At 44.5% G+C, this 72,089-nt stretch overlaps 1 protein-coding gene across 1 annotated transcript; it reads right to left on the reverse strand.

Moving 5' to 3' along the window:
- Positions 1 to 1,265: 1,265 nt before the first annotated feature.
- On the reverse strand, positions 1,266 to 44,558 carry LOC134353885 (cytochrome P450 2J2-like). The gene is made up of 9 exons (XM_063062394.1): positions 44,207 to 44,558; positions 30,068 to 30,230; positions 28,176 to 28,331; positions 21,018 to 21,178; positions 20,120 to 20,293; positions 19,803 to 19,941; positions 15,887 to 16,074; positions 9,703 to 9,844; positions 1,266 to 3,978 (listed from the first exon to the last, which is right to left on the reverse strand). The coding sequence occupies exons 1-9, from the start codon at positions 44,408 to 44,410 to the stop codon at positions 3,794 to 3,796; spliced, it is 1,512 nt and encodes a 503-aa protein (XP_062918464.1). The 5' UTR covers positions 44,411 to 44,558; the 3' UTR covers positions 1,266 to 3,793.
- Positions 44,559 to 72,089: the final 27,531 nt, after the last annotated feature.

Here is a 72,089-nt window from a genome sequence, read left to right on the forward strand (position 1 = left end):
AGGGGACCCCTGATTCGCGCTTATCGCAGGGTCCTTCTTCTCAGACAGATTTGTCTTGCGGTGTCGCTTGGTTGAGCCACCAATGTTCTGTGAATTCCTTTGTATAAATTCTTGTTTCTGTATCTGTATGGGAGTTTGTCAGTCCATCGCAGCTGGGTTCAGTCATTGGCAGCGCTCACTAGAACATTCCTGATGGCCAAACAATTTAATTCTAACTCCCAATCCCATTCTGACATGTAGGTCCATGGTCTCCTCTTGGGCCAAGATGAAGCCACCCTCAGGTTGGAGGAGCAACACCTTATATTCCATCTGGGTAGCCTCCAATCGGATGGCATGAACATCAATTTCTCATTCCAGTAAAAAATGAGATGGCACTAAACAGCAATTCCTTTGATTGCATCTTCGGAAACAGCTCTATTTCCATCTTTAATATCTTTTGAAGACCCTGACCTAGAGTTACATGCTGACTTTGGTTCTTTGCAGGAATGGGACCCACTCACAGGGTGTTATGACTGGCAGTTATCCGACATGCCAAGGGCATGGCCTAAGAGCTCGGTTCACCTTTGGAGGCCTAGGATCTCGGGGCTCTGCAGACGGGTGGATCGAAGGTCGGTGTCTTGACAGACTGGTGTGTTGTGGGAGTCGGAAGATCTTTGGCCAGAGACCTGAGATCTTTGGGCACAGAGCTCGGAGAAAGCGATGCAAAGGACTTTTAACACCATAAACCAGCGAGTTGTTTGTAATGTCTCCCCTCTCACTGAGAAATGGAGACATCTCTTTCTCCCTTATTAGGGAGAGAGAAAACCTGTGGTATGTCGAATACTGAGTGAACACATAGTCTTTGGGGTAACTGCAAGTCAATGTCTTTGCTGTTGCTTTTGCTTACGCTTGAGTGCTCGGTGGTGGGTGCTGATACTTTTTTTTGCCAGTGGGGGGACAGGTATCATTGCTTGCTGCCGCTTACGCATGGGAGGGAGGGAAGCTGGTGGGGGGACTTTGGGGTTCTAACATTTAACTGTCATTCATTCTTTGGGGCACTCCTCTGTTTTCGTGGATGGTTGCAAAGAAAAAGTATTTCAGCATGTACGTTGTATACATCTCTCTGACATTAAATGTACCTTTAAAACCTTTGAAAAATTCCCTCCCCCTCCTCTTTTCTATCCCCCCCTCTGTCCACTTACCTCTTCTCACCTGCCTATTACCTCCCACTGTGTCCCCTCCTCCTTCCCTTTCTCCCATGGTCCACTCTCCTCTCCTTTCGGATTCCTTCCTCTCCAGCCCTTTACCTCTCTCACCCACCTGGCTTCAACAAACACTTTCTCGCTTGTCCTTCTTCCCCTCCTTTCCAGTCCTGAAGAAGGGCCTTGGCCCGAAATGTCGACTGTTTATTCATTTCTACAGAAGCTGCCTGACCTGCTGAGTTTCTCCAGCATTTTGTGTGCGTTGCTCTGCATTTCCAGAATTTCAGAATCTCTCGTGTTTATGATTCTGGCACTGTTTATTTTTCATGTTTTGCTTTGTAAATTCTGCTATAAGATATTGAACATTAATTACATAGGTAAGATATTAGTGGATTTTAATTATAAAGGCTGTAGAGTTACATTCATTCTTCAATGGAAGTTTCTTTTCCATTTTCAAACAGCAGGGGGGAATATTATACAGAGAGTTAATGCAACCCAGAGCACTTCACCTACAGGAAAGATGTAAGTAAGGTTGAAAGTGTACAGAGAAAATTTACAAGGATGTTTCTGTGACTTGAGGACCTTGGTTGTAAGGAAAGATTGAATAGGTTAGGACTTTGTTCCTTGGAATGCAGAAGACCGAGGAGGGATTTGATAAGGATATACAAAGTTATGAGGGTATGGATGGGGTAAATGCAAGCAAGCTTTTTCCACTGAGGTTGGATGGGAGGACAGCTGGAGGTCGTGGATTAAGGGTGAAAGGTGAAAACCTTAAGGGGAACATGAGGGGAAACTTCTTCACTCAGAGGGTCATGACAGGGAGGAATGAGCTGCCAGAGCAAGTGGTGAATGAGAGCTCGATTTTAATGTTTAAGAGAAGCTTGGGCAACAGGGTTATGGAGGTCTATTGTCTGGGTGCACGTCAAACTACAAATGGTTTGTCACAGACTAGATGGCTGAAGGGCATATTCCTATGCAGTACTTTTCTGTGACTCTAAATAGAACGTGAATCGCTTGGAAGGAAAATGCTGGTGTACGAAAGGGAGGACAGGCTGGAGGGGTCGCATGGCTGACTTCAATTGAGTGAAGTCATGGTGAGATAAACAGCTGATTGCTCCACCCCCCGTGTCATCTCTGAAACACTCATCTTTGCCTCATCCCCAGCGCATGGAGATGAGTCCATGGTCAGATCAGCCATGATCTTATTGAATGGCGGGGCAGTCTTGAGGGGCCAGATGCCTACTCCTGCTCCTATTTCTTATATTCCTATGAACCAAAATAGCTCAGGCTTTACAAGACTGCACTTGGAGTATTGTGAGCAGATTTGTGCCCTTTATCTAAGAAAGGATGTGCCATTGTTGGAAAGGGTCCACAGGAGGCTCATGAGAATGATCTCAGGAATGAAAGGGTTAACATATAAGGAGCTTTTGAAGGCCCTGGGTCTGTACTCACTGGAGTTTAGAAGAATGAGAGAGGATCTCATTTAACCTATCGAACATAGAAAAGTCCAAACAGAGTGCATGTGAAGAGGATGTTTCCCATAGTGGGGCAAGCCGAGGACCAGAGGGCACAGCACAAAATAGAAGGACATCCCTTTGGAATGGAGAGGAGGAGGAATTTCTTTAGCGAGATGGTAGATTCATTTCCACAGGTTGCTGTGGAGACCAAGTCATTGGGTAGTCATAGGGGTGGACGGAGGGGGAGCTCCCAGTCTGTGTCGTAGCAAGGACTAGGCCTGAAGCCACTCATTTGTGGCCGCGCAGCTGCCCGCCGCAAGGGGTCAAAACTGTTGGCACTCCTCCGGGGGCAGTACGGATGCGACGTCTCAGCCCACCCAGTGTCTCGCTCGGCAGAAGACAAGCTCTATTGCGGCCAACTGCAGATTTTTTTGTGGTGGTGCTGAGTGAAATTGGGGACCCAAGCTGTGGGGACACTAGCTTTTCAGCCACTGGGGGAAGAGGCGTCCAAGTCAGCATGCTCTTCCAGGGGCGGCGTAGCACCGTTGTGACAACTGAAGATCTGAGCTGGACTATGTACATAGAGAATTGTGAGGTTGTGCTTTCACTAATATTTTATATGCGTCTGTCTATGCAAGGACTGGGCTTCAATGCTGCGGAGTTGCCTAGTGGGCCGGTCGACAGATGATATCGGTGAGCTGGGGGGATGGGGTTCTGGATTATATACGTGCATATTCTGCGTCGTTGTATTTTACCGATATTCTAGATGGGATTGTTGACTTGTATGTGCAAGGCCTGGGCATCAAGCTACAGGGCCACGGGGTTTGGAGGTGGGGTGGATCTCATTACGAGATTATGACCTTGTGTGCGCTTACTGTGTGTGGCTGTTGGTATTGTGTCTTTGCACTTGACCCCGTAGTAACACTGTCTCATTTGGCTGTATTCATGTATGGTTAAATGACAATTAAACTTGAATTGAATAATTAAAGCAGAGGCTGATACGTCCTTGATTAGGCAGGATGTCAAAGGTCATGGGGAGGAGGAGGCTGAGAGGGATAATAAATCAGTCATGATGGAATGGCAGAACAGACTCGATGGGCCAAGTGACCTAATTCTGCTCCTATGACTGATGGTCTTATAGTTTCAGACGACCACTCAGTGCTCCCTGCATTTGACTTCCACCTTGTACGGGTGTGGGGCCCACACAATTTGATACATTCCTTCCAGGTTTGGAGGGGATGTTTTGTCAGGCCAGCCGAACTCCAATTGTTGAAGGAGCGAGGTGAAGAAGAGGAAGAGCTCCATTTTGGCCAGTTTTTCTCCAAGGCAAGCACGGGGTCCTGTTGGAGAAGCAAGGTGAAAGAGGATCAGCTTTAACAGAGCTCAGAAACAAATCGTGTACACACTGTGTTTTTATAAAACTGTGCAGATTCACAGAGCAGTGGATGACCATGCATCCAGCTGACTAACCAAACATATTTAATTCTTTGTGCTTCTCAGCTCTTGGTCCATTGGTTCCAGCTCTTCAAAGTTCACCCATTTGGCACTTACCCTTGCAAGCGGACCAAGTGCCACACCTGTCCCTACACCTCCTCCCACACTACCACTCAGGGACCCAAACAGTTTTTTAGGTGAGGTGACATTTCATCTGTGAGTCTGTTGGGGTCACCTACTGTATCTGGGGCTCTGGGTGTGGCCTCCTGCATATAGGAGAAACCCGATGTGGATTGGGAGACCACTTTGCCGAGCACTGCCAGAGAAAACAGGATCTCCCGGTAGCCACCCATTTCAATTTTACTTCCATTCCTATTCCGACATGTCAGTCCATGGCCTCCTTTACTCCTGCGATGAGGTCACACTCAGGCTGGAGGAGCACACCTTATATTCCGCCTGGGTAGCCTCCAACCTGACGGCACGAACATAGATCTTTCGAGCTTTCGGTAATTGACTGCCCTCTTCTTCACTATTTCCCATTTCCATTTATCTCTCTCACTTTATCTTCTCACCTCCCTCTGGTGCTCCTCCACCTTCCCTTTCTTCCATAGCCTTCTGTCCTCTCCTATCAGATTCCCCCTTCGCCAGCCCTTACTCACTTTCACCAATCAACTTCCCAGCTTTTTATTTCAACTCCCTTCCCCTCTCCCAGTTTCACCTATCATCTCGTACTTTTTCCTCCCCTTCCCCCACCTTCTTACTCTGAGTTCTTCTCTTTCTTTCCAGTCATGATGAAGGTCTTGGCCTGAAACGTTGACTGTTTACTCCTTTCCATAGATGCTGCCTGGCCTGTTGAGTTCCTCCAGCATTTCATGCGTATTGCTTTTGATTCCTGTCTTTGTCTGTGTTCTTGCCAATATCTGCCTCCACAACCTCTCCATTAACTGTTCTGGCGCTCTGGTTCCCATCCTCCAGCAACTCTAGTTTAATTCCCACCGTGAAGCACGAGCAAACCTTCCTGCTAGGACATTACTCTCCTTCCAGTTCAGGTGCAACGGTATCTTCTGTACAGATCCCACCTTCTCTGGGAGAGAGTCCCATGATCCAAGAGTCTTACACTCTCCCTCCAACTCTGTAGCTTTGTGTTAAACTGTATAATCTTCTTATTTCTGGCCTCACTAGACCACGGGATAGGCAACTATTGGAGATCATAACCTTTAACTTAGCACCTAACTCCCTGAACTCCCTTTGCAGAATCTCATTACTCTTCCTACCCATGTCATTGGCACCTACATAGGCTATGACCTCTGGCTGTTCACCCTCTTATTTAAGAAGGATGAGGACTCATTCTGAGTTGTCCCAGACCCTGGCACCCAGGAGGCAACATACCATCCAGGAATTTCATTCTCATCCACAGAACCTCCTTTCTGTACCCCCAACTAACAAATCTCCTATCACCACAGCTCACCCCTTCTCCTCACTCCCATTCTGAGTCACAGAGGCAGACTCTGTGTTTTGACCTGACTGCTGTGACTTTCCTCTGATAGGTCACCCCCTAAAAGTATCCAAAGTGGTATACCTGTTGGTGAGGAGGATGGCCACTGGGGTAGTCTCCATTGTCTGTTTAACCCCTTTCCCTTTCCTGACTGCCACCCAATTTCCAGTGTCCTGCACTTTTAATGAAACTATATTTCCATATGTCCTATCTATCACACCCTCAGCTACCTGAATGATCTTGAGTTCATCCACTTCCTTAACGCAGATGCACTTCTTGCAGGTGAAGGCATTAGGGACACTGGAGGCTTCCCTGCCTTCCCACATCCCACAGGAGAAGCATTCCACTCTCCTGCCTGGCATCCCTACTCTTCTAACTGGGCAAATGTAAAGAGAAAAAAACCTCTACCCACAGCTTTTTTTTTGCCTTTTCTGACTGAAGCCTTGAAAAGCTGAAGCCTCAAACACTCCACTCTAACTCTGTTCAATCTGACGATGGCCACTCCACTTGCCTATTTCATTTGTCCTTGTCAATCAATCCTGAATACTGATTGACTGTTGCTCAAAGCTCCAAAACTGCCGCGAGTCGCTGTCTTTTCTACTCAATCAACGAACCTGAGTGAGACTCTGCCCTCTCAGGCTTCTGATCTCTTTTTTTTGGCTAACAGGAAATTCCAGATCCCCAACACTCCTTAGAAAAAAATAACTTTCCCAAATTTTCTTCTAATCTTTCTACCATGAAACTGAACCTCATGGGGTATACAGTACTTAAACCGGAGGTTGCTAAGTTCTTGATTAGTCAGGGCGTCAAAGGTTATCGGGAAGAGTTAGGAGAACGGGGTTGAGAGGGATAATAGATCAGCCATAATGAAATTGAGGAGCATATTCAATGGTCTGAATGACCTAATTCTATTCTTATGTCTTATGGAATTTGTGCATCGTGAGTTACCAACCTCTTTGGCAAGTGATATCATCCCTTCCTGTTATTATCCCTCATCACTGGGCATCCGTTAGTCTTGTGAGACCATGGATCTGCGCCTGGAAAGTCTTCACTCTCCAGTTGTATGGAAGACCAGCAGTTGCCCCTGCTGCAAGTCTCCCCTCTCCACGACACCAATGTTCCAATGTTGTCCAAGGGAAGAGCATTAGGACCCATACAGCTTGGCACCAGCGTCGTCGCAGAGCACTGTGTGATTAAGTGCCTTGCTCAAGGACACAACACATTGCCTCAGCTGGGGCTCGAACTCACGGCCTTCAGGTCACTAGTCCAATGCCTTAACCACTTGGCCACGTGCCCACACTTCATTTAAATCAAGTCTTGGTCAGGACAATCCCTTCACTTCACTAGAAGACTGGAGGTGACTTGACTGAGGTATGTAAGATTATGAGAGGCATAGATCGAGTGTACAGCTAGTTTATTCCCCCCCGCCCCGCAAGGGTGGCAATGGGCAATAACAGAGGACACCTATTTATGGTGACGGGAGGAAAGATCAGCGGAGATGACTGAGGTAGGATTCTTACACGGAGATTTGTGGGTGCCTAGAATGTACTGCCAGGGCTGGTGGTGGAGGCAAATACATTAGGCACATTTAGTTGGGCAACAGAAAAATGGATGGTTATGGGCTGAAACTCATGAACACAAGATATTCTGCAGATGCCAAAAATCAAGAGCAGCACACTTAAAACTCAGCAGGTCAGGCAGTATCAATGGAGAGGAATAAACAGGCAACATTTCAGGCTGAGCCCTTCCACAAGTGCTGCCTGACTAGCTGAGTTCCTCCAGTGCTTGTGTGTGTTGCCTTGGTTAATGCTGGGTAGGAGGGAAGGACTAGAGTGAATATAGAGTAGTTTTATATACTGCAGGTTCGCGCGACATCGCGGCCTGAAGGGTTGTACTATCCTGCGTTCTACAACCAGCAAACTGTAGCCAACAGAAATAGAGGAAAGGCCAGAATGTTATACAGTGCTCTAGTTGAAATTAAGGAATACATTCATTCACACTCAGTGGCCACTTTATCAATTGCACCTATACACCTGCTTATTAATGTAAATATCTGATCAGCCAATCATGTGGCAGCAACTCAATGCATAAAGGCATTCAGACATGGTCAAGAGGTTCAGCTGTTGTTCAGGGAGAACAGCAGAACGGGGAAGAAATGTGATCTAAGTGACTTAGAAACATAGAAACATAGAAAATAGGTGCAGGAGTAGGCCATTCGGCCCTTCGAGCCTGCACCACCATTCAATATGATCATGGCTGATCATCCAACTCAGAACCCCTTACCTGCCTTCTCTCCATGCCCCCTGATCCCTTTAGCCACAAGGGCCATATCTAACTCCCTCTTAAATATAGCCAATGAACTGGCCTCAACTGTTTCCTGTGGCTGAGAATTCCACAGATTCACCACTCTCTGTGTGAAGAAGTTTTTCCTCATCTCGGTCCTAAAAGGCTTTGACCATAGAATGATTGTTGGTGCCAGACAGGGAGGTTTGAGTATCTCAAAAATTGCTGATCTCCTGGGATTTTCACACACAGTCTCTGGAGTTTACAGAGAATGGTGCAAAAAACAAAAAAAAAAAAATCATTCAGCATTAGTTCTGTGGATGAAAACACCTTGTTAATGAGAGAGGTCAGAGGAGAGTTACCAAACTGGTTCAAGCTGAGAGGAAGGCAACAGTAACTCAAATAACCACACATTGCAACAGTGGTGTGCAGAAAAGAATCTCTGAATGCACAACACCTTGAAGCTTGAAGTAGATGGGCTACAGCAGCAGAAGACCATGAATATACAGTCAGAGGCCACTTTATTAGGTCCAGGAGGTACCAAATCAAGTGGTCACTGAATTTTGTTTTTCAATCCTAGCATGCCCATGGTTTAAATTCTGTCTCATTTTATCAAGGGGAGAATTGAAATTCCTTTTTGAATGCCTTACCTGCTCTCCACCACCTTTAGTGATCTGTAAGTTTCTGGTGAGTCTGCAATCAACTACAACTCCACAGCACTGTGAGTTGGGGCAGTGCAGTAGCACAAGGCTTTACAGTGCCGACTGTGAGATCAGGGTTCAATTCCCACCGCTGTCTGAAAGGAGTTTGTATGTTCTCACTGTGACTGTGTGGGTTTCTTCTGGGTGCTCTGGTTTCCTCCCACATTCGAAAGACACATGGGATGGAGTTAGTAAATTAGGAAGCAAGCTACATTGGTCCACAGGATGGCAACACAGGTGGGCTGCCCCCAGCACGTCCTTGGTCCATGTTGGTTGTTGATGCAAAACGAAGCATGTCATTGTATGTTTTAACGTACGTGTGATGAATAAAGTTAGTCTTATCTAACAATACTCAAGATATCACACTGGACAGCTGTGTACTGGGAAGGAGGCACTCCTTAAACATTGGTACAATGTACGATATGGAGAGTAAGCTGTTGCCCATACAACGGGCACCGCTGTCCACGCAGATGAGAAATACAAAGGAATGGCAGAGACCGATACAGTTTGGCACCAGGAGCTGCCAGTCATCGATGAACTCCGTGTAGGACTGCCTTAGGGACTCCATCTCTGGATTTTTCCTTTGGGGATTATTCCCAAAGCCTTCTCCATGAGTGGGTATAGTTGCAAGGCAGCGGAGGTTTGAGATCAGAGTTTTTCTTCTCCTAGGTAAGCTGCCAACCATGGCTGATAAGCTCCATCTGTCCAAAGCGACTGGTTTTAAGGTGCCAGTAAACCATCTTCACCCCTTCTCCTGTCATAAAAATGGCTCTGCTGGGTTTAGTAGTTAAGCTGCTTGTGAAGGCCGGGAGCTGGACTGGTTGTCAGAGGCTATTTGAGATGCATGCCATTGGGAGCATTTAATAGGGTGTGGGAGCAGTCCCGGCTGTAAACACCTTAAGGAACCCCAATTAATCGATGTGAACGAATAACTTACTAAAGTGTATGTCTTTGGAATATGGAAGGAATCCAATGTATTTGGACGGAAGCCCATGTGGTCAAGGGGAGAATGTACAAACAGACGGTGGTGGGAATTGAACCGAGGTTACTGGCCTGTAAGCATTACGCTAACCATGCCGCATCATAGAGGGGTGAATGGATGCACAAGGATCTATCACAATAACCTAGAGCCTCAACAGCAAACTACTCACCCATTGAGAAAGGTATGAATGCATCTGGCTTGAAAAATTCCCCGCTGTCGTTTAAAAAATTCTCTGGATTGAACTGGTGTGGGTGTTTCCATTGACGCTCTTCAGTCAAAACAGACCACAGGTTTAATAACACAAGGGTGTCCTGCAGAAACAGAACATTAATGTAGAAATAAGCAGAAGGCTGAAGGAACTCAATGGATCGGACTGGGCAAGTCCTCCACTCCCAGAGATCTTGAGTAAAGCTTATCTCAGTGGTCAGCTCAGTTTCGCTCTGTTAGGTCGCTCTGTCTCCTCTCTCTCACTGTCTATCTGTCTGACTGCCCCCTTCTCCCTCTCCCTCTCTGCTCCCACTTCTCTGGCTCTCTTCCCTTTTCTCTCTGTCTCTCTCTCTAATGCTCTCTCTCCTCTCCCTCTTCCCACTTCCCCCTTTTCCTCTCTCACTTTCTCTCTCTTGCCCCATCTTTCCTCTGCCCCTCTCCATCTCTCCTACTCTCTCCTCTCCTCCCTTCTCTGTCCCTCTCTCTCTCTCCCCCCTTTCTCTCTGTCTGTCTGTCTCCTTCTCTTCCCCTACTCTCTCCATCTCTATCTGTCTCTCTCTCATTCCCTCACCCATCTGTCTCTCTCTCCCCCTCTATTTCTCTCCTTTACCTTCTTTGTCTCTCTCTCTATCTGTCTCTCTCCCTCCCTCTCACTCTCTTCTTCTTTCTGTGTCTCTCTGTCTCTCTGCCTCTTGTCTGTTTTTCTGTCTGTCTCTCTCTATCCATTCGCATGCATACTTCCACCTCCCTGTAGCTCCGTGAGCTTCTTTTCCCTCCTTTGCAGCTCTGACAAAGCGTCTTTCTTATAACCAGAAGCATTTCCACAGATGCAGACTGCTCAGTATTTCCCACGTTCCCTGTTGTTGCACCAGGATGCTGTGCTGACAAGTTCCATGGTGTACATAATGCTCATGCGAGCAGAATTTCATCTTCTGTTGTCAGAATAAATAAATCCTTTTGTAACAGCCCCACTCTATGATGCAAAGCAGAATATAGTTCCTATTTTTGAAAGATTGAGTAGGAAAATGAATTCACTGATGTTGGAGGGTTATCATATTTTCATACTAAAAGGACATTTGGTCCATTGAGTATGTACTAGATTACAGAGAACATAAGTATAAATTTCCATAATTCATGCTCAGAATGTGTTTATCCTATTTCATATGTAAGTAGGACTTTATCCCTTGGAGTGGTAGGAGACTGGGGAGATACGATAGAGGTATACAAAATTATGAGGGGTACAGATAGGGTAAATGCACTGAGGTTAATGAGACTAGAACTAGAGCTCATGGGTTAAGGGTGAAAGGTGAAATGTTTGAGGGGGAACATGAGGGGAAACTTCTTGGCAAGCACAGAGTAGAGTGAGGTGGAATGAGCTGCCAGCAGAAATGGTGAATGTGGATTTGATTTCAACATTTAAGAGAAATTTGGATAGGTATGTGCATGGTTTGTTGGCTTGTTGTGCTGCAAGGGTTTGGGTGCTTCAATATACTGACAGCTAAGCCACTGGTAGTTCATCCGCTGGCTGGGTCTCCCATGATGGACAGGTCTCAGCTGAGGCATCAAACTAAGACAAACCACCCACCTGGTCAGCGGCAGTATCTGGGCAGGAGAAAGGCCTAGCAATCTACTCCCGCAGCTTGCCACAAAAACACCATGGATAACCACAGTAGAGCAAAAAGAAAGTATGATGTCGTGCTGGAAGATGAAATCCAGGGGTGGATGACACTCAACAAGCTATTGGTGAAGAGCTGCTGCCCCTTCAGAGGAAGGCTGAGAAGTATGATGCGGTTGGAGTAAAGCCTTCAGGACCTTCGATTGGGAATGAAATGAGAGTGAGAGGCTGCAAAGATACGTTGATTTTAGATACATGGAATGCATGCAGTATGAATCAAGGAGAGCTGGAGATGGTGAATGATGAATTTATATGCTTGTAAATTGACCTACTTGGAATCAGCAAGCTGAGGTGGATCAACACTGGATAAACTATGCTGGAAATGACAAGTACAGGAGGAACGGTGTCACATTCACAGTCAAGAAGAAATTTGCTGGAGCTGTATTGAAATACAAAGCAATTAATGATCACCTAACCTCAATTCATCCACGAGGAAGACCTATCAACGTTACCATCGGACAAATATATGCACCAACAACAGATTCAGAGGAAGATGAAGTAGATCAGTTCCATGAGTAAGTGCAGGCCGAACTTGGTGGAACATGCAAACAAGATGTACTGATAGTCACAAAGTTGAGAAATATAGATCAGGTACCAGAAATCATGCTGGACAATGTTTAGACGACTTCTGCGAAGAAACTCTGTAAATTGCACAGGAAAGAATAGAAGCCGAAGCTAAGGGAAAAAGGGTGGCAATCGCAATTCTCAATCGAGCTTTTCAACATTCCGCTAGTTGAGACAAAGGAACTATGACAATAACGTGTGAAAAAGGATAAATGGAAAATATGAAAGGAAGGACAAGGTCAGTCACCTTAAAACTACGAGATCTGAAGAGAAAATCCCAGCCTCGTATGGGAATGCTGAAAGATGCACAAGGTGCCATGGTCAATGAATCTGAGAAGTGATGGAAGGATTACTGTGAGCCATTATACCAGAAAGATCAACTGGATCAGGAGTATCATCCTATATCTTACAATCAGGAGCCGACAGTGATGAGGATTAAATTAAAGCAGCATTAAAAGCTCCACCAAAGAACAAAGTACTGGGCATTGATGGAATTCCAGTTGGAATACCACAGCAATCAGACGCAGCCTGTTGCAATACTGACGACGCTTTGCCAGCTGATCTGGAAGACAATGTCATGGCCAAGTGAATGGAGGAGATCAGTGTTTTTACTAATATTGAAGAAAGGTGATCCAACAGAGTGTGGAAATGATCGTACAACCGCCCTCATTCTGCACGCCAGCACCATTTTACTAAAGATTATAAAGAAAAGACCTGAAACCTATTTAGAGCGGGAGCCTCCTGTAGTGCAAGCGGGTTTCAGGAAAGGAAGATGAACAAGAGACATCATTGCAGATGTGAGATGGATTCTCAAGTGGATAAAAGAACACCAGAAGGACATCTACATGTGCTTTATTGACAACAACAAGGCCTTCGACTGCGTCGATCATGTCTAACTGTGGATCACATTAGGACACATGGCTGTACCGGAACATTTAATTGTCCTTATGTGCAATCTTTATATCAATCAAGAAGCAGCAGTTCGAACGGAACAAGGAGAAACAGTGGTTCAGCATCCGTACAGGGGTACGGTAAGGCTGTATTCTCTCTCCCTGCCCGTTTAATTTGTACATTGAACAAATCTTCAGAGAAGCAGGAGTATACGAGGAGACTCGAGGGGTGAGATTTGGTGGCCGAATCATCAATAACCTTCGTTGTGCTGATGACACAACAATACTGGCTGAAAGCGAAGAAGACCTGAAGCAACTGCTAACCAACATCGAGTAACAAAGGCTCAGGCTGGGTCTGCACCTTAATCTGCAGAAGGCTAAGTTTCGCAGCACAACCGATTTCAATCTCGATGGAGAGGAAATTGAACCGGTTGACAGTTTCAATTTACTTGGATCAATGATTAACACCAAAGCGGTAAGCAGTCAAGAAATCCAGTGAAGAATCACCCATGTCCTCGGGAACAGGAATCTATCTCTATATACAAAGATTTATCTTGTGTAGGCGATGGTGTTCTTAACCTTCCCCCAATGTCTACAAAGCAAAAGAGATGGACATTGACTTCAGGAAGGGGAATGGTGTACATTCTCCCATCAGCAACAGTGTTGAGTTTGAGAGGGCTAAGTGTTTCAAGATGCTGGGTGTGAGCATCACCAACACCCTGTCCTGGTCCAAGTGTGTAAACACTATGACCAAGCAAGCTTACCAAGAAGGCTAAGGAAATTTGTCATGTCCCTGTCGATCTTTACCAATTTTTATCAATGCACCATAGAAAACATTCCGTCTGGATGCATTAACAGCTTGGGTATGGCAACTGCTTCGCCTGTGACCACTGGAAAATGCAAAGAGTTGTGGACACAGTTCGGCATATCATGGAAACCAGCCTCCCTTCTGTGGATACTGCTTACTCTTCAACCAAGCAGAAGATACAAAGGACTGAAAGTATGTACTGTACCACGAGGCTCAAGAGCAGTTCCTACCCTGCCATTCAAGACTATTAACTGGTCCCCTTGTACCATAAGATGGACTGTTGACCTCACAATCTACCTTGTTATGATCTTGCACCTTACTGCTCACCTATGCTGCACTTTCTCTGTGACTGTTACACTCGATTGTTATTGTTTTACCTTGTTCTATCTCAATACACTGTGTAATGATTTGATCTGCATGAACAGGGTGTAAGACATGATTTTCACTGTATCTTGGTACCTGCGATGACAATAATAAACCAATTCGAAGTCCAGTTCTTAAAGGATCAAGTACCAACTTTACTCACCAAATACATTTACACATATCAGGAATTTGCTGTGGTGTGTTGGCATGACATGCAAGAAAAAAACATTCAACAATTATAAGAATAAAGTATTATATAAAAATAAAATTCAAAATATGGACACAAATACATAAATACCAGCATGTATTTACAATGTAAACAGCTTTATAAACAGTGGGTTAAAGTGACTGACATAATAGATAGAGGTGGCATGGTGGGGGGTGCTAACTAGAATGGTTGATCAGATTAACTGCCTGGGGGAAGAAACTTTGAAGACAGTGTGAAGTTTTTGTTTTAATAGTCTTAGAGTGCTTTCTGGAAGGGAGCTTTTGGAAAAGGCAGTTTGCAGGGCGGGTTGTGTCCACAAAAATTTTTTCCTGGCCACTTCCTTGTCCTGGACACATACAAGTCCTGCGGTGATGGTAGACTGCAGCCCGTCACCTTTTCTGCTGACCTAACAGTTCGCTGTAGGTTTCGTATATTGTGAGGGGATGCTGCACCAAACCAGTCAGTAATGGCTGACGTGAGGACACTCCAATCTACACAACCCCAGACATTCCCTTAGTTCGGCAACACCGTGATCACTTCGAACACCTTGCACTACAATGGACTCTATTTGTTCTAATTGTGTTCCTTTTTTGTAAAATATTGTGCATAACTTATCTCTATGGTTTTTTTGTGAGTGTTGTTCACAAGGAAGACTAGGAGCCTGAAGACACACACTCAACGTTTCAGGAACAGCTCCTTCCCTTCCGTCATCAGATTTCTGAATGGACAATGAACCCATGAACACTCCCTCACTGTTGTTCCCCCCCCGCCACCCCTTTTGCACAATTTATTTAACTTAATTGTTTTATATATATACTGATTGTAATTTATAGTTTTTTTATTATTATGTATGAAAATGTACAGCTGTCGCAAAACAACATTTATCACGGCATATGCCGGTGACGTTAAATCTGATTGTGATGCTATGTACCTGTGATGTTGGTGTAAGTAGGTTTTTCATTGTTCAGATGACACTAATCGCCACTTTGGCTTGCACTTGGATGTATTCAGGAAGCTGGAAAAAGTAGAAGTTGCTGCCACTGTGGCTGGATGTAGGGTGGGAGCAGGGTGGAGACAAGCTTGAATAGGACTGGGGGAGAAAAATCGCTAGTATTAGAAGTGCAGGTTTTGAAATTCCAATTCATGTAGTTCAATGGGACTGGATTTAGGAAATGGAGTGTGAGGCACAATAGCTGGGAGATTGAATGTTTAGTCCCAGCAGCACGTACAGTACTGAGTAACTGAACCAAATAGCTTCTGTGTCCTGGGAGTCGACATGGAGGGGATGCTCCCTATAGTGAGGGAGCCTCAGGGCATCCTTTTAGAATGGAGCTGAGGAAGAATTTCTTCAGGCAGAGGGTGGTGAATCTGTGGAATTCATTGCCATAGATAGCTGTGGAGGCCAAGTCATCAGGTATATTTAAAGTGGAGATTGATGGATTCTTAATTAGTCAGGGTGTCAACGGTTACAGGGAGAAGACAGAAGAATGGGGCTGAGAGAGATAATATATTAGTCATGATGGAACAGTAGAACAGATTCGATGGGCCAAATGGCCTGATTTTTGCTCCTATGTTTTATGGTCTTAAGGTTAGTGGGAACCAGGAAGAACAGAAGCATAAAATAAGGAGAGGAGTTACCTTTTTGATCGTGTATCCCATAAATCTAGTGTCTTGTGTGGTTGTGTGCACAACGGAAAGCGGCAGTACGTTTCCACATCGCTGGATCTCATGGATGACAGCATTGACAAATGGCATCCTGGCTCTGTCCTCCAGGCATGGGGCACGGGACCGACCAATCACTTCATCTATCTCCTTCTGACATCTCTCTGGGGATCAGGAGAGGAGGAAATCACTCAGAGTCAACAGCACGGAAGGAGGCTCTTCGGCCTACAAAGTACATGTTATACACTAAACACCTATTTACACCGACCCTGCACTAGTTCTCAGCTACACCCCCGCCCCCAGATTACACCACTCATCGACACAATCGACTCAATTTACAATGGGCAATTAACACCATAAGATATCAGTGGCCTGCACACCTGCTCATTAATGCAAATATCTAATCAGCCAATCATGTGATGGCAACTCAATTCTTTAGAGCATTCAGACATGGTCAAAAGGTTCAGTTAATTGCGGGTTATGAAGCTGTAAGATATAATAGATGTTCAACGGTGAGGGGAGGTTATGTCACCTTTGTGAATGAGGGTTTATTGTAGAGAATTTTGTCTTCCCCAGTGAATACGAAATGTGTAATTATTGAACTATGAGGTCCACAGGGTGGGATTAAAATTGTAAAATTTTAGAGTCCAGGTCGGGAACTGTCTGTGGAAGGATTGGGAAGAATCGTGGGACCTAATTCTGGTAAAATTATTTTTTTGGGTGACTTTAATGCACATAGTGGTTTGTGGGGCTGTAAGACCACAGATGCTAATGGGGCAGCAGTAGCGGTGTTTCAGAAAGAATATGATTAAATTTCTTTAAATGCTGAAGGACAAGGGTGGATATTGCCAAAGGTAAGTGTTCTTGTCTGGACTTGTCTCTTACCTCTGCTCCACTTGCTGGACTTAGTAGTTGGGATGTAATGATTGAGTGTATGGGAAGTGATCTTTTCTCAGTCCTGTGTATTACAGGGATCAAAGTTCACAGACAGAATTTGGGTTTTGGTACTCAATGTTGTTTCAAGAGGGCAAACTGGGGAAAATTTTCCGTTAAGTGTGATAAATCATTTGACAAATTGTCTGCAGGTGATACCATAGAAGAAGACTATCAGAGTGTAATTTCTGGTTTGTGTATCAAGCCATTCCTTTGGTATCTAGGAGAGCTGGTAAGAAATGTGTTCCTTGGTGGACACAGGAATGGACAGAGGCTCGTAGAGACCCGAGATGGGCATTTCCTGTTTCAAACGTAGATTAACGTAAGAAGTCTTGCTGAACTTTCAGAAGAAAAGGAGAGGTATTAAGAATGCCGAAAATATGGCTTGGAGTGGATTCTACTCATCACTTGGGAAGGAAACTGGCGTGACAGTGGTGTGGAGAATGCTAAAGGAAATGAATTGTGACAGAGGTTATCACCAGATTCCAGTGTTAGTAGAGAATGGACATTTGGCTGCAATAGACAAAGAAAAGGCAAAACGTCTGGGAATGTTTGCAAGGATACATAGACCAGACAGTTTAGCTCTCATCTCCCCATTATGTAAAATAATGAATAAAATGATAGTAATTAGGCTGATGTTTGTTTAGAAGAGAGAATTCGTCACGACCAATGTGGGTTTTGTATAGGGAGATCTACATATGATACTTTGTACTACTGGGAAATGATATTCAGAAAGCTTTTACAGTAAAAGAACTATTAGCTGCTGGACATAGGAAAAGCTTATGATATGCTATGGAGGGAATGGCTTTTGATTAAATTCAGTAAGGTTGGCATTGGTTGGAGGTTTCACAACTGGGTATTGTTTTTTTTTGTTTGGCTGGCCATTTAGAGTGACGGTGAGTGAAGAAGCGTCGTCATCAGAGTTTTTGGTGGATAATGGGACACCCCAGGGTAGTGTCATTAGCCCAATATTGTTTAATCTGATGATTAATGATATTTTTGATGGTGTTGGACCTGGGTTTGGATTAGCTTTATATGCTAAAGGGGCCATAATACTGCCTATGTGGTCAGAGTTGTGTATACAGTGTTATCAGCAATAGAAGAATAGTCTTTGGACTGTGGTTTTAAATTTTCAGTTTCTAGGCCAAAATGTATGGTTTTAGTCTGAAAAATCATCTTACTCTGTATGGGTGTACACTGTCTAGGGTTCACGTGTTTAAATATTTGGGGTTGTGGCTGGATGTGAGACTGACTTGGAGAACACATATAAAGGTTTTGGAGGATAAATGTAAGCAGGTCATTAACTTTATGCACTGTGTGGCTGGGTATGACTGGGGAGCTTCTAGGGGTGTTCTATTGCACTTTAATACTCTCTTGTCCAGAGTACGGTTGTATGATTTATGGGAAAGCAGCTCATTCAGTTTTATATAGGTTGGATGTTCTACAGGCCAGGGCACCTAGAATCTGTAGTGGAGAACTCCAGACCACACCTGTAGATGCGTTGAGGGTTGAACTAGGTGAGATGCCTGTTGATCTGCAGGATCAAAAATTGAGCCTTGCATACTGGACTTCCTTAGTAGGGTGGGGAATGTCCCACTTGCCATATTCAGTTTTAATGCATTGCTGGGAATATACTAACAGAATTGGTAAATATTTTGGGCAGATAATTAAGGGATATGTGCAGGTGTGTGTCTTGGGGATGTGTGGATTAGCTCAACAGTGGCCTAGCCAGGAGTTCCTCCATGGAAATTTCCAGATGTGGGAATAGATTTGACCTTACTGGGGGATAGACAAGGTCTTGTGGTTGGTGAGAGGGTGTCTGGTCATTTAGGGCAGCAGTATTTTTCCTATCTTTACAGACCCAGCTAGCAACTGGGAGGGCTTGGGGATATTTATCCCTTGGTTTAATGTTGAGATGGGGAAAAGGCTGATGGGGAGCTGTCTATACAGCAGAATTTACGACCATTATCATTCGTTTGCAATGGGTTGAACAAGTTAAGCCAAACAGAGTCATGACCTGCTCAGATTCTGCCTCGGTACTTCAGAGGTTGCTATCAAAGTGTTCAAGGAGACCTGTCCTGACCTGTTATGGATGTGTATTATAATTTATACGTTCTGGAGAGTGGGAATAGTAGTTCAGTTTTGCTGGATACCTGTACATGTGGGTGTATTGGGTAATGAAAGGCAGATGATATAGCAAAACAGGCACTTACTAAGTCTGAGGTAGATATTATAGTCACTATGGGAAAGTATGAAGCCAAATCTTGTATTAGGTTGACTGGGATTGGGAAATGGCAGAAATTGTGGGATTGGAGTGGGATAGAGTGGTGGTATTACATTTGTTTCCATCAGTCCAGGAGAGGCTCCTTTTGGGAAGGAATGGGAGGGAAGATGTGTGGTTGGCAAGACTGAAGTTTAGTCATACAAGTTTGTGCTCCACTGTTGCTAAGCATGGGAATGGGTGGTGTGATTTTTGTAAGGTCCCAGACATGTTCGTTAGAACATAGGAAGCTGTTTTGGCAATTATTGGGTAGATCTGTGGTGCTTAGTCTGCAGTATATTCTGACACCTGAAGCAGGGATGGTTAAGACATGTAGGGCCCTGGTGAACTTTCTAATCAATACAGGCTTGGGAGGCAGGACATGATCCCCATCACAGTAGGTGGCGGTAATGTACTTTCTTGATAGGTGTGAGCCTATGTAGGAGAATGAGAAGAGATATGATAGAGGTATACAAAATTATGAGGGATATAGACAGGGTAAATGCACGCGGCCTTCTTCCACTGAGGTTGGGTGTGAGTATAACTAGAGGTCATAGGTTAAGGGTGAAAGGGGATATGTTTAAGGCCCAAGCGGCCTGTTGCCATGTTGTGCAACGATGACTCTGTGATTATACCCTCACAACCTCCAGGAATGGCGTAACAGATTTCCAGTGGCCCATCTGGAGGCTTGGGCTTTACCTTGTATGTCGGGGTAAGCCATCATGTACAGCAGCCCCCATCGAAGGGTGGTGGTTGTGGTTTCAGTTCCCGCCAGGAAAAGGTCATAAATATTACACAGCAGGTTTCCATCCAGCATAAATGAGTCAGCTTCTTGCTTCTGAAAAAAAAAATTGCCCCGCTTTTCAAGTCACTGCCAATGCAGTCAAATAGGGAGTCAAGCTGTCTTTAGCACATTACCGTGACATGTATGTATGTAATAACTTTTACTTCGAACTTTGAACAAAGGCAACCAAATGTGGAGTAATTCATGCAAATGTCTGAAAGCCCCCACTCACCTTTTCCATCTCCAGTAAATAGGCGTCAATAAAATCCCGAATGTTTTCCCCATTCCGCGTCTCTCGGTGCTGCCTGATGAAGTCCTGAAGTATGGCTTCAATGGCAGCCCTGTTTTCAAATATCCTCTGGTGTGGCCCAGGGAGATAGTAGATAGCAGGAAGCACAACACAGGCCTAAGAGAAATCACAACTTTGACCTTATTCCTGTTTTAACCACAAGCGTGTATCTAAAATTGAAGCTTGGTGATTGGAGAAGGACGGTGATGTTGGATAGCTGTTGTTTGATCAGAGGCCCAGTGGTGTATCAAGGGGACTTTTGCTCTTGCTGTTTCTCATATACGTCAAGAAAAAATATTTAAAATTAACTTTGTTTGTTACATCTGCATTGGAACATTGAAGGCACAGAGTGAATGGTTTCTTTTGCGTCAATGACCAACACAGTCCGAGGATGTGCTGGAGGCAGCCTGCAAGCATCACCACGCTTCTGGTGCCAATATTGGATGTCCATTACTTTCTAACCCTAACCGTACATCTTTGTAATGTGGGAGGAAACTGGACCACCCAGAGGAAACCAGCGCGATCACAGGGAGGACGTATAAATCTCCTTGCAGACAGTGGGAGGAATTGAACCTGGGTCTCTGATCCTGTAATGGTGTTATACTAAGCTCTACACTACTGTGAACTGGTGTTGTACTACCTTCTTCTACCTCAATGCACCTTGTAATGAATTGATCTGTATGAACAGTGTGCAAGACAAGTTTTTCTCTGAACCTTGGTACATGTGACAACAATAAACCAGTTTCTGTCTCTAATTCCAATTAGTTATCAGGCATGAGGATAGCCTCCAATGGGAGTACAGGGGGTCATTTTGGCCTATACCTACTGAAATTCTATTTACCTTTATCCAGAATCCTGACGACAGCTGTAGTGCTTCATCAAACAATTTGATCAATCGTGTGAAGGTCTTGTCATCATGGTGGAAGCGCTGGCCGAGAACAATTGAGCAAATCACATTGGAAACTGCAGCTGTGATAAGGGGCTTGGGATCAACTAGTTGACCTGCAGAGGAATAGAAGCTGGTACATTGTAGCCCAAGAGAAGATGGTTCTGCCATGAAAAACACAAAACAATACCTTCAACTTTCTTTGAACAGTAACAAAGCTGTGACCGTGCTGGAGACGGTACAGGGGAGATTTTCTAGGATGTTGCCTGGGATGCAGCATTTCAGGTAGAACAGAGAATGTACACTCAGTGGCCATTTTTATTAGGTACACCTGTACATCTGCTCGTTAATGCAAATATCTAATCAGCCGATCATGTGGCAGCATCCCAATGCATAAAAGCATGCGGAAAAGTTGTTGTGCAGACCAAACATCGGAATGGGGAAGAAAGGTGATCTAAGTGTCTTTGACCACGGAACGATTATTGGTGTCAGACGGAGTGGTTTGAGTATCTCAGAAACTGCTGATCTCCTGGGATTTTCACACACAACAGTCTCTGGAGTTTACAGAGAGTGGTGAGAGTAACAAAAAGAAACAACCTGTGAGTGGCCATTCTGCAGTGAAACAGTCTGGTGTATAAGAGAGGTAATTGGAAAATGAGGGCCAGGACTACTTCAATCTGATAAGAAGGTGACTTTAACTCAAATAACCTTCTTCTGACTGCTTCTTCCTTTCTTTCTCGTCCTGATGAAGGGTCTTGGTCTGCATTGTCAACTGTTTTTGCCTCTCCATTGATGCTGCCTGACCTGCTGAACTCTCCCAGCAATGTACCAAGCAGATGATCTGGAGAGGATGACACCACTCCGTGCCACAGGGAATGAGCTTTGGGAGTATCCGGCCAAATACATGGAATGACCCAGAAACTTTTGTCACTGACTTTTCTTCCACATAAGTAATCTTCCTGTCACAAGGCATTCAACGGGAAATCATTTGGTGATTAAATTTCCAGCAATATTTTAGGAATTTTTGTTAATACTGCTTCATCCTTTTGTTAATTTGGAGAGTCAACAGGAGGAAGTTAAATTGAGAAATGTATTAGACCCAGACCCTGAACTGATGGTAACTGTTCCCAACCTCCCAAGCCAGGTCCCACCAGTGGCGAGGCCTAACTCAATAAATATGAATTAATTAGATCCCACAGCTTCTGCGTTCTAGAGATGTGCAGTAAAGAGCATCCTAGCAAGCTGCATCACTGCATGGTACAGAAACTTCACTGCGGTGGACAGGAAGGCTCTACAACAGTTAGTCAAGACTGCCAAATATGTCACTGGCACCAGTCCTCCACCATCAAGGACATACAGTACGTACATACAGAAAGGTGCCAGTAACATCATGAAGGGTCCCACCCACCCTGCTCATGGACTGTTTGTCCCACTAGCATCAGGGAGGAGGCTACGTAGCATCCAGACTCAAAATCAGTTACTTTCCCCAAATTGTAAGACTGATCAACACCTCCACCCACTAACTTCACGGCTACTGTGTTATATCTTGTCAGTCACCTCTGTAAGCCTAGTGTCACTTTATGGACATAAAATCAATCTATATATATATATATATATAAACTATCTTATGTATTTATATTTGCAACACCCTGGGAAAGATTTCACTGCCAACATAATGGTCTTTCTGTGGAAGCAGTGTTTGGGTTATGGTTAGAGATAACGGGTGATTTGGAATGTGGGCCATCCAGTCAGGGGAGCGGGTTTTTGTGTTCCTGACATTGGTGTGACCTGGGTCCTTTGTTCAGTGGGAGATGAAGAGGGAAGACGCTGGAGAGAACCGGTCATAGGATTCGACCTGGTGGGTGACTGTGACTCAGTGCAGCAAAGCACCGCAGTCGACTGAGGATCGGTGAATTTTGTCTTTTGGGAAGTGTTGAGCTCCAACTTGTGCACATTTGAATTATTAATTATAATTGTTAATTATAATGGGCCCATTTTGTTTTTCTCTATTCTTTACTAACCCTTCAGTTAAGTTAAGATTCCTTTAATCGTATGCAGTGCACTGTCTGTTGTCTCTCGGCACTGAGTTGCAGATTACACGGCATCCACACAGACCGGGACTTGCGGTGGGAGAGCCATCTCAATCTTACGGATTTGGTGGGTCCAGAGTGTGTCTTCCCTAGATTTAAGCAGCCAAGGGATTCGGGAGTGGCGGGGGAGGGGGTTCATATTTATTGTGTATTATTATTATTATGATCTTTATCTTTTATGATTTTTGTGCTGCATCAGATCCGGAGTAACAATTATTTCATTCTCCTTGTGTACAGGAAATGACATTAAACAATCTTGAATCTTCTTTTGATCTAACCGATAGCTCAGCTAGATGAGTAGAACCCAAGAGGGGGAGGATGAAGGCAGGTAGAATTGGGCAAATGAAAGATGACTTGGGGATGTGCAAGGAGCACTGAGGCTAGCATTCGGAATAAACACGAGGGAAAATTCTGCCTGCAATCTGGTAGCCTAACCTTAATCCCAATCTTAACTCCAACCCTACAAAGTGGTGCTTATGTATCTCCTGGTCTGCACAGGGGTAGGTGTCTAGGAAGACCATATTACAGTATAGTTATGTGTCAGTGCTCTCTGAGTTGGTCCTGCTTGCAGATCTGTCTGGGACAGATTGGCGATGTGTGGGTGTTGATGAGCAGTCAGGGGATTTATGTGTTGTCTGATTGCTTGGGGAAGGGATGCCCAGAAGCCTAGCATGAGTGTATAGTAAGACAAGAGGAATTCTGCAGATGCTGGAAATTCAAGCAACACACATCAAAGTTGCTGGTGAACGCAGCAGGCCAGGCAGCATCTCTAGGAAGAGGTACAGTCGACGTTTCAATGGCCTGAAACGTCGACTGTACCTCTTCCTAGAGATGCTGCCTGGCCTGCTGCGTTCACCAGCAACTTTGATATGAGTGTGTAGTGTTGTTTGCAAGATGGCAGTGGGTGCCGCCCGAGGTGGTCTGACTGCGACCCCGGTGGAAGTGTGTGAGGGGCATGTGGCCCCAGCAGGGATGTGGTTTGCCTGGCCTATTTGGGGAGAGCAAGCCCAGAAACCAACTTCTTGCAAACTGATCCCCTCGCCCTAACTCCTAACTACTAAAACTAAACCTTTAATATACGTTTAGGGTTGGTGTGATTTGGGGTTCAACCCAACAGGAAAGTTGGGCTATTCTGATTAAGGAACATTGATTGTAGTGAATCCTCTGTAACCTGCTGCTCCATGTGAAGTTATCTTTCACCCGAAAATTACACCAGCATAAAATTATAAAGACATTTATTTACTGAATTTACAGTTACAGGGGAAAAAGTAAAAGTTAAACCAATCCATTGTGCCAGTAAACGTAGCTCGTTTCTGGAGTATTTGGGGATATCGCTTCACTTACGCACTGCACCCACATTCTGTGTGAAGAACACCAGCTACAGGCTGACCTTCCCTCGAACACCAATTCGAACGAGCTGGCTCTTTCAGGACCCTAGTCACTTCGTCCTTGGGGCCATTCATCTGTTCAAAGCACTTCTTACAACGGGGTCTCTCCCTTCAGCAGCATTCCCTCGCATCTTCCCTTGTGCCCTGCTCCGCAGTTCTCGTACCAAAAAGGCCCTGGACCAGACTATTGTCCTACAAAAGCCTCTTCCCACCCAGCTCTCTAGACCTTTTCTCATATCCCACAATCCTGACTGACTGACAGACACAACATTCCAATATTGGACAACATGGCTCCATAACTAAGGACACACTGCTTTTACAGAAAACTGCTAAAATAAATACCTCGCAGCAGAGCAGTAGAAATCTTAACTATGGCATTACCTATATATACACGTATAGTTACATATATCCTGTAAAGAAATATAACATTGCTGACAGGATACTTTTAAAAGGAACCCAAGAGAGCTATCAACCTGCTGAAGTGCAGTGAAATATTCGAGCTAAGAAAAATGCAGCGATGAATGGTGAATAAAAAAAGTTGGTCAGGTTTAAGCATAAAAGCAGTGCAACACATGTTTTTCAGAAAGAAAGACATGATTGAGGTTTTAAAAAAGTCAGAAAACAGAAGAATTCATGGGTGCATAAACAGGGAGTATAGGGTGGTATTAATCATAAAAAAGCAAAAATGTCTGGCTATATTGGAAAGATTGATCCATTTGATTATACAACTGGAAAGTGGCTCAGGTATACTGTGCTAATTCAGCAATATTTTGAACCAAATGAAATATCCAGTGAGAAACACTTACCAATTTTGCTGAGTGCATTGGGTTTAAAGGCATACAGTTTGCTTCGATGTATAACTGCTCCAGCCAAACCAGAAATGAGCTTACTGATATTGTTAAAGTAATGCAGGAACATTTAGTGCCAAAGCCATTGTTGATTGTAGAATGCTTTAGGTTTCATAAGTGGAATCATAAAGAAGAGGAATACATTTCAATGTATCTGGCTGAATTGAAGAGATTGTCTGAGCATTGTCGGTTCGGTAATGGGCTTAATGATACATGAAGGTATCGTTCAGTTTGTGGATTCTTAAAAGAAAGCATTCAAAATGGCTCCTAACTGAAGCACAGCTTATATTCAAAAGAGCAGTTGAAATTGCTGTTTCAATGGAAACGGCAGACAGAGATGCAATTAAGTTGCAGTCAGGAATGAAAGTGAGCATGAATAAAATTGCAGCATCTGAACCAAAACCAGACTGGCCTAACAAATTGTGTTACAGTGGTGGCAGAGGCTCACATACATGAAATGGGTGTGAATTTAAAGGCAAAACTTGCAGGAAATGCAACAAAGTAGGACACATACAAAGAACACGTCAGGCAGAGAAGAGGAAAAGACATAAAGTCAAGTTGCAGGTTCAAAAAGAACACTAATCTACATGCTGTTGATGAAAAATCTCATAATGATGAGAGTGACACAGGTTGTGTAGCCTTGAAATTTACAGTATGAAAATTAACAATAGACAAGCAACATGGCTTTTGCCAGAAGTGAACGACAAATTAATTAAAATGGAATTGAACACTGGCTCAGCTGTTTCAGTCGTTCCACAAAATGAGCTTGAATGGCATTTCAAAGATACCAAACTGAAGCCTGTGGAGATCCATCTAAGAACTTATACTGGAGAAAAGATATCTCCTGTAGGAATGACTTTTGTAACTGTGAAATACAATAACCAACATGCCACATTGAGCTTGCATGTGGCAAAAACAGAAGAACCAGCATTGTGGGTGTGATTGGCTGAGACAACTACCAACTTGACAATTTGCATGTCACATCCCTACAATGAAGTCAACTGAAAGTGAATTAAGAAAGGTACTGGATGATGCCACAACTGTCTCCATGCCGAACACCATAAACCGTTGCCCAACAGAGGACAAATAGTTGTTGGTGCCATCCTCTGTGCGTCTGGTTGGAAAGTATATTGGACCAAGGAAGGACCATTCTGCTCAGAGGAAGTTTGGAAGTGATGAAAACAATGATCTGATTACAGTTGATACTGTAATCCAGTAGTTAGTTGCCAAACATGGCTTGGTTTTAAGCTGGAAGAGAGTTCAAGAACTTTCAGGAGAGCTGTAAGCATTCAGCTTTTGTGAGTATAAAGAACCAGAACCTACTCTGTGTGTATTAAGGTTATTGTATGAATTTCAAGTGGGAGTCAAAAAGTTGTTTGTAAAAGTAGATGTAAAGAGCAAAGACCAGCTGGATGAACGGAAGGCCAAAAAGAAGGAGTCAATAGAGATACGAAAACAGACAATTCATCAGACGATGTTGTAGTTGAGGAAACCAAGAGGAAAGATCGGATTGTACAGGGAGCAATAGATGGACTAAATGCGCCTTCCCAAGATCAAGATACACAAACTAGAAGAAAGAAGAAGAAGAAGGAAGGTGGCCTTCGCTGTCAGAACCACTTCCTGCAGTCTCAGAGTCAACTCCACCAAGGAAGAGGCCCCAGAACCTGAGACTGTTTCACAGCCACAAGTCTCACCTGGCAAGCAGAGTGAGCCCCTGGGTCAGCAAAGACATTATCCCACAGGGGTAAAAAATCCCCCAGAACAATTAAATCTTTAGGCCTAAATTAGAAAACTTAAAATTTACTATGCCATGGATCTCTGAGTTATATAGTATACTGTGTATTTAGTTGAGATGCATTCTGCATTGAGTTGGAGTTTATAGCTAAGCTGGGAAGAGTATAGGGTATTTTAGGGTATTTAACATTTAAGTAATATTTGAGTAATTATATATGTGTGTGTGTGTTTGTGTAATGCCCTAGTTTCATATATATATTGGTTGATTAAGCATTCTTGTTCATTTAAGTAAGTCATTACAGCTTATAGGTAAAAATACATGAATTGCATACATCATGACGCTACCCCATGATACGCTTGCACCTTGCTTAAAGTAAACTTGAGTTCAACCCACATTTTGGACTTCCATGTCTTCCTTTGAATTAGTTTAATGTTTTGAAGTTACAAAGCAAAACACTAACCCTAACACTTTAATATTAACCCCTAATGTAGCCCTTATCTGGTGGCATGGTGGCATAGTGGTCAGCGTAATGCTAAAACATGCCAGCTGTAAGATTAGGTTTCAATTCCTGCCTCTGTCTGTAAGGAGTTTTTTCATTCTCACTGTGACCGAATTGGTTTCCTCCAAGTGCTTTGGTTTCCTCCCATGTTCCAAAGACCTACAGATTCGGGTTAGTAATGAAGCTATGAAGCATGGCGACACTTGCACACTCATCACCTATTTGACTGCACGCAAATGACGTATTTCACTGCATTCTTTGATATGCACATGACAAGTCAAATCAATCTTTAACTCTGACGTCTTAATAGTAATCAGAACTGAAACGCCCAACTTTTATCACTAATGCTAACCTCTAACCTTAACATTAACCCTGACCATACACCTGACCGTAATACCTTGTGTGCGATATGGAGATTTCCTTGGACCTGTTGCAATACTTGGCAAATAATCATATTCAACAAGTCCTTACCAATGCCAGGTTGATCACTACAAGTGAGGTCAAACAAACAAGAGAATGAAAAACCAGCAGATTAGACTGTGTGGACTCTTACCTTCAAACTTTGATTTGAGGGTTTCCGTCAAATACCGAGCCTCTTCCTGAATTTTCACCTCAAAGGCAATTTTCCCCAAGCCAAAGTTCCTGAAGATGGTGACAGTGAATCGGCGTTGCTGTTTCCAGGACTTGCCATAGGGGGCTGAAATGATGCCTAGCAGAAAGGGGTAAATAATTACAGCGGATTTGCATCAATGCAGACAAAAGCGACACAGAAATCATCTATTTTTATTTGTATTTTATTCAGAGAAACAGTACAGAATAGGCTCTTCTGGCCCTTCAAGCTGCACTGCAAAGCAACTTCCAATTTAACCTTAGTTTAATCACAGGGCAATTTACGATGTCCAATTAACTTACTAACTGGGTTTGAATTTTGAGTCCTCCCTTGTTTGGCTGTGATGTGTGGATCCTGGGTCAGATGTTGGCACCGTCAGGAGTTGAAAGCCCGATCAAACTTCAGGGACTGGAGCACAATCCCTAGTTGTGACCCTGCAGTCCCATGGACTGAGGAACTGTGGAGCTGAACGTTGCACAGCCATGCTTACGCCATTCTACTGATGTGCAGTGGAGAGCATCCTAACAAGCTGTATCACTGTTTGGCATGAAAAGTACACTGCAGCAGACAGGAAGGCTCTACAATGAGTCGTCAAGACTGCCCAACACATCACTGGCACCAGCCAAATTGCCATCAGGTATATATACTGTATACAGAAGGATGCGGGAAAAGAGGCAGTAACATCTCGAAGGCTCCCATACACCTTGCTCATGGACTGTTTGTCCGACTCCCATCATGGTGGAGGCCATGTAGCATTTGTACCAGGACCCCCAGTCTAAAACAGATACTTTCCCCAAGCACCTCCACCCACTAACTCCACCACTTCTTTATTTTCTTCTGTCAGTCACCTTATGTACAGCCCAGATTCACTTTATCAACATACAATCAACCTACGTATATAAGATATCTTATGAAATTATATTTATTGGGCATTTTTATTGTCTTCTTTACCTTTTGTGTTTTTTTCGTTCTGCAGTGGATCTGGAGTAAACAATTATTTCATTCCTTTACAGGAAATCACATTAAAAATTTTTGAATCTTGAAGCACCATGGTCCTAGTGATAAATCCTGGTCCCTCCTGCATGCTTGGGTGGAGTGGCACTGGGAGGAGTGCCATGCAACTGTGCCAAACCAAAATTATTACAAATATCCCTGGGCACATGGGGATCTTGCTGGGTACAACCAGTTGCTAGGTTGAAAAGTGCCCATAAACGCATTGGGAAGGCACTTCATATCTGCAAGTTTATACAAATCCAAATGTACACTCAGTGGCCACTTTATTAGGTACACCTGCACATTAATGCAAATATCTAAGCAGCCAATCATGTGGCAGAAACTCAATGCATGCAGACATGGTCAAGAGGTTTATTTGTTACTCAGAGCAAAACAGAATGGGGAAGAAATGTGATCTCAGTGACATTGACTGTGGAGTGATTGTTGGTGCCAGATGGGGAGGTCCCAGTATCTCAGAAATTGCTGAATTCCTGGGATTTTAATGTAAAACAGTCTCTAGAGTTTACGAGAATGGTATAAGAAACAAAAGACTATCATTCAATGAGAGGCAGATCTTGCTAATGAGAGAGGTCAGAGGAGAATGGCAGGACTAGTTCCAGCTGACAGGAAGGTGGCAGTAACTTGCACAACCACACGCTACAATAGTGGTGTGCAGAAGAGCACCTCTGACTGCACAACATTTGAACCTCGAAAAGGATGGGCTACAGCAGTAAATGACCACAAACATATACTTGGTGGCCACTTTATGAGGGGTAGGAGGTACCTAATAAAGTGACCACTGAGTGTAGTTATTACAAAGAAATAAATTAAATTTCCATTACCTTGGCCTTTTGTCAGAAAATCATTAATACGCATATTTGGCCTCCCGGCAAACTCCTTACTGTGCTGAATCAGAGCTTCCTGAATTGTCTGAAACCCACTCAGGATAATGACTTTGACCCAAAACATATTCACTCTGCAAATGTTCCCGTATGTCTTGACAACCTGGTTCAGGGTGAGAAAAAAAAAACAAAAAGATGCATCACATCACCAGCCAGGTAGTTTTGTATTTACATCCCTGTTGTCTGAGGCCATGGGTTCAATCCCTGCTCCAGGCCAACTCTCCTGTGCAGTATCATGTTTATCAAGTTCAGAAACACAGAAGGTCCTACAGATGCTGGAACTCCAGAGGAACACACACACAATGCTAGAGGAACTCAGCAGGTCAGGAAATAAATAAACAGTCGATGTTTTGTGTCAAGACCCTTCATCAGCACTGGAAGGGAAGGGGAAGACACTAGAATAAAAAGGTGAGGGGAGGGGTCCCCAGCCTTTCATCTTTCCCACTCACTTGGCTTTACACAACAACTTCCATCTTGCCCTTCTTCCCCTCCCCCATCCTGAAGATTCTCTTTTCTCCCAGTCTTCCATCCAGATACCAAAACCTGAGGCATGCAACACCAGATTGAAGAACAGGCTCCACCCTGCTGTTACCATCTCTTGAATCGACTAATTGTACGTTAAAGATTAATTCCTGATCTCCCAATCTATCTTGACATGCCCCTAGTTCTTTATTTGTCTGCCTACACTGTGCTTTCTCTGCAGCTGCTGCACTACGTTCTGTACTCTGGTTTTTTTTTACCCCCTTGATGTGATTATGTCAGGCATGATCTATCTCAATGGCCTACAAACTAAATATTTTAAAACAACTTGAGAACCTGTGTCAAGTATGGCTCTACCATAAATGCCTTCAATCCATATGGATACATCCGAGCCTGGTCCCACTAAATTGTCTGGAATGGGGTTTTGCACTTCAGTATTTTCCTTGATACGCTGATTGGAATGTGTTCTCTCTGAGACGCCAGGCTGTTCCCTTACTGGGTCCCTCCGACATTTTGCTTCTTTCTTTATCTGTTTGATTAAACACTGACTTACTTTTTGAAGATTTTCCTGCCCCTCACAGTCTCGCTTGAAATGTCCATCTCCTCCACAGTTGTGGAGAAAATTCCGGACGTCTCTCTCGTCAAAGGACCCTTTTCAGCAGCGTTCCTCGGCTTAGTAAGTCCTACAGGTGGGCTGGGATTCCCAACGGACATCTCACCTTTTGCTGCAACATCCATCGAGTCAGCTCGGCTCGGAGGGTTTTCATCTCATTCCTCAAAAGCTCTATATCTGTGGCGTCAGGAGTCACTTCAGTAACAGGGACTACCACTGAAGACATTACTCAGCTTTTGGAAGCGTTTCAGTTTTCAATCATGTTTTCCTCCTCTCTGACTTCTCTGAGTAAATCGGTAAAAGATGGAGGAGGGTGCATCTTGTGGGTCATTCGGATACGTAAAGCAATCATGTCATGTGACAGCTTGCTCCACCCTCAAGCAATTTCTTTCAGACCGTTGAATGCCTCCTTTGTGGCACAAACAGAGCAGCAGCATCTCCAACATGAAAAGGTCGGTAGACAACTTCTCTCCTTCCTCCTGGAATGTGTGCCTAACTTCATCCTAAGATCAGCTGAACTTTGAGTAGAGCCAAAAGCATCTTCCAGAGCTTGCAGGTAATTAGCTGATGCGGCTAATGGGTTTTCTGCCTTAAGGAATCTCACCATATCAACCACCAGACCCTTTAAACTCTTTATCAATCTCTGTTTTTCCATATTATCAGAGCACTGCCATTCATCCATTAACCGAGATGTCTGCTTAGCCCAAGCCTCATGTTTTTCTTCCCCATCGGGTGTGGGCTTGACCCCAGAGAACATTCTCAGCCTATGATAACTTTGGCTTTCTGCAGGTACACTTTGACTTTTATCAACCAGTGATGTAATAGCCGAAACTAGCTCAGAACTTAAATCTGAAGGACTTTTTAGAATTCTCACATTAGATAACTCTTTTCCCTCACTTCACAGAAACGAGAACAGTTTGTCTTTAAAGTCTTCACCCTCAGCTACATTCCTCCCTTCTTTAAAAATATGGACTGCCCATGGCCCCTCTGCTGCAGGTGCCCCTATCCTATTGGGCAGCTCAACATGGCATCCTTACCAGCTGATTGGTCAAACACCATTCAATCAGCATAACTTTCCCCAATACTTTTACAGAATTCAGAACTCTAAATAGCAGTTCGTCCGGAATTTGAATACCCACCCCACTCAGGACACAAACATTACCTGTGGATATTCTCTTCGAATCACACCAAACCTTAAACCCTGCAGCATCCATAATAAAGTACCTTAATTACAACACACCTCACTTTTCACAAACGCTAGTTTAAACATTGGCTTAACACACACATAAAGCTAATCTTCATAATCTATATGATCTTTAAGATCCTAAAGCCTGTCACAACATGAAATATCATCATGGCAGATCTGATCCAGGCCTCACCTCTTCTGTGCCAGGTCCCCACAGCCATTGTTGGATCCAACTGTTTAACTCTTAGATTAGATTGATTAACTGCAATTTTCTTTGCAGTTTAACAATCTGTCTGCCCTTTATGTGGTTCTTATATGTATATAACAGTATAGTATGCCTCTAGTGGCTATACAAAGTGTAATTCAGGAAAACTCTGGAAGTTTCTTTGTTCTGGATTTTTTGATTAAGTGCTTTCTCATTGGTTAACTTGGTACTGCTGTATTTGAGTATTAGCTTTCTAACTGGTTAATTTTTACCTATAAATTTAAACGGAATTTTCTTCATCTCTATGAGTATAAGATAGCTGTACACAAAACAGCGCCTTGTTAATCTTAGCTTTCCCTTTGCTTAGGAGACCTCTATCACTGTCTGTTCAACTTTCCCTTGTTCTATCAATGCTTAATAAAATAATTGTGAAGCAAAGGGTTTTGTGCCTTTTTCTTGACTTCTGAAACAACCTATTGAGCAAAAACACCAGAATCCAACACCTTCCATCTTCCAAGAGCTGAAACAAAATTTAGAAAAGATGCGTTGGTTTTCATACCAGGTAGCTGATGTCTTTGCTTCCTAAGGCCACACCTGGTGACACACATTGAGATAAGTAGTGAAAGATACCTGCCCACCTACTGAACCCTGCCATAATTCTAATCCAAGGAGGTGCCCAAGGCAGAATATCAAGGGCTAGTCCATTCCAGGACTCCATTCTGAGGTAATCACAGAGGAAGGTGATTGGTATGTTGGCCTTTATTACAAGGGGATTTTAGTACAAGTTTAGAGATGTCTTGCCTCAATATACAAGGCCCCAATGAGCCTTCACCTGGGAGAGAGTCATAGAGTCAGAGAGGTACAACACAGAAATGGGCCCTTCAGCCCATATATTCTGTGCCAAACTATTATTCTGCCTAGTCCAATCGATCTACATGGATCACAGCTCTCCATACCCCTCCCATCCATGCACTTATCCAACCTTCTCTTAAATGTTGACATTGAATCTACCTGCATTCACCACTTCCACAGGCAGCTCTTTCCACACTCTCAGCACCCTCTGAGTGAAAAAGTACCCGCTCAGATTCCCTTAAACATTTCAACTTGCTCTCTTAATCTCTAGTTGTACTCCCGCCCGACCTCAGTGGGAAGAGCATGTTTGCATTTACCCTATCTATACCCTTCATAATATTGTATACCTCTATCAAATCTCTCATTTTCCTGCACTCCATGGAATAATAGCATCCATATATTTATCTAAACTCCTTTTAAATAATGCAATTGAACTTACGCCAGCTCTTGTGCTGACAACCTGTTCCACGCTGGCGCTGCCCACCCTCTGAATGAAAAAGCTCCACCTCAAGTTCCCTTAAATATTTCACCCGTCACCCTCAATCTATGGCCTCCAGATGTAGTCACCCAACCTCAGTGGAAAAAGCCTGCTTGCATTCACCCTATCTAAACCTCTCATCATTTTGTATACCTCTGTAACATCTCTGCTCATATCCTGCGCTCCAGGGAATAAAATTCCAAACTTTCCTTATAACTATGGTCCTCTAGTCCCAGCAACACCCTTGAAAGTTTTTTCTGCACTCTTTCAATCTATTTGCATCCTTCCTGTTGGTGGTTGACCAGAACTGGACACCATGCTCCAAATTAGACTTTACCAATGTTTTATAGAACTTGAACATACCATCCCAACTTCTGTACTCAGTACGTTGACCTATGCAGGCCAATGTGCCAGAAGTTCTCTTTACAATCCTATCTATCCGCGCCACCATTTTTAAGGAAACTGGTGCTATTTCAGGGGATCTTGTGTCAAGCCCCCAAACCAGGAATGATTTCTGGGGTACTTGTGCGTGATGAAGACAGCTTAAGCAAACAATGTCTTGGCTTTTAAAAAAATGAGAAGATATTATTCTTATAATATTCTCAGAAGTCGTGATACATGTTGGCACCAACAACACAGGCAGGAAGAGGGATGAGGTCCTGGAGTGTGAGTTTTGGGAACTAGGCAGAAGGCTGAAGAACAGGCCTCAAGGGTGACGTTCTCAGGATTGCTGCCAGTGCTACGTGACAGTGATGGTAAGAATTGGAGGAGATGGCAGTTGAATGCGTGGCTGAGGAGTTGGTGCAGGGAGCAGGGTTTTAGATTTTTAGATCATTGGGATCTCTTCTGGGGAAGGTGGGACCTGTACAGATTGGATGGGTTGCACCTGAACTCGAGGGGGAGCAATATCCTTGCAGGTAGGTTTGCTAGCATGGTTCAAGAGGGTTTAAACTAATTTGCGAGGGGGATGGGACCCAGAGCGATAGAGCAGTGAAAGAACTGCACGGGTAAAGCCAGATCTGACATATGGAGAGGGTTTGAGGAAAGAGAAGCAGAATAAAGAGTGTAAAGGTAGTAAGGTAGAAGGGCTAAAGTGTGTGTACTTCAATGCAAGAAGCATCAGGAACAAAGGTGATGAACTGCGAGCTTGGATACATACATGGAATTATGATGTAGTGGCCATTACAGAGATTTGACTGGCACCAGGGCAGGAATGGATTCTCAATATTCCTGGATTTCAGTGCTTTAAAAGGGATAAAGAGGGGGGAAAAGGGGAGGAGGGGTGGCATTACTGGTCTTCAGGCATCTGTTAGTCTTGCGAGACTATGGATCTGCGCCTGGAAAGTCTTCACTTTCCAGGGCGCAGGCCTGGGCAAGGTTGTATGGAAGACCAGCAGTTGTCCATGCTGCAAGTCTCCCCTCTCCATGACACTGATGTTGTCCAAGGGAAGGGCATTAGGACCCATACAGCTTGGCACCAGTGTCGCCGCAGAGCAATATGTGGTGAAGTGCCTTGCTCAAGGACACAACATGCTGTCTCGGTTGGGGCTCAAACTCACGACCATCAGATCGCTAGTCAAATGCCTTAACCACTTGGCCACGTGCCCACACGTGGCATTACTGGTCAGGGATACTATTACAGCCACAGAAAGGGTGGGTAATGTAGCAGGATCTTCTTTTGAGTCAGTATAGGTGGAAATCAGGAACAGGAAGGGAGCAATTAACTGTACTGGGGGTATTCTATAGGCCCCCTGGTAGCAGCAGAGAAACTGAAGAGCAGATTGGGAGGCAGATTTTGGAAAGGTGCAAAAATAACAGGGTTGTTATCATGGGTGACTTTAACTTCCCTAAAATTGATTGCCACCTGATTAGTTCCAAGGGTTTGGATGGGGCAGAGTTTGTTAAGTGTGCCCAGGACGGATTCCTGTCACTGTATGTTGACAGGCCGACAAGGGGGAATGCCATACTAGATCTAGTACTAGGTAACAAACCGGGTCAGGTCACAGATCTCTCAGTGAGTGAGCATCTGGGGGACAGTGACCACCACTCCCTGGCCTTTAGCATTATCATGGAAAAGGATAGAATCAGAGAGGACAGGAACATTTTTATTTGGGGAAGGGCAAATTATGAGGCTATAAGGCTAGAACTTGCGGGTGTGAATTGGGATGATGTTTTTGCAGGGAAATGTACTATGGACACATGGACATGTTTAGAGATCTCTTGCGGAATGTTGGGGATAAATTTGTTCCGGTGAGGAAGGTAAAGAATGGTAGGGTGAAGGAACCAGGGTGACAAGTGAGGTGGAAAATCTAGTCAGGTGGAAGAAGGCAGCATACATGAGGTTTAGGAAGCAAGGCTAAGATGGGTCTATTGAGGAATATAGGGAAACAAGAAAGGAGCTTAAGAAGGAGCTGATAAGAGCAAGAAGTGGGCATGAGAAGGCCTTGGTGAGTAGGGTAAAGGAAAATCACAAGGCATTCTTCAATGATGTGAAGAACAAAAGGATGACAGGAGTGAAGGTAGGACCGATTAGAGATAAAGGTGGGAAGATGTGCCTGGAGGCTGTGGAAGTGAGCGAGGACCTTAATGAATACTTCTCTTCGGTATTCACCAATGAGAGGGAACTTGATGACGATGAGGACAATATGAGTGAGGTTGATGTTCTGGAGCATGTTGATATTAAGGGAGAGGAGGTGCTGGAGTGGTTAAAATACATTAGGATGGATAAGTTCCTGGGGCCTGATGGAATATTCCCCAGGCTGCTCCACGAGGCGAGGGAAGAGATTGCTGAGCCCCTAGCTAGGATCTTTATGTCCTTGTTGTCTACGGGAATGGTACCGGAGGATTGGAGTGAGGCGAATGTTGTCCCCTTGTTCCAAAAAGGTAGTTGGGATAGTCCAGGTAATTATAGAGCAGTGAGCCTTACGTCTGTGGTGGGAAAGCTGTTGGAAAAGATTCTTAGAGATAAGATCAATGGGCATTTAGAGAATCATGGTCTGATCAGGGACAGTCAGCATGGCTTTGTGAAGGGAAGATCGTGTCTAACAAGACTGATAGAATTCTTTGAGGAGGTGACCAGGCATATAGTGCAGTGGATGTGGTCTATATGGATTTTAGTAAGGCATTTGACAAGGTTCCACATGGTAGGCATGAAGGTCAGAAGGCATGGGATCCAGGGAAGTTTGGCCAGGTGGATTCAGAATTGGCTTGCTTGCAGAAAGCAGAGGGTCATGGTGGAGGGAGTACATTTGGATTGGAGGGTTGTGACTAGTGATGTCCCACAAGGATCGGTTCTGGGGCTGCTACTTTTCGTGACTTTTATTTAAGACCTGGATGTGGGGGTAGAAGGGTGGGTCAGCAAGTTTGTAAATGAAACAAAGGTTGGTAGTGTTATAGATAGTGTAGAGGATTGTCGAAGACTGCAGCGAGACATTGATAGGATGCAGAAGTGGGCTGAGAAGTGGCAGATGGAGTTCAACCTGGAGAAGTGTGAGGTGGTACACTTTGGAAGGACAAACTCCAAGGCAGAGTACAAAGTAAATGGCAGGATACTTGGTAGTGTGGAGGAGCAGAGGGATCTGGGGGTACACGTCCACAGATACCTGAAAGTTGCCTCACAGGTAGATAGGGTAGCTCAGAAAGCTTATGGGGTGTTAGCATTCATAAGTCGAGGGATAGAGTTTAAGAGTCGCGATGTAATGATGCAGCTCTATAAAACTCTGGTTAGGCCACACTTGGGAGTACTGTGTCCAGTTCTGGTCACCTCACTATAGGAAGGATGTGGAAGCATTGGAAAGGTTACAGAGGAGATTTACCAGGATGCTGCCTGGTTTAGAGAGTATGGATTGTATGAAATGTATAGGAAACAGGGGATAAATCAGGTGTAAATCAGAGGATAAATCAGGAGTATAAGAAGTGCAAGAAAATACTTAAGAAAGAAATCAGGAGGGCTAAAAGAAGACATGAGGTTGCCTTGGCAGTCAAAGTGAAGGATAATCCAAAGAGCTTTTACAAGTATATTAAGAGGAAAAGGATTGTAAGGGATAGAATTGGTCCTCTTGAAGATCAGAGTGGTTGGCTTTGTGCGGAACCAAAGGAATTGGGGGAGATCTTAAATAGGTTTTTTGCATCTGTATTTACTAAGGAGGCTGGCATGAAATCTATGGAATTGAGGGAATCAAGTAGTGAGACCATGGAAACTGTACAGATTGAAAAGGAGGAGGTGCTTGCTGTCTTGAGGAAAATTAAAGTGGATAAATCCCTGCGACCTGACAGAGTGTTCCCTCGGACCTTGAAGGAGACTAGTGTTGAAATTGCGGGGGCCCTGGCAGAAATATTTAAAATGTCGCTGTCTACGGGTGAAGTGCCGGAGGATTGGAGAGTGGCTCATGTTGTTCCGTTGTTTAAAAAAAGATCGAAAAGTAATCCAAGAAATTATAGGCCGGTGAGTTTAACGTCAGTAGTAGGTAAGTTATTGGAGGGAGTACTAAGAGACAGAATCTACAAGCATTTGGATAGACAGGGGCTTATTAGGGAGAGTCAACATGGCTTTGTGCGTGGTAGGTCATGTTTGACCAATCTGTTGGAGTTTTTCGAGGAGGTTACCAGGAAAGTAGATGAAGGGAAGGCAGTGGATATTGTCTACATGGGCTTCAGTAAGGCCTTTGACAAGGTCCCGCATGGGAGGTTAGTTAGGAAAATTCAGTCGCTAGGTATACATGGAGAGGTGGTAAATTGGATTAGACATTGGCTCAATGGAAGAAGCCAGAGAGTGGTGGTAGAGAATTGCTTCTCTGAGTGGAGGCCTGTGACTAGTGGTGTGCCACAGGGATCAGTGCTGGGTCCATTGTTATTTGTCATCTATATCAATGATCTGGATGATAATGTGGTAAATTGGATCAGCAAGTTTGCTGATGATACAAAGATTGGAGGTGTAGTAGACAGTGAGGAAGGTTTTCAGAGCCTGCAGAGGGACTTGGACCAGCTGGAAAAATGGGCTGAAAAATGGCAGATGGAGTTTAATACTGACAAGTGTGAGGTATTGCACGTTGGAAGGACAAACCAACGTAGAACATACAGGGTTAATGGTAAGGCACTGAGGAGTGCAGTGGAACAGAGGGATCTGGGAATACAGATACAAAGTTCCCTAAAAGTGTTGTCACAGGTAGATAGGGTCGTAAAGAGAGCTTTTGGTACATTGGCCTTTATTAATCAAAGTATTGAGTATAAGAGCTGGAATGTTATGATGAGGTTGTATAAGGCATTGGTGAGGCCGAATCTGGATATTGTGTTCAGTTTTGGTCACCAAATTACAGGAAGGATATAAATAAGGTTGAAAGAGTGCAGAGAAGGTTTACAAGGATGTTGCCGGGACTTGAGAAACTCAGTTACAGAGAAAGGTTGAATAGGTTAGGACTTTATTCCCTGGAGCGTAGAAGAATGAGGGGAGGTTTGATAGAGGTATATAAAATTATGATGGGTATAGATAGAGTGAATGCAAGCAGGCTTTTTCCACTGAGACAAGGGGAGAAAAAAACCAGAGGACATGGGTTAAGGGTGAGGGGGGAAAAGTTTAAAGGGAACATTGGGGGGGGCTTCTTCACACAGAGAGTGGTGGGAGTATGGAATGAGCTGCCAGACGAGGTGGTAAATGCAGGTTCTTTTTTAACATTTAAGAATAAATTGGACAGATATATGGATGGGAGGTGTATGGAGGGATATGGTCCGTGTGCAGGTCAGTGGGACTAGGCAGAAAATGGTTCGGCACAGCCAAGAAGGGCCAAAAGGCCTGTTTCTGTGCTGTAGTTTCTATGGTTCTATGATTACGATCAGAGATTAAGGGAGCTAGGGCTTTACTCTTTGGAGAGAAGGAGGATGAGAGGAGACATGATAGAGGTATACAAGATATTAAGAGGAATAGATAGAGTGGATAGCCAGCGCCTCTTCCCCAGCGCACCGCTGCTCAACACAAGGGGACATGGCTTTAAGGTAAAGGGGGGGAAGTTCAAGGGGGATATTAGAGGAAGGTTTTTTACTCAGAGAGTGGTTGGTGCGTGGAATGCACTGCCTGAGTCAGTGGTGGAGGCAGATACACTAGTGAAATTTAAGAGACTACTGGACAGGTATATGGAGGAATTTAAGTTGGGGGGTTATATGGGAGGCAGGGTTTGAGGGTTGGCACAACAATGTGCGCCAAAGGGCCTGTACTGTGTTGTACTGTTCTATGTTCTATATTATTGGACTGCACAAAATTCTTACAGGGAGTTGTGGGGAGGATTTTTCCTTTGGTCAGGTGGTCCAGAACTGAGGGCCACAACCTGGAAATAAGGGGGACAGGCTGCATAGAGTGAATGTAGAGAGGATGCTTCCAATACTGGGAATGTCTAAGGTACAAGGAACAGTCTGAGAATGCAGGAACTCCGGTTTAGAATTAAGGAATTCCTTCAGCCAGAGGTGACAAATCTGTGTAATCTGTTGCCATGGCGGACTGTGGAGGCCTTGAAATTGGCTGTGCTTAAGGCAGAGATTGATAGGTTCTTGATTTGTTAAAGGTTATGGGGAAAGGATAGGAGACGGGATTCCAAAAAAAAATCAGACAATTTATTTCCTTTGACATAATCTTAGAATACGTGAAGAGACTGACAAGTTGAATAAGAGGTAGGTACAGTTACTGGAAAAAGAAAGTGACGTTCTTTGGAACTTTTAAATTGGAATGAAGATGTCAAGGTACAATTGAGATTATTGCTATATGCACAAGAATATGTACTATATGTACAAGTGCCATGAAAAATGTTCTGGCAGCCATTATAGGCACATAATGTTAGAGACTCAACATTCAGAAACAATATATACAAAAACTACGTAACAGAAGAATGGTGAGCTTGAATTGAGATTTTAATTTGATACTAATTATAAAAACTAGGAAACGCAGGAAATGCTTAGCATGTCAGGTAGCGTGTGAGGAGAAAGAAGCCCTGCCTGTGGAAAGAGAAACAGGTTTAGCAATTTATTTGAACTAGGTGGGCGGGCTGGGCTCATCACCCTCAGCTGGCAGCAAGCCCAGGAGGACAGCTCTGAGTAGATGGTTCTCAGTCTTGCCAGGCAGTTTGTATAAGAGAGGGAAAACTCCGATACTCAATCTACAGCCTTGCGGTTGCTGCAGTTGTCGCTCACTGTGCCATCGTGGAACGTCCCCCGGCCTAAAGAGTGGAATCGGTCCAAGTGCACCGATCCTCACTGTAAACCTACGCAGTGCAGGTGGGAAGAAAAGTCAGACAGAGATGGAGTTCCTTCCTGATCTTCGCAGTGAAGAACCAGCTGTCATCATCATCGTCATTTATTTGAAATATTCTCCATTTGAAGTTTGTTAACTTTCAGAAATGAAAGTCAAGACTGATAGCTGGAGGCATCACACCTTGGTCTGGCAACTGTGACTGCAAGAAACTGCAGAGAGTTGTAGATATCGTGAAAGCCATCCATGGGCTCTGGCTACACTTCTCGCTGCCTCAGCGTAATCGGAGATTGGTCCCACCACGGACATCCCCTCGCCTCTCTCCAGTGGGGAGAAATAACAAAACATGTACAACCGTGCTCAAGAGCAGCTTCTAGCCCTCTGTTATAAGATTATTGAATAACTCCCTTGGGGCAGGGTTTGAATGCCATAACCAACTACATCGAACGACATTGGGGGACAGCAAAGCTTTGCTTCCAGATGAGCTCAATACCTTCTATGCTGGCTTACACCATCAGAACAGGGACGAACCGTGATGCACCCCTCCCCCCACCACATCTTCTGATGGTCCTTTGGTCTCAGTATCTGACGATGACGTGCGGGCTGCCTTCAAGAGACTGAATCCAAGGAAAGCATCCGGTCCGGATGGAGTACCTGGCTGAGAACTGAAGATCTGTGATGACCAACCGGCTGGTGTGTTCACAGATATCCTCAACCTCTCACTCAGGCAGTGTGTGGTTACCCTCCTGCTTCAAGCAGGCTTCAGTCGTACTTGTGCCCAAGAGGAGTGTGGTGACCTGCCTCAGTGACTATCAGCCAGTGGCACTTACATCCACCGTGGTGAAGTGTTTTGAGAGGCTGCTGTTGAAGCATAACAGCTCCTGTCTGAATGGTGACTTGGATCCGTTCCAATTTGCCTACCAGACCAACATGTCCATAGCGGATGCCATCTCATTGGCTCTTCACACAACCCTGGAACATTTGAACAGCAAAGGTGCATTCATCAGGATGCTCTTTATCAATTACAGCTCATCATTTAACACCATTGTCCCCTCAAAACTAATCAGTAAACTCTGAGACCTGGGCCTCTAAACCCTCTTGTTTTCTGGATTTCCTCACTTGCAGACCCCAGTCGGTTCGGATTGGCAAAACCATCTCCTCCACAATTTCCATCAGCACAGGAACACCACAGAGCTGTGTGCTTAGCCCCCTGCTCTACTCACTTTACACCCATGACCGTATGGCTAAGTACAGCTCCAACACCATATACGAGTTTGCTGATAACACCACTGTTGTGGGCCCTATCAGAGTTGGTGTGAATCCGCAGACAGGAGGGAGATTGAAAACTTGACTGAGTGGTGTAATAACAACAACCTCTCACTCAATGTCAATAAGACTAAGGAACTGATTGTAGTCTTCAGGAGAGGGAAACCAGAGGACCATGAGCCAGTAATCACCAGAGGGGAGAGGGTCAGTAACTCTACATTCCTGGGTGTCACCATCTCAGAGGACCTGCTCTGGACCCAACATATAAATATAATTGTGAAGAAAGCACAACAGCGCCTTTACTTCCTCAAGAGTCTGAGGAGGTTTGGCGTGTCATTGAAACCTTGGCAAACTTCTGTAGATGTGTGGTGGAAAGTGTGCTGGCTGGCTGCATTATGGCCTCGTTTGGGAACACCAATGCCTTTGAGCAGAAAATCCTACAAAAGGTAATGGATTCAGCCCAGTACATCACGGGTAAAACCCTCCCCACCATTGAGCACATCCACAAGAAATGTTGCCGTAGAAAAGCATCGTCAAAGATCCTCACCACCCAGACCATGCTCCCTTCTCACTGCTGCCGTCTGGTTGGAAGGTTCAAGACCCTCAGGACTCACACCACAGGTTCAAGAACAATTACTGCCCCGGAACCATCAGGCTCTTGAACAAAAGAAGATAACTACACTCATTTAAGGATTCTTTTATCTTGTTATTTCATGGTCTCCTTATTTATTGCTATTTATTTATGTTTGCATTTGCACAGTTTGTTGTTCAGTGATCTTGATTAACAGTTACTGTTCGATAGACTTGTTGAGTATGCCCACAGGAAAAAGATTCTCAATGTTGTATGTGCTGACATGTATGTGCTCTGATAATACATTTTACTTTGAACTTTGTATGATAAGATGGATTCCTGGCCTCAAAATCTACCTGATAATGGCCTTTCACTTTACTGTCTGTCTGCACTGCACTTTCTCTGCAACTGTAACACTATATTATAGAGTCATAGAAAACTACAGCATAGAAACCAGCCCTTCTTCCCATCTAGTCTGTGCCAAGATATTTTTTAGTCTGGTCCCATCAACCTGCACCTGGATCACAGCCTCCCATCCACGTCCTTATCCTAACTTCCGTTAGATGTTGAAATCACCACTTCTGCTGACAGCTCGTTCCGCACTCTTACCACTCTCTGAGTGAAAAGGTTTTCCCTTCGTGTTCCCAGTAAACATTTTACCTTTCACCCTTAACACAAAACCTCTAGTTGTAGTCTCACCCAACCTCAGAGGAAAGAGCCTGCTTGTATTGACCCTATATCTATACCCCTCACATTGTATACTGCTATCAAATCTCCCCTCATTTTCCTACACTCCAGGGGATAAATCAAGACAAATTTTGATTCTTAACCTATTCAACTTTTCCCCGTAACTCAGGTCCTCAAGAAACAGAATTGAAGTGTCTCGGCCCAAAACCTCGACTGTTTATTCATTTCCATGGAAGCTGACCCGCTGAGCTCCTCTAGCGTTTTTTGTGTGCTGCTCCGGATTTCCAGCATCTCTTATGTTTATCATTTTCTGTTCTTGTGCCTCCCTCACTGTACTGATATGATGAAATGCCCTGTATGGTTAGCACATAAAACAGTTTCTCTGAATCTCAGTACACACGACAATAACAGACCTGTTCAACAATTTACCAATAGAAAATCGCTATGTTTTCTTGATGCAGTTTCCTGAGAGAAAGTGCGTTCCCCATTTACCTATTGGATTACACGTACCATCTTGAAGTGGAGAAGATTCTTGTCACGAGTAAAGAAATATCCACACTGAGACCAGAAGGAAAGTCCCGGGGGAAGCTGGCTTGGTGTCCTTGCTTGGATGAGGTAGTACACCAGTAAGAAACCTAACAGCAATATCAGGAGCATTTTAAGATTGAGCCATTCGAATACAGCCACCCCCGAGACAAGATCGGTTGTTTCCATTCTCAACTTTTAAAATCTCATCAAAGCTTCTGTTTCTCGGTGGCCGGGGGAGGGTGAAGTGTTTATGAGGCTGGCCTGTTCTTCAGTTGTTTCTGATACACTTCCTGTAATCAGAGTGATTTAGGAGGCACTGTTTGTCTGACAACCTGCACAGAGAGGCTGATGGGAGACGGTGTTTACTTGTGCCGCGTTCTGGCAAGGATTGTCGGCAGCCTCTGGCATTGACCCTAGTGCAAATCGTGTGACTGAAAGCCGCACAGGGAAGTGAGCTTCTGTTTATTTATTTAGAGACACAGCTGGAGCAGACCTTTTCCAGCCCGACTGCAGCACTTAGCAACCCACATATTTAACCCCAGCCTAATCAGAGCACAGTGGGTAGTGGGTAGTGGCTCCATGTGTCACTACTACAGGGCGTGACGACCCTGCCTTACACGAGTCCCAGGCTCAGCTGGCTCCGGCTGACAGTACCCGGTATGGGCCCCTATCCAGGGTTACGGACCCCACTGCCTCGTGGGTATCTTCGGGAGAAGAGAGAGCTGAGGAGTAAACCCTACACAAATCCGGAGTGGAGCCCCTAAGGCGGTTGGATGACGTATCACGTCACTTCCTGGCAGCTCCTGCAGCCAAGCTGATGCCAAATGAACTGCTTCACATCCGCGAGGCTGAGAGGGGGATCTTGATGTCTGGGCAGCCCAGGATCTCCATATTTATCGCCCAGATCTGCGCCCCGGACAGGCGCATCCATTGTCTACTTAGACAGACAGAGCCACGATGATGAATCAGAGCACAATTTACAATGACCCATTAACCTACTAACCAGTATGACTTTGGACTGTGGGAGGAAACCAGAGCACCCAGAGGAAACCCACAAATTCCACAGGGAAGATGTGCAAACTCCTTGCAGAGGATGCTAGGAGTGGACTCCAAACCTCGATGCCCTGAGCTGTAATAGTGTTGCTCCTGCTTCTATGCTGCCGTGGTATGCTTGGTCATGCACTTTGGTAGAAAGAATAAAAGTGTAGACTGCTTTTCAAACTGAGAACTAATTCAGAAATTAGAGGTTCAGAGGGACTTGGGAGTCCTCATTCAGGATCCCCTAAAGGTTAATTTGCAGGTTGAGTCAGTGGTGAGGGAGGCAAATGTGATGTTTGCGCTCATTTCAAGAGGACTAGAATATAAGGGCAAGGATGTAATACTGAAGCTTTATAAGGCACTGGTCAGAGCATACTTGGAGTATTTTGAGCAGTTGTAGAACTCATTTCTAAGAAAAAATGTGCTGGCATTGGAGAGTGTACAGAGGAGGTTCATGAGAATGATTCCAGGAATGAAAGGGTTAACATTTGAGGAGTGTTTGATGCGTCTGGGCCTGTACTCGCTGGAGTTTAGAAGAATGAGGGGTGACCTCATTGAAACATATTGAATATTGAAAGGCCTAGATACAGTGGATGTGGAGAGGATGTTTCCTTTAGTGGGGGAGTCTACGACCAGAGGGCACAGCCTCAGAATAGAGCCACATCCCTGCAGAACAGAAATGAGGAGGAATTTCTAAAGTAAGAGGTGGTGAGACTGTGGAATTCATTGTCAATGACGGCTGCAGAGTCCTAGTCATTGGGTGTATTTAAAGTAGAGGTTGATAGGTTGTTGATTAGCCAGGGTGTCAAAGGTCACGGGGAGAAGACAGGGGAATGGTATTGAGAGGGATAATAAATCAGACATGACAGAACGTTGGAGCAGACTTGATGGCCCAAATGGCCTAATTCTGGCCCTATGTCAAATAGTATTATGATTTTATATCCGTGTTTTAAAGGGATAAGGGAGATTAAGGAGGCACAGAGCGTGAGACCATTGGGACAGGGGAATGGGAAGCGAAGTTGAGAATTTGGGCTGGTTATCGAGGGAGTTTGGATGAGAGTGGCCTTTTGACAATCCCACACATTTAGTCCAGCTGGCATGTCTCTGTGCCTTAAGGGCTTTCTGGAGTCATTGTGTAGGTTTTCGCAAATAAAATGGCGGAGGCACTTTATGCTTCAGAAAAGCTGTAGTAACTCATTTATTGAGCACCAAAAACTGAAAACAAAATGCGCTATAAGTCCTTTGTGTAATTACCTCCTGTATACCGACTCAGCAGCAGACTACAGGTCCTCTTTTGGAGCTGTTCTAAGACCCAGCAGGACCCACGGGCTAAATCTAATATGGGAGGGGCACGGGATGCAACACTCTAGAAATTTCCAAGAATGACTGGTTAATTTTTGCCCACTGGCACTCCACACGAGCTGCAGTCTAATTACACACATCCTTTCTAAGAGTGTATAAACCAGTTTCTGCGAAGCCTTGCGGCCGGATGTGAAAAGCCATGTATCGAGTCCACCTCCAGCTTGCGAGCACTTTGGGCCGAGGGTGACCGGTTGAGACATCACACAGGAGAGAAACCCCAGCTTCCCCAAACCTAATGTCAGCCAACCACAGGCCCGTGACTGCTGTTCAGTAAGCCTGGGTCTCTGGGTCAGTAGGTTGGTCAGCTGTCGTGCCAACAAAGTCAACCCCTATGTGTATGCCCTCAGCCACATTATTTATCCCCTTGATGTGTTCTATAACAGTTGTAGACCAGTTGGCATTGCTGCCCTGCAGACCAAGGGTCTGAAACTTTGGCCATCGCAAGCACGAGGGGTTTGTGGTCAACGAACGCTGTGAAATGGGGACCCTCGAAGAGAAAATGATAAGTGGCTACGGGAGTATTGGGGAGCGGGTACATCAGAAGAGTTCTGTTGGGCACAGCTTGTTTGGCATCTGGTCATGTCCGCTGACTGGTCAAGCATGTGACCAGGGGTATTGCCTTTAAGCGCACAATATAGGGGGAGCATAAGTTCGGAAGCTTGCGGAATGAAGTGCTGATAGAAATTCACCAAAACTAAAAACTCTTGTAGTTTTTTAGTAGTGTGTGAGAGTGGGAAATCCATAATAGTGGCTGCTTTTGATGGGACGGGTTTCCCACCTTCCGTGGAGATGCGATGGCCGAGAAGGTCAATGGTTAACTACCCAAACTGGCAGGGTTAATAATCACCTGTGTTGGCTTATGCGCTCAAAGTGTGTGGAGATGTGATACATGTTCAGATTTGGACACACTGGCGACAAGAATTACCATTCAGGTAAACAAAAAGAAAATCTGTCTTTTAATACAGAGTCCATCAACTGTTGGAAAGTCTACGCTGCATTTTTCAGCCCAAATGGCATGTACAAAGACTCAAAGAGGCCAAACTGGGTTATCACAGCCATTTTGGGAATCTCCTCCGAGCACACAGGCGCCTGATGGTAGCCTCTAACCAGACTGACTTTTGAAAAAATACAACTTTCCAGCTAAGCATGTTGAAAAGTCTTGGATGTGTGGGATCGGGTAACTACTGGGGATGGTGGCCTTGGTAAGGCATTAGCAATCAGCACGTGGGTGGCAACCACCATCGGCCGTAGGGACGATGTGGAGGGGTGAAGCCCAGGGGCTATTTGACTGGTGTACAATGCCAAGTCTTCGCAATTTGGCAAGCTTAACCTTTGCCGTTACCAGCTTTTCCAGGTCCAGTCTACGCGTGCGAGCATGGACTGACAGGTCAGTTGTAGAAATGACCCCATGTTTTGTGACTGCAGTGGAGAAAGTGGGCTGGGTGAGGTTTGGGAATTTGCCCGGCAGGCGAGTAAACTCTCATGCGGTGGTACATGTGCCTGACAGAGTCGTTGTGGGGAACTTACTGGGGGATCAGGGTAATGACCCAAAGTCCTTGACGTCCACAAGCCGGCCGTTCTTGAGATCGACTAACAGCCCTTGGGCACACAGGACATCTGCACTGAGCAGATCTGGCGACTTTAGCCAGGATGAAGTCTCATGTGTAATATCACCCACTGAAGCAGAGCGTCACCTGTCGTGTAGAGTGGGTCTGAATCTTGTTGCTGCTGGTGGCCTCCAGCGAGGTTTCATCGCTCTTTGCGTTCTCATCAATAGGCGATGCCGGCAGCATGCTCACATCACGCAGGAAGCCTTGCCTTGAAAGGGTGTCCGTAATGAACAGCAGATGACCCTGGCAGCTGGAACCCATGGTGTTCACAGACCTCTGATGTCCCGATGCACTGGTACTGTAAAGTTGCAAGGCAGTCAACACTTCCTAGCATTCGTTCGAAAATGAGCATTATAAAAGCACAGGCCTGGCTTTGTCTATTTCACAGGTGCAGGGCTCCTTATGTTGGAGGCTTTGCTGACCTGACTTACTGAGGAAGGCACCTCTGCCTGGCTGAGTGCAGGTCATTTCCCATCAGCAACACACATTACCAATAGGGCATAGCACATAGTGCAAATAGCATAATATGGTTACAATTTCAGAAAAACATAGTCACAAAGAAAAAAAGTTATAAAAATAATATTGTCCAAGGTCCTGAGTGACATCATGTAGTCCTGTTCCAGCTTGTTCTTTCGCAGAGCAAATACTGGAGGCAGCAGCAAGAGAACACCGGAGGGCAGCACTGAGCAAACACTGGAAAGCTGCACTGAGAGAACACCAGAGGGCAGCACTGAGCAAACACTGGAAAGCTGCACTGAGCGAACACCAGAGGGCAGCACTGAGTGAACATTGGAGAGCAGCATTGACTGAATATCAGAGGGCAGCACCTAGTGAACTCTGAAGAGTAGCACAGAATGAGCACTGGAGGGCAGCACTGAGCTGAAAATGGAGTGCAGCACTGACGCGGGGGAAGGAGGCTAGCCCCCAACCTACTATGGATTCCAGTGCGTCCCACAGAGACTCTCCCACACTGCCTCAGTGTCTCCTCTCCTGGGTGGCTGTAACAGGCAAGCCTGTGGCTTTGGGCTAGTCCACTCCACAATCCAGGCAATGCAGCTCCCTCCCCATCGGTCTTGCTAGTAAACCAGTGAACTGGATATTACCAATGTCTGACAGGGTCTTGTAATCACAATAATAAGCTTGAAATATTAAAAAACGTACTTGGACAGGTGCCTGGATAGAAAAGGGATGTGGGTCAAATGGGACGAGTTGAGATGGGAATCCTGGATGACATGGATTGGATAGGCCAGTAAGGCCTTTTTCCATGTTGTAAAACTCAACAACTCTATGACTTGAACACGCACCACCAGGCTCAACGACAACTCCTATCGCACTGTTAAAACTCGATAACTCTATGTCTCTAACACACACCAAGGTTCAAGGACAGCTTCTATCACACTGCTACCAGACTCTTGCATGGAACTCTCACGTGATGAAGGTGGACTTGGCTAAGTCTCATCCTACTTCCTTGGTGAAGCAACTAAGGTAATCAAGAATTTCTCCTGAACATGCGAAAAGACAGCATGTCCTGGATGGAGAGAGTCCTTGATGATGGATGCTGCTGTGATTGTAGATGTGCTCAATGGTGGGGAGGACTTTTCCTGTAACGGACTGGGCTGTATTCACCTCCTTCTGTCGGCTTTTTCCATTCTTGTCCACTGGCGTTCCCATTCCACACCGAGATGCAACCAGTCAGGATACTCTCTACTGTGCATCTATAGAAGTTCGTCAAAGTTTCAGATGACATTTTACACAGGGTTTAAAACTATTAATATTCTAATGTTTTAATTATGGACTAATTACTCAAATGATTTATATTAAAAATGAAAGCACATTGATGGTTAGCAGATGGAGTCTTCGCTCATTCATCTTTCTGTCAGTGCAAGCTGTGTCACTTCTTCACCACAGCTGAGAGATGTTGGGGACTAATACAGGCCCTTCAGCCCAACTTGTCTATGCTGACCGAGGCCCCCATCTAAGCCAGTCCCATTTATGCATATTACCTTTCCTTTCTTCTCCACATACCTGTCCAAATATCTTTTAAATTTTGTTATTGTCCCCACCTCAACCATTTTCTCTAGCAGCTTATTCCATACACACACACGACCCCCGTGTGAAGACGTTGCTCCTCCGGTCCTTTTTAAATCTTTCCTTCCTCACCCTAAACCTATGATCCTCAGTTTTAACTGCCTTTATCCAGGACAAAGGACTCTGTGCATTCAAATCATTTGCACTCCATGGCCACTTCATTTGGTACACCTGTACACCTGCTCGTTAATGCAAGTATCTAATCAGCCAATCATGTGGCAGCAACTCAATGCATAAAAGCATGTAGACATGGTCAAGAGGTTCAATTGTTGTTCAGGTCAGACAGCAGAATGGGGAAGAAATGTGATCTAAGTGACTTTGACCATGGAATGATTGTTGGTGCCAGAGAGGGTGGTTTGGGTACCATAGTCCAAAAGATATAAGAGCAGAATTAGCCCATTTGGCCCATTGAGTCTGCTCTGCCAGTTCATCATGGCTGATCCAATTTTCCTCTCAGCCCCAGTCTCTTGCCTTCTCCCTGTATCCCTTCATGCTCTGACCATCAAGAATATATCAACCTCTGCCTTAAATATACATAAAGACTTGACCTCCACAGCTGCTTGTGGCAAAGAATTCCACAGATTTACCATTATCTGGCTAAAGAAATTGCTCTTCATCTCCATTCTAAAAGTACCTTCTTTCTGAGGCTGTGTCCTATGGTCTTAGACTCTCCCACCATAGGAAGCATCGTCTCTATATCCACTCTATCATGGCCTTTCACCATTTGACAGGTTTCAATGAGATCACCCCTCCTTCTTCTGACTTCTAGTGAATACAGGCCCAGAGCCATCAAACCATTCAATCCTGGAGTCATTTTCGTCAACATCCTCTGAACCCTCTCCAGTTTCAGCATATCCTTTCTAAGATCAAGGGCTCAAACCTGATCACAATACTCCAAGTGAGGCCTCACCAGTACTTTATAAAATTTCAGCATTAAATCTGTGCTTTTATATTCTGGTCCTCTTGAACTGAATGCTAACATTGCATTTGCCTTCCTCACCACAGACTCAACCTGGAAATTAACCTTCAGGAATCCTGCACAAGGACTCCCAAGTCTCTTTGGACCTCAGTTTTTTTTTGTATTTTCTCTCCATTTAGAAAATAGTCAACCCTTTTATTTCTTCTATCAAAGTGCATGACCATATGTTTCCCAGGACTGTATTTCATCTGCCATTTCTTTGCCCATTCTTCTAATCTGTTTAAGTCCTCCTGTAGCCTCTCTACTTCCTCAGAACTACCTGCCCCTCCACCTATCCTCATATCATCTGCAAACCTTCCATTATCCAAATTATTGACAAATAATGTAAAAAGAATTGTTCCCAACACAGACCCTTGTGGAACATCACTAGTCACTGGCAGCCAATCAGAAAAGGCTCCCTTTATTTCCACTCTTTGCCTCCTGCCAATCAGCCACTGCTTTCTCCATGCTAGAATCTTTCCTGTAATACCATAGGCTCTTGACTTGTTAAGCAACCTTATGTGTGGCATCTTGTCAGAGGCCGTCTGAAAATCCAAGTGCATAACATCAACCAATTCTCCTTTGTCTATCCTACTTGTTATTTCTTCAAAGAATTCCACCAGATTTGTCAGGCAAGATTTTCCCCTGAGGAAACCATGCTGACTGTGGCCTATTTCATCATGTGCCTTCAAGTACCCTGAAACTTCATCCTTAATAATAAATTCCAACATTTTCCCAACCACTGAGGTCAGACTAACTGGCCTATGATTTCCTTTCTTCTGCCTCTCTCTCCTCTTGAAGAGTGGAGTGACATTTGCAATTTTCGAGACTTCCGGAACCATTCCAGAATCAAGTGATTTTTGAAGGATCATTACTAATGCCTCCACATTCTCTTCAGTCACCTTTTACAGAACTCTGGGGTGTACACCATCTGGTCCAAGTGACTTATCTACCTTCAGACCTTTCAATTTCCCAAGACCCTTCTCTCTAGATATAGTAACTTCACATACTTCATGCCCCCTGACACCTAGAACTTCTACAATACTGTTAGTGTCTTCCACAGTGAAGACTGATGCAAAGTACTTAATCAGTTCGTTCACTATTTTGTTGCCCCCCATTACTACCTCTCCAGCATGATTTTCCAGAGGTCCAATATCCACTCTCGCCTTTCCTTTACATTTTATGTATCTGAAGAAACCTTTTGGTTTCCTCTTTAATGTTATTGGCTAGCATACTTTCATATTCCACCTTTACTTTCTTAATGACTTTTTAGTTACCTCCTGTTGGTTTTTAAAAGTTTCCAAATCCTTTAACTTCCCATTAATTTTTGCTCTATTATATGCCCTTTCTTTGGTTTTTATGTTTGCTTTGATTTCTCTTGTCCCCCATGGCTGTGTCATCTTTCCTTTAGAATACTTTTTCCTCTTTAGGATGTATATATCCTGTGCCTTCCGAATTGCTTCCAGAAGTTTCAGCCATTGCTGCTCTGCCATCATCCCTGCCAGTGTTCTTTTCCAATCAATTCTGGCCAGCTCCTCTCTCATGCCTCTGTAATTCCCTTTATTCCACTGTAATACTGATACATAGAAACATAGAAACATAGAAAATAGGTGCAGGAGTAGGCCATTCGGCCCTTCGAGCCTGCACCGCCATTTATTATGATCATGGCTGATCATCCAACTCAGAACCCAGCCTTCCCTCCATACCCCCTGACCCCTGTAGCCACAAGGGCCATATCTAACTTCCTTTTAAACATAGCTAATGAACTGGCCTCAACAGTTTGCTGTGGCAGAGAATTCCACAGATTCACCACTCTCTGTGTGAAGAAGTTTTTCCTAACCTCGGTCCTAAAAGGCTTCCCCTCTATCCTCAAACTGTGACCCCTCATTCTAGACCTCCCCAACATCGGGAACAATCTTCCCGCATCTAGCCTGTCCAATCCCTTTAGGATCTTATACGTTCTTCTTCTGAAACTGCTGGGTGAATTCAGTCATATTATAATCACTTGCCCCTAAGGGCTCTTTTACCTTAAGCTCCCTAATCAATTCCGGTTCATAGTATAACATCCCATCCAGAACAGCTGATCCCCTAGTGGGCCCAACCAAGAGCTGCTCTAAAAAGTCTCGTAGGCACTCTAGAAGCTCCCTGTCCTGTAATCTGGCACCAAGCTGATTTTCCCAATCTGCCTACATATTGAAATCCTCTATGACTATTGTAACATGCCCTTTTGGCATGTATTTTCTATATCCTGTTGTAATTTGTAGACCACATCCTTACTGCCGGGGGTCTGCATATAACTCTTTTTACCTTTGCAGTTCCTTAGCTTCATCCACAATGATTCAACACCTTCTGACCCTTTGTCACTTCGTTCTAATGATTTGATTTTGTTTTTTACCAACAGAGCAACACCACCCTGCCTGCCTTCCTGTCTATCCTTTCAATACAATGTGTATCCTTGGACATTAAGCTCCCAGCTGTAATCTTTCAGCCATGATTCAGTGATGCCTACAATGTCATACCTGCCAAGCTGCAAATGTGCTACAGGTTCATCAACCTTATTCTGTACACTGCACACATTTGAATATAACACCTTCAGTCCTGTATTCACCCTTTTCAATTTTCTCCATCTTTTACGTTGCAACTGATCCTGTTAACTGCAATCTTGCCTTATCAACCACCTCTCCTCACTGCACATTGCCTCTGTTTGTTAACCAGCTACCTCATCTTCAGCGCTATTATCTGCCTTTCCTACAATACTTCTTGCTTTGAAATAAAACACAACTCAGGACACTAGTGGCACCATGCTCAACCTTTTGATTCCTAACTTCGTCTGAGGTCTTACCAACATCTATCTCCACAATCTCTCCACTAGCAGTTCTAGCACTCTGTTCCCAACCCCCTGCAACTCTAGCTTAAACTCCACTATGCATCATTAACAAACCTTCCCGCTAGGATATTAGTCCCCCTCCAGTTCAGGTGCAAACCATCCCATCTGTACAGGTCCCACTTTCCCTGGAAGAGAACCCAGTGATCCAAAAAACTAATGCCCTTCCTCCTACACCAGCTCCTTAGCCATGTATTAAACTGTATAATCCTCCTAGTCTGGCCTCACTAGCACATGGCAAAGGTAACAATCCTGAGATCACAACCCTGGAGGTCCTGCCCTTTAACTTAGCACCTAACTCCCTATGCAGAGCCTTGTCACTCATCCTACCCATACCTACATCGACCACAAGTTCTGGCTGTTCACCCCCCCCCCCCCACTTAAGAATGCTGAGGACTCGATCCAAGATATTCCAGACCCTGGCACCTGGGAGGCAAACTACTATCGGGAATCTTGTTCTCACCCACAGAATCCCCTGTCTGTTCCCCTAGCTAACAAATCCCCTGTCACCACAGTGAGCCTCTTCTCCCCACTTACCTTCAGAGCCACAAAGGCTGACAGTGCCAGAGACCCAACCACTGAGATGTTCCTCTGTTAGGTCATCCCTCCTGATAGTATCCAACCTGTTGTTGAGGGGGATGGCCACAGGAGTACTCTGCACTGGCTCCTTAACCCCTTTCCCCTTCCTGACTGTCACCTAGTTTCCTGTGTCCTGCAGCTTGGGTGTAACTATCACTCCTTCAGTCTCTCAAATGATTTGGAGTTCATCCAGTTAATAGAAAATAGGAAAATAGGTGCAGGAGTAGGCCATTCGGCCCTTCGAGCCTGCACCGCCATTTATTATGATCATGGCTGATCATCCAACTCAGAACCCTGCACCAGCCTTCCCTCCATACCCTCTGATCCCCCTAGCCACAAGGGCCATATCTAACTCCTTCTTAAATATAGCCAATAAACTGGCCTCAACTGTTTCCTGTGGCAGAGAATTCCACAGATTCACCACTCTCTGTGTGAAGAAATTTTTCCTAATCTCGGTCCTAAAAGGCTTCGCCTTTACCCTCAAACTGTGACCCCTCGTTCTGGACTTCCCCAACATCAGGAACAATCTTCCTGCATCTAGCCTGTCCAATCCCTTTAGGATTTTATACGTTTCAATCAGATCCGCCCTCAATCTTCTAAATTCCAACGAGTACAAGCCTAGTTCATCCAGTCTTTCTTCATATGAAAGTCCTGCCATCCCAGGAATCAATCTGGTGAACCTTCTTTGTACTCCCTCTATGGCAAGGATGTCTTTCCTCAGATTAGGGGACCAAAACTGCACACAATACTCCAGGTGTGGTCTCACCAAGGCCTTGTACAACTGCAGTAGTACCTCCCTGCTCCTGCACTCGAATCCTCTTGCTATAAATGCCAGCATATCATTTGCCTTTTTCACCGCCTGCTGTACCTGCATGCCCACTTTCAATGACTGGTGTATAATGACACCCAGGTCTTGTTGCACCTCCCCTTTTCCTAATCGGTCACCATTCAGATAATAATCTGTTTTCCTATTTTTGCCACCAATGTGGATAACTTCACATTTATCCACATTAAATTGCATCTGCCATGAATTTGCCCACTCACCTAACCTATCCAAGTCACCCTGCATCCTCTTAGCATTCTCCTCACAGCTAACACTGCCACCCAGCTTCGTGTCATCCGCAAACTTGGAGATGCTGCATTTAATTCCCTCATCCAAGTCATTAATACATATTGTAAACAACTGGGGTCCCAGCACTGAGTCTTGCGGTACCCCACTAGTCACTGCCTGCCATTCTGAAAAGGTCCCGTTTATTCCCACTCTTTGCTTCCTGTCTGCCAACCAATTCTCTATCCACATCAATACCTTACCCCCAATACTGTGTGTTTTAAGTTTGCACACTAATCTCCTGTGTGGGACCTTGTCAAAAGCCTTTTGAAAATCCAAATATACCACATCCACAGGTTCTCCCCTATCCACTCTACTAGTTACATCCTCAAAAAATTCTATGAGATTTGTCAGACATGATTTTCCTTTCACAAATCCATGCTGACTTTGTCCGATGATTTCACCGCTTTCCAAATGTGCTGTTATCACATCTTTGATAACTGACTCCAGCAGTTTCCCCACCACCGACGTTAGGCTAACCGGTCAATAATTCCCCGGTTTCTCTCTCCCTCCTTTTTTAAAAAGTGGGGTTACATTAGCCACGCTCCAATCCTCAGGAACTAGTCCAGAATCTAACGAGTTTTGAAAAATTATCACTAATGCATCCACTATTTCTTGGGCTACTTCCTTAAGCACTCTGGGGTGCAGATCATCTGGCCCTGGGGATTTATCTGCCTTTAATCCCTTCAATTTACCTAACACCACTTCCCTACTAACATGTATTTCGCTCAGTTCCTCCATCTCACTGGACCCTCTGTCCCCTACTATTTCTGGAAGATTATTTATGTCCTCCTTAGTGAAGACAGAACCAAAGTAATTATTCAATTGGTCTGCCATGTCCTTGCTCCCCATAATCAATTCACCTGTTTCTGTCTGCAGGGGACCTACATTTGTCTTTACCAGTCTTTTCCTTTTTACATATCTATAAAAGCTTTTACAGTCAGTTTTTATGTTCCCTGCCAGTTTTCTCTCATAATCTTTTTTTCCCTTCCTAATTAAGCCCTTTGCCCTCCTCTGCTGAACTCTGAATTTCTCCCAGTCCTCAGGTGAGCCACTTTTTCTGGCTAATTTGTATGCTTCTTCTTTGGAATTGATACTATCCCTAATTTCCCTTGTCAGCCACGGGTGCACTACCTTCCTTGATTTATTCTTTTGCCAAACTGGGATGAACAATTGTTGTAGTTCATCCATGCAATCTTTAAATGCTTGCCATTGCATATCCACCGTCAATCCTTTAAGTGTCATTTGCCAGTCTATCTTAGCTAATTCACGTCTCATACCTTCAAAGTTACCCCTCTTTAAGTTCAGAACCTTTGTTTCTGAATTAACTATGTTACTCTCCATCTTAATGAAGAATTCCACCATATTATGGTCACTCTTACCCAAGGGGCCTCTCACGACAAGATTGCTAATTAACCCTTCCTCATTGCTCAAAACCCAGTCCAGAATAGCCTGCTCTCTAGTTGGTTCCTCGACATGTTGGTTCAAAAAACCATCCCGCATACATTCCAAGAAATCCTCTTCCTCAGCACCTTTACCAATTTGGTTCACCCAATCTACATGTAGATTGAAGTCACCCATTATAACTGCTGTTCCTTTATTGCACACATTTCTAATTTCCTGTTTAATACCATCCCCGACCTCACTACTACTGTTAGGTGGCCTGTACACAACTCCCACCGGTGTTTTCTGCCCCTTAGTGTAATGCACGCAAACTCTTTTACACGGTTTGTTTGAATCAGCAGCTGGACTAACTTCTTGCAGTTGTAGTCATCAGGGACACTGGAGGTCTCCCTGCCTCCCCACAACCCACAAGAGGAGCTTTGACCTATCCTGCCTGGCATCTCTACTGTCCAAGCTGAGCAGGTATAAAGAAGGGAAGGAGAAAACTTGAGCTTTTCTTTCCTTTGCTTTCTCTGTGTAAAGCCTCAAAGAGCTAAAGCCTTAAGATCATCACTCTATGCCCACTCAGATGATGGCCGTTCTGCTTGCCCCTGCCTTTCTTTAATTTGCTCTTACTAATCAATCCCAAATGCCGATTGGTCACTGGTCAAAGGTCTATTACGTTGCGGTGACCTGCTTCTGCCCCTTATCCTCAGGCAGTGAACATGATTGAAGTCCCCTCCTCTCCAAACTTCCGATGTCTGCATTGTCCGCTGGTCAAAGCCTTAGTTTTGAAAGTTTTCTTTGTATTCAGTCCATCTTAATGACATTTTCAAATTTCCCTTCAGCTTGTTGTCTCATGCATTAGAACACAATGTGCCTTTCCTTCCATGGAAGGGAAGATGAAGCCAGGGTGATTGCGGCTGGCATTAACTATAATGCCCTCTAGCTGCGGGTCTGTGGGGCATATTCCAGCCTTGACATTAGGCAGCAGTGGATTCAAATCTCGTGCTCTATTTATCTACTGTTCTAGAGTAATGTCATCACCATCATTACGTGCTGTGTTGTATGGCATGGGTGATTGTGGCCTTTCCAGGACCATGATTGTTCTTGGCAAATTTTTCAACGGAAGTGGTTTGCCATTGCCTTCTTCTAAGCAATGTCTTTTCCCCAGCCATTATCAATACTCTTCAGAGACTGTCTGCCTGGTGTCAGTGGTCGCATAACCAGGACTTGTGATATACTCCAGCACATGTGACCAACCACCACCTGCTCCCATGGCTTCACATGACCATGATCAGGGATGGCGGGGTGGGGGGTGGTGGAGAGGAAGCACGGTGACCTGCAGGCTAGCGGAGGGAAGAAATGTCTTACACCTCCTTTGGTAGAGACATACCTCCACCCCACCACCCAAAAATTCCACAAATTCACCACCCTCTGGCTAAAGAGCCGAGTATCTAGTGTTAATTTCTCTGGGCCTGAACCTCTGGGAGGGGGGATCTCATTGAAATCAGCCAGATACTGAAAGACTTGGATGGAGTGGACATGGAGAGGATGTTTCCATTAGGAGGATCTGAGAGTCAGGGATCTGAGAGCACAGCCTCAGAATAAAGGGACGTCCCTTCCAATCTAGATGGGCAGGAATTTCTTCAGTCAGAGGGTGGTGAATCGGTGGAATTTGTTTCCGCAGAGGGCTGTGAAGGCCAAGTCATTGGATGCATTTAAGGCATAGATTGATAGATTCTTGACTGGTAAGGGGGGAGTTAAGCGTTACGTGGAGAAGGTGTAAGAATGGTGAAAGAAAAATCATCCATCATTAAAGGGCAGAACAGAATAGATGGACCACATAGCCTATTTAGACCATAAGACTATAAGACATATGATAGGAGCAGAATTAGGCCGTCAGCTCTGCTCCACCATTATGGGTGGTTTATTATCTCTCTCAACCCCATTCCTCTGCCTTCTCCCTGTAGCCTTTGACACCCTAACTAAACAAGATCGTATCAATCTCCGTTTAAACATACCCAACAGTTTAGCCTCCACAACCATATGTGGCAGTGAATTCCACAGATTCACCACCCTCTGGCTAAAGAAGTTCTTCCTCAACTCTAATGTAAAGGGATGTCTTGGTACTCAGAGGCTGAGCCTTCTGGTCCTGGACTCCCCAATATGGTAAACTAGATAGAGAGGACCTCCATGTCCACTCTATCTAGGCCTTTCAATAATGAATAATCAATAGGTTTCAATGAGATCCTTTCTCATACTTCTAAAGTCCAGAGTCCAGTGGGTACAGGCTTAGGACTATTAAATGCTCCTCATACGTTAACCCTTTCTTTCCTGGGATGATTCTAGTGAACTTTCTCTGGATCCTCATAATTGCCAGCACATAATTTGTTAGATAACGGACCTAGGGCAGCTGCCAATCCTCCAAGCATGGTCTGACCAACACCTGGGCATGACATCCTTGTTTTTGTAATTATTCCGTTACAGTATTTCCCTTACTGACCCTTGTTCTCCCCTTTCCCTTTTGCCCCACTTAGTACTCACCGAAACTCTGTCAGAGTAAAATTCTACTCATTATTATCAGTTTAACATTTGGCTCATGAGATGCTGAGACACAGAATCACAGAGTCATAATGGCACACAGCAAGAAAACAGGCCCTTCAGCCCATCTGGTCCATGCTGAACAAGATCCCCTTCTAAACTAGTCCCATTTGGTCTCATTTGGTCCATATCTCTTTAAAACCTTCCTCCACGTACCTGTCCAAGCACCTTTTAAACATCAATTTCTCCTTCTGGTATTATTTTTCCCTTCTTTCCTTTTTTTTTCTTTTTGCTTCCCTTCCTTCTTGTTCTATTCTCCACCCTCCAGCTCTTGACCTTTCTCACCCACCTGGCTTCACTTATCACCTTCCAGCTATCCTCCTCCCCCTCTACCCACCTTCTTATTCTGGCATCTCCTCCCTTCCTTTCCGGTCCCGAAGAGTCTCAGCCTGAAATACTGACTGTCTATCCATTTCCATAGATGCTGCCTGAGTTGCTGAGTTCCCTCTAGCATTTTGTGCATGTTGCTCTGGATTTCCAGCATCTGCAGAATCTCTTGTGTTTGCCTTTTAAACGTTGTTGTACCTGCCTCAACTTCTTCTGTCAGCTCATTCTCTACACGACACGATCAAAAACTTGCCCCTCATTTCACTATTAATTCCTTCCCCTCTTATCCTAAACCTGTGCCCTCTAGCACTTGACTCCCCAGTTTTCAGAAAAAGATAGTTCATATTCACCCTATCCATGCCCCTCATGATTTTATTCATCTCCGTAAGATCACCTCTCATTTCTTCCATGCTACAGTGAGAAATAAGTCTCTTAACTCACGGAAGTTAAACTGCCTGCCTCGCCACTGCATTATGAAGTTTGCTTACTCTGTGACCACGTAGGGTTCCCCTGGCCACACAAGTTTCATCCCGCATCCTGAAGATCTGCTGGAGGATTATTTGGCCACTGTTAATACTTCTCCTTCATGTAGGTGGGTAGGATCAAAAGGGAGTTGCTCGAGCTGTGAGAGAGACATCAAACTGCAGAACCAGGGGAAGGGGGAGGAATCGGACAAATGGAGACATCATGGATTTGCAGATGCTGGAATCCGGAGCGAAATAAAAGGAATGGTTAATGTTTCAGTTGGAGATCCTGCGTCAGAACTGAGAGTGTATAGGAGAGATGGCAAGAGGGAGGGGTTTAGAGACAGGAGATGGAAGGCGATAGGTGGAACAGGTAAGGTAGGGATTGATTGGCAGGTGGACCCAAGTTGGGGAGGGAGGGGTTTAGAGACAGGGCTTGGTAGGTGATTGGTGGAACAGATAGGTTGGGGATTGATTGGCAGGTGCTGGTGGGTGAGAACAAATCGTGTAGTTCTACAGGAGACAACATGGACCCAACTGGCTGAAAGGCCTCATTGTTGTTGTATATCTTCCTTTGGCTCCTTCCTCTGGATTCTCAATGTAAAATGTTTTGATGCTGCTAGAACCACTTTCTTTGTTAGCTCAGAGCCGAGAGCACACAGGCAGCTATTGTATCTTCAGTACAGCAGAGTAATTAGATCGCTCTCCCTGGCTCCACCTCGCAATAGCAACAAAGGCAGTGTTGTAATTCTGGAATCCTCATTAACATTCAGAATGACCGCCAGTCACAAGTTCCAGAGCTTTGCAGCTACAGTAATATGAGACATATTTCATAAAAGTGGCTGCAATTTTCCAAAATGAGATTTTGGGAAAACAGGGAGAAATTACTGAACTAGAATAATAGAACAAAGTATCTCATTAATATCAATTCTTGCCCAAAGGTATTGGTGTTAAAGCTTTAGAGAGAGAATTGTGAAGTAATCTTTGATTCTTTATAATCAGAAATGGAAGGTACAGCGGACCACTCCTCACTGTACATACATGGCTCCTCCTCTGTGGAGACAGTTAGGAGCACAAAGTTCCTAGGAGTGCACAGAATGGACGATCTCACCCAGTCCCTCAACACCAGCTCTTTGGTCAAGTAAGCACAACATATAACCATATAACCATATAACAATTACAGCACGGAAACAGGCCATCTCGGTCCTTCTAGTCCATGCCGAATGCTTACTCTCACCTAGTCCCACCGACCTGCACTCAGCCCATAATCCTCCATTCCTTTCCTGTCCATATATCTATCCAATTTAAGTTTAAACAACAACATCGAACCTGCCTCAACCACTTCTGCTGGAAACTCATTCCACACAGCTACCACTCTCTGAGTAAAAAAGTTCCCCTCATGTTACCCCTAAACTTTTGCCCTTTAACTGTCAACTCATATCCTCTTGTTTGAATCTCCCCCACTCTCAATGGATAAAGCCTATCCACGTCAACTCTATCTATCCCCCTCATAATTTTAAATACCTCCATCAAGTCCCCCCTCAACCTTCTACACTCCAAAGAATAAAGACCCAACTTGTTCAACCTTTCTCTGTAACTTAGGAGATGAAACTCAGGCAACATTTTAGTAAATCTCCTCTGTACTCTCTCAATTTTATTGACATCTTTTCTATAATTCGGGTGACCAGAACTGTACACAATACTCCAAATTTGGCCTCACCAATGCCTTATACAATTTCAACATTACATCCCAACTCTTATACTCAATGCTCTGATTTATAAAGACCAACATACCAAAAGCTTTCTTCACTACCCTATCCACATGAGATTCCACCTTCCGGGAACTATGCACTATTATTCCTAGATCCCTCTATTCTACTGCATTCTTCAATGCCCTACCATTTACCATGTATGTCCTATTTTGATTAGCCCTACCAAAGTGTAGCACCTCACATTTATCAGCATTAAACTCCATCTGCCATCTTTCAGCCCACTCTTCTAAGTGGTCTAAATCTCTCTGCAAGCTTTGAAAACCTACTTCATTATCCACAACTCCACCTATCTTAGTATCATCTGCATACTTACTAATCCAATTTACCACCCCATCATCTAGATCATTAATCTATCTGACAAACAACATTGGACCCAGTACAGATCCCTGAGGCACACCACTAGTCACCAGCCTCTAATCTGACAAACAGTTATCCACCACTACTCTCTGGTATCTCCCATCCAGCCACTGCTGAATCCATTTTACTACTTCGATATTAATGCCTAACGATTGAACCTTCCTAACTAACCTTCCGTGTGGAACCTTGTCAAAGGTCTTACTGAAGTCCATATAGACAACATCCACCGCTTTACCCTTGTCAACTTTCCTAGTAACCTCATCAAAAAATTCAACAAGATTTGTCAAACATGACCATCCACGCACAAATCCATGTTGACTGTTCCTAATCAGACCCTGTCTATCCAGATAATTATATATACCATCTCTAAGAATACTTCCCATCAATTTACTCACCACTGACATCAAAATCACAGGCCAATAATTGCTAGGTTTACTCTTAGAACCCTTTTTGAGCAATGGAACAACATGAGCAATATGCCAATCCTCTGGCACCATCCCCGTTTCTAATGACATTTGAAATATTTCTGTCAGAGCCCCTGCTATTTCCACACTAACTTCCCTCAAGGTCCTAGGGAATATCTTGTCCGAACCCGGAGACTTATCCACTTTTATATTCCTTAAAAGTGCCAGTACTTCCTCTTCTTTAATCATCATACTATCCATAACTACCCTACTTGTTTCCTTTACCTTACACAATTCAATATCTGCTTCTTGAGCAGAGTGAGGCGAGTGAGGAATCCCCTTTTTCCTACCAGTCTAACCAATATTTACAGGAGCACCACCGAGGGTGCCCTGCCCAGCTGTATCACCGTCTGGTATGGAATTTCCAAGGCATCTGGGTGCAAGTCCCCACAGAAGATTGTGAGGACTGCTGAGAAGATCATTGGGGCCTCTCCTCCATCCATTAGAGATATTTTTCAGGAGCACTGTGTACGCAGGGCCCTTAGTGTTGTCAATGATCCCTCTCATCTGTCCAACAATCTCTCTGACTCCCTACCATCAGGCAGGAGGTATCGTAGCAATAGGACCAGAACTGTTAGGATGGGAAACAGGTTCTTCCCCCAGGCCAGAAGACCACTGAACCCCCTGGTCTCATCATGTATGAAGTGCCAGTAGCATTATGCTGTTTACTTTTTAACTTGCACCTTAATATTTGTAAATTTATTTGTAGAAATATTACTTTATATGTTATGTGTATGACTTATATGTACTGTGTTGTGCACTTTGGCCCAGAGGACCGTTGTCTCATTTGGCCTATATATTATATATATTGAATGACTATAAACTTGAACTTGAACAGGAGATCAAAAACTCATCAAAGGCTTAGAACAGGGGTTCCAGCCTGGGGTCCGTGGTCCCCTTGGTTAATGGTTGGGGTCCATGGCATAACAAAGTTGGGAACTCCTGGTTTAGAAAGTGCTAAGCCTGATTCTTAATGCTGGGCTCGGTTTCAGGTGGGGAGCTCTTGACATCAAACCAGCTTGGCTTCATCTACCAGCTTCTGGCCTGTCCTCCTTTCCTTCTCCTCACCTTTTTATTCTGGCATCTTCCCCCTTCCTTTCCAGAGACGAAGAAGGGTCTCAGCCCGCAACGTTGACTGTTTATTCATCTCCACTGATACTGCTTGACCTGCAGAGTTTCTTTTGCATTTTGAGTGTTGGAATATTTTCATTCTCGAGTCTCAGTAACACTCGTCACGGTCTGGTGCAGCACTCAAATACTCTTGCACTTCAGAGTGTCGGAATGCAGAATGCTGTGAGCCCAGAACTAGGAAGCAGAGTGTTGTGAACCCAGCTGAATATATCACCAGCGCATTCCTCCCCACCATCCAAAGTACCTAGATAAAGTGCTGCCTTGAAAAAGCAGAATCTGTCAACAAAAGTTCCTAACATCTGGTCTATGCTTAATGGCTTCTTCATTCCTAATACAGTGGCCACTGAGTGTATGTTCATGGTCTTCTGCTGCTGTAGCCCATCCACTTCAGGGTTCAACATGTTGTGTGTTCAGAGATGCTCTTCTGCACACCACTGTTGTAATGTGTGGTTATTTGAGTTACTGTCACATTGAACCAGTCTGTTCATTCACCCCTGACCTCTCTCATTAATAAGATGTTTTCACCCACAGAACTGATGCTTACTGGATTTTTTTTTTTGTTTTTTGCATCATTCTGTGTAAACTCTGGGAGATATTGTGCAAGTTTGGTCTGAACAACAGCTTGACCTCCTGACCATGTCAGCATGCTTTTAAGCATTGAGTTGCTGCCGCATGATTGGCTGATTAGATATTGCGTAAACAAACAGGAGTACGAGAGTAACAGATAAAGTGGTCACTGGGTGCATTTTACTACCAACAGGCAGGAGGTACAGAAGGCTGAAGTCCCACATCACTAAGATCAAGAACAGTGACTCCCCCCAACCATTCTTGGATTAATGTGTGCAATTGTAATCATTACCTCAGTGTAACAATACCATAACCATTATGGACTACAATGGACATGTTTTTTGTGTTCTAATTCTGTCTTTTAATGAAACAATTATGTATAACTAATATTTAATTGATTTTTATTTTTACTGAGCTATACAGCACTGTAACAGGCCAATGAGCTCGCACTGGCCAATTAGACCCATGTAATCAATTAACTTACTAACCCGTACATCTTTGGAGTGTGGGAGGAAACCAGAGCACCCGGAGGAAACCCAGGCAATCAGGGGGAGGATATACAAATTCCTTTTTGATAGCGGCGGGAATCGAGCTTGGGGTGCTGCCAATGCAAAAACATTACAGTAATTACAGCACTATTGTGCCGCCCAGTGGTTCTCTAGTGAACATTGTTGTGTGCTTATGATGCAGCTGCCAGCAAGTTTTACATTGCACTCGTGCACACATGTATGTACATATGAATATGACAATAAATGTGATCTGACTTTGAGTGAGGCAGATAAGGTTGAGTTGAGGGTTGGCTGAGAGTCACCAGTTAACTTCCATCTACCTATCTGTTGCTTCTTATCATTATCATCAATTGAATTGCAGAGGCATGAGCCAGAAGAGCTGGCCAAAGTTGATTGGAAGGGAACACTAGCAGGGATGACGGCAGAACAGCAATGGCTGGAATTTCTGGGAGCAATTTGGAAGGTGCAGGATAGATACATCCCAAAGATGAAGAAATATTCTAAAGGCAACCGTGGTTGAAAAGGTAAGTCAAAAACAGCATAAAAGCAAAAGAGAGGGCATATAATATAGCAAATATTAGTAGGAAGTTAGAGGATTGAGAAATTTTTAAAAACCAACAGCAGGCACTAAAAAACCATAAGATGAGAAAGGATGAAATATGAAGGTAAGCTAGTCAATAATATCAAAGAGAACACCAAAAGTTTTTTTCAGATACATAAAGGGTTAAAGAGGGGCGAGAGTGGATATTGGACCGCTGGTAAATGATACTGGAGAGGTGGTAATGAAATAGCGGAAAAACTTAAGAATTTTGCATAGGAATTCACTAGCTTTGTACCAGAAATTTGAGAGTGTCAGGGGACAGAAGTGAGTGTAGATGCTATTATTAAGAAGGTGCTTGGGAAGCTGAAAGGTCTGAAGGCTTATCTGCCTTAAGACTTATCTGTCACTTGGACCAGATGGACTACATCCCAGGATTTTGAAAGAGGTAGGTGAGAGATTGTGGAGGCATTGGAAATAATCTTTAAACAATCTGGAAAATTGTAAATGTCACTATGCTCTTCAAGACGTGAAGGAGGAAGGAAAAGGAAATTATAGGCCAGTTAGTCTGACTTCAGTGGTTGGGAAGATGTTGGAGTTGATTATTAAGGATGAAATTATGGAGTACAAGTTATTAAGTGTGTTTGAAGCAGAAGTTGATAGGTAAGGGTGTCAAAAGTTATGGGGAGAAGGCAGGATTGAGAGGGATAACAAATCAGCCATGATGGAATGGTGGAGCAGACTCGATGGGCTGAGTGGTCTAGTTCTGCTGCTATATCTTACAGTCTCATGGTTTTTGGGTCTGGTAATCCTGGCAATGATGCTACGTAGCCTCGTTCTTGATGGGAATGGGACAGACAGTCCAAGAGTGGAGTCTGTGAGTTCCTTCATGATGTTACTGGCCCTTTTCCAGCACCTTTCTATATATATGTCCTTGATGGTGAGTAGGCTGGTGCCAGTGATACATTGGGCAGTTTTGACCACTTGTTCCAGAGCCTTGCTGACCGCCACAGTGCAGTTTCCGTACCAAGCTGTTTTGCAGCTTGTTAGGATGCTCTCTACTATGCATCTACAGAATGAAATGAGTATGTATAACCGTTTCTCTTCAGAAAGTGGAGGCTTTCCTGATGAATTCCTTTTGCCTGTATTTTCCATGTATCCCTTTAAACCTGTCCTATTCATGGATTTGTCCAAACGCCTTTCAGATTTTGTTATTGTACCTGCCTCGACCACTTCTGCTGGCATCTCTCTTCATATGTTGTACGCACTACCCTCTGCATGAAGAAGTTGCTCTTCAGGTACCTGAAGTCCAGATGAAGGGTCTCGGCCTGAAATGTCAACTGTTGACTCTTTTCCATAGATGCTGCCTGGCCTGCTGAGTTCCTCCAGCATTTTGTGTCTGTTGTAACCTCAGTCAGTTCCATCATGGACACAAGCTAACCCACATCGAGAACATCTGCAAAAGGTGATGCCTTGGGAAGGTGGCATCCATCATTAAGGACCCCCAACAACACATACAAAAATTGCTGGTGAACGCAGCAGGCCAGGCAGCATCTATAGGAAGAGGTACAGTCTACGTTTCGGGCCGAGACCCTTCGTCAGGACTAACTGAAAGAAGAGATAGTAAGAGATTTGAAAGTGGGAGGGGGAGGGGGAGATCCAAAATGATAGAAGAAGATAGGAAGGGGAGGGATGGAGCTAAGAGCTGGACAGGTGATTGGCAAAAGGGATACCAGACTAGAGAAGGGAGAGGATCATGGGACGGGAGGCCTAGGGAGAGAGAGAAGGGGGGAGGAGAGCCTGGAGGGTGGAGAGCAGGCAAGGAGTTATAGTGAGAGGGACAGAGAAAGAAAAATGAGAGAAAAAATTTTTAAAAATATATTAAATAAATAAATAAGGGATGGGGTGTGAAGGGGAGGAGGGGCATTATTGGAAGCTGGAGAAGTCAATGTTCATGCCATCAGGTTGGAGCCTACCCAGACGGAATATAAGGTGTTGTTTCTCCAGCCTGAGTGTGGCTTCATCTTTACAGTAGAGGAGGCCGTGGATAGACATGTCAGAATGGGAATGGGACGTGGAATTAAAATGTGTGGCCACTGGGAGATCTGCTATCAGCGAGGAAGTACAGGAGCCTGAAGGTACAATCTCCAGGTTTTGGGAAGAGCTTCTTCCCCTGTGCCTATCAGATTTCCGAACAGGCCATGAACACTGCCTCACTTTTTGCTATGTTATTTTTGTTTACTTATTTATTTTTAAAATGTATTTCTTATTGAAAGTTATATCACACTTTTTAATGCATTACACCGCACTGCTTTCGTAAAACTTCTAATTTCACGACAGGCCTGTGATTTTAAACCTGATTCAGATTGTGCTGTTGAGAATGGATGGAGGGGTGTCGACGTGACCTAACTTTAGATGGTACAGCTTTAAAGGGTGTTGGCAGCACAACAGGCTGCGTGGGCAAGTTTCATTCAGAACCTCAGTGTCTGAATTAATCAATCCTCCTCCCTCTGCTCCCACCGATCAATACGCCATAAACTTGCTACTTATAGCCAGCAGTTAATAAGGAGGGAGCCTTACAACGTTGCACAAGTGACATACAATATTAAGTAGCTAAAGCCTCCTATAGATTGCCTATAATTGGTTTGCAAAGATGTTGAATGTAGCGTGCTACTCCCGAGGAGAAATCACAGCAACCCGTCTGCGGGAGTTCGCCAGCATTTCTGCGGCAGGCTGACAGTGACGGATGGAGCAATTTCCGCAGACGGAAGGCAGCTGCGAGTCCTGCGGTAGACGCGTAGGCAGCGAGCGGGAGAGGAGGCGGAGGCGGGCCGGGGCTGGGGCCGGTGTTACCCACTCCCTGCTCTGTAGTACTTCAAAGCCGGTTTAGCACGTCAGCTCACGGTATTCCTCCTGAATCCTGTCTGTGCAGCGTGCTCGTGTGGCAGTGAACTGTCCTTGTTTATTTGGTGATCCGTGGGTTCAGTGATAGAGACAGACAGAGTGACAGAGTGTTCTCCCTCTCAATATCAGACTGACGAACGCAAAACTCTATTTATCGGGATATAGCCAGGAATCGACCCTTCGATCCTCGCCGCCCAGCAACCTCCGATCCAACACTAGCCCAATAAAAACCCCGATTTAACCCTTGCCTAGGCTGATCACAGGACAATTTACAACGATTAATTAACCAACTAACTAACTTTGGACACAAACTTCCTACAGAGGATGCTAGAATTGAACTCTGAACTCCCAGACCCCGAGCAGCGATAGCGTAGAGCTAACCGCTACACCACCGTACGACTCAAAGGCGATCCCACAGGTATTCGTCTTGTTTGTTGGTCTATGGCTCATCAAACGCACAGCACAGAACGGTATAGCCCAGGAACAGGCCCTTCGGCCCACAGTGTCTGTGCTGAATTACAATGAAATCTCTTCTGCCTGATTCATATCCCTCCAGTCTCTATTGTGTCTGTTTCTGTCACTCCCCCACCCCCCACGGCCCACACTGGGCAGTTACCACCCTCTGTGTAAAATGACTTGCCCTGCTGGCACATTTTTATTTTATTTGGAAATACAGCGCTCTAACAGGCCCCTGTGCCCTGACAAGCCCGTTTCTCTCTCCACAGATGCTGCCTGCCCTGCTGAGTCTTCCCAGCACTGAAGTTATGTTGCTCTTGAAATCCGTTATTGGCTGATTCAACAGGGACAAAAACAAAATCAGCCACAGACTGAGGAACGTCTACTCACATTCTGGCTTGGTAGCCTCCAACCTGATCTCTAACTCACACCCCCCACTCACCCCGACTCCCCCACCATTCAGATGATTCCAAACCATCCCTTGAGGGTCCAGAGGGGGATCTTTTGCAGGGCCATAGAGGTGGGACTGATGGAAGTCAAATAAGCAGAAAAGAACTCCATGGCCTCCTGAGTTGTAAGGGGATTCACCAAGGTAAGGAAGGGGGAAGAAGTCCTTACTTTTACCTTTTCCACCTCCCAACTTTCCACTTCATTCCGTCCTCACTTGGCTTCACCTATCATCTGCCAGCTTGTGCTCCTTCCCCTCGCCCCTTTTGGCTTCACCTATCATCTGCCAGCTTGTGCTCCTTCCCCTCGCCCCTTTTGGCTTCACCTATCATCTGCCAGCTTGTGCTCCTTCCCCTCGCCCCTTTTGGCTTCAGTCCCTTCTCTTTCAAAGCTGATGAATGGTCTCCGCCCAATAAATTGTCTGTTTATTTCTCTTTTTCCTCGTGCAGGACACCCTAAAGGGTAATTTGCAGGTAGAGTCGGTGGTGAGGAAGACAAATGCAATATTAGCATTCATTATAAGGGGACTAGAATATAAAGGCAAGGATGTCGTGCTGAGGCTTTACAAGGCCCTGCTGAGGCCTCACTTGGAGTACTTTGAGCAGTTCATTTTTATTAAGCAGTTTGGGACCTATTATCTAAGAAAGAATGTGCTGACATTGGAGAGGCTTCAGAGGAGGTTCATGAGAATGATTCCAGGAATGAAAGGCTTATTATATGAGGAGCGATTAACGTCTCTGGGCCTTTACTCGTTGGAATTCAGAAGAATAGAGCGGGATCTCATCGAAAACTATCGGATGTTGAAAGGCCTAGATAGAGTGGATTTGGAGAAGCTGTTTCATGTAGTGGGGTAGTCTAGGACCAGAGGGCACAGCCTTAGAATAGAGGGACATCCATTTAGAAAGGTGATGAGGAGAAATTTCTTTAGCCAGAGTGTGGTGAATCTATTGTCACAGGTGGCTGTGGAGGCCAAGTCATTGGGGATATTTAAAACAGAAGTTGATATTTTCTTGATTGGTCAGGGCCATGAAAGGTTAGGGGGAGAAGGCAAGAGAATGCGGTTGTGAAGGAAATGGATCAGTCATGATGAAATGGCAGGGCAGAATTGATGGGCTGAATGGCCTAATTCTGCTCCTGTGTCTTATGGCCTGTAAGTGCTGCTGAGTTCCTCCAGCTTCATGTGTGTGTGCGTTACTCTGGATTTCCAGCATCTGCAGAATCTCTTGTGTTTACCAGCGTGAGGGGCTTCACATTGTAAACATTGAAAGCCTTTACAGCTGCTATTTGTCCTTTATTGTATTTTAAACACCAGCTATTGTTTCTGTTTTACTAAAGATTAAAATTTATCTACCTATTTCCTCTCACATTTGCAGACATAGCTGCTGAACTTGTTGCTGCTACAAGATATATGTTATTAAGAAGATATATTGACGTTATTATTAATAAAAATTAAACATGTGTCCTGCAGATCCCCATAAAATTCTCTCTGGCATCAAGCAATTACAGAAGGCTGAATAGATGTGTTATCTTACCTATTGGTCCATTAAACATTCTTTTCATGTTTACCGTGAAGCTGAATGCCATTCAAATTACAATACAAAGGAATAATAGAGTTCATAAAGGGAAGATTACACCGCCTATAAGTTTCAAGATTGCAGTTCATTTTTATTAAATACATTTTTCTCAACCCTGATGTTTCAACAGACAGTGTAATTTGTGCTGGCTTATTTTCCTGTGGTTTTTAACAGGATGAAAGAAGTAGGTGTCTACAAATTGAAGCTTGTCCTCCGTCCGTGTCCAAGACCACGTGCTATGTAAAACACTAATGCTCAATTCAAAATTCAAAGTAAGTTTATTATCACATTGAATACTGTATTATATATAGGCATCCGTTAGTCTCGTGAGACCATGGATTTGCATCTTGGAAGGTTTCCAGGGCGCAGGCCTGGGCAAGGTTGTATGGAAGACTGGCAGTTGCCCATGCTGCAAGTCTCCCCTCTCCATGCCATCGATGTTGTCTAAGGGAAGGGCACTAGGGCCAATACAGCTTGGCACCGGTGTCGTCGCAGAGCAATGTGTGATTAAGTGCCTTGCTCAAGGGCACAGCACACAGCCTCAGCTGAGGCTCGAACTAGCGACCTTCAGATCACTAGACCAACACCTTAACTACTTGGCCACGCGCCAATACAAAATACTGTATATGTCCCCATATACAACCCTGAGATTGATTTTCTTGTGCGCATTCACAGTAAGTACAAGAAACACAATAGAATCAATGAAAGACCGCACGCAACAGGACAAACAACCAATGTGCA

Source organism: Mobula hypostoma, chromosome 11, assembly GCF_963921235.1.
Source record: "Mobula hypostoma chromosome 11, sMobHyp1.1, whole genome shotgun sequence".
NCBI lineage: Eukaryota > Metazoa > Chordata > Chondrichthyes > Myliobatiformes > Myliobatidae > Mobula > Mobula hypostoma.

Bases quoted from the DNA above. Each gene is read 5' to 3' on its own strand.
- LOC134353885 (XM_063062394.1), bottom strand. From the start codon at position 44,410: ATGGAAACAACCGATCTTGTCTCGGGGGTGGCTGTATTCGAATGGCTC. The intron at 20,294-21,017 runs GTAAATAGAATT...GATTTCTCTTAG, and splicing joins CGTCAGGATTCTGGATAAAG to GCCTGTGTTGTGCTTCCTGC. The intron at 16,075-19,802 runs GTAAAGCCCAAG...CCTGATCCCCAG, and splicing joins GGCTTACCCCGACATACAAG to AGAGATGTCAGAAGGAGATA.